Genomic DNA, 72,089 nt, shown 5'->3' with positions numbered 1-72,089 from the left:
AATTAAAATTGCATTGGAAAAACCAGGTTTTCAAACAATGACTAGTTTATTTAATAGTCTAGTGCTAGGAAAATATTTTAATTGTCTTTAAATATTTTACAATGCATTACATGTACTGTGCACTCATGTCCAAAATGATTGTCGCATATCTATAACTGTTTTCATGTAAGTAATATAATGTATTATGTTTTCATGTAATATAATTTGATAATGATTTTGCAGGGTACTCTTAATACAGATAGTAAGTGTATAATCGGGAAATATATATTTGTGGTAAATTTCATAGGAAAAGAATTATAAATACGAAAATTAGAATGGGTAAAACAACATGTTGCTAAATGGACAAGAAATTTTTATTTTCGTTTTATTGTTCTTATTTACTGCTCTTTTGACATGAAATTTGCCACATACATGTAGTTGCCAATTGTACACATACTAACATTTTCAGAAATACCGGGCGAATTCGTTATCAAATTATATTCCTACAACAACATATTTATAGACATGTGACAATAATTTTGGACATGAGTGTAAATGCTTTTCCCGGTGGATGAATGCTTACACTCGCTGCCTTATAATCAAGAGGTATCAGCTTCGATTCCCGGTGGGGACACAAGTGGTTCGGATCCCACTTTGAATTGTAGGTCCCGTCCTTAGGATGTTCCATCATCCCATGGAAGGCAACAGCAAACCGTCGTGGGTTCACCTTGCACAGGGACTTTCGGGTCAAGACCTAACTTCGAGCAGAAAATTTCATCATCATCATGATGTGTACATACTCTTGATGAAACCAAAATGTAGGAAATTTTGAATTAGACACAAATATTGGACATTTGCTAATGGTTTACTGTATTTTAACTTGTAACATTAGTTATTTTCAACTAAAACAAGATGGCTTATGGTAGTCAGAATGTTATTACTATGCAACTGTTCATATTCGTAAAAGCCACATGTTTTACTGGTTTTAATCTTCACAAGATTGGTAATTAGTAAAGAGAATATAACACATTAGACACGCATAACACTTGTTGGTAAATTTGGTAAGCGATACTATTGACAAGCTCCCATGAAATAATTTGGTAAGCGTTAGACGCGATCACACCACTCTTTATTTACAGAGCGGACAGTAATAAGCAGCATGGGATTTCATATAATTCTTGCAAATAAAGCAAACCAAATATCTTGTTGTCGTTAGGTGATGGACAGTATCTGCACCTTGCATGCTTGATAAGAATTTGCTTCGGGTTTTATCACTGTAGCCTCAGATTCACCATTTCTTTGCGCTCTGGTTACAATCCTTAGAGTCTCGTCACTTCTCAGTATATATATTTCTAGATTGTATCTCAGGTAAAATGAGAGATTTTCCAAGTTCTTCCAAATACAATTTTCTTTTGATGAGATTTCCTACTTGTCAGCTTGGATTGTTTCAAGTCCACAAAATAAATCCATAGTAAGCTGATACATCGATCATATTATAGAACAATATCATTGGTCATCTGTTGGTTTTGCGCTTACATGTGTACTCTTTTAGTTGAATTACAATCCAATATTACCTTGGGCTTCTTGTCAACTCGGTTGCTGATTTCTTCTGTGTGAAGAATATTCATGAGCACATCGTTTCTAATTTTCTTAGGGATATAATGTACAACGCTTGTATTGTTTGCAAAATAAAACAAAGATGAATGCAGTTCTTTGTTTGACAAAATTTTCGGAAGTTCAGGTTTGTTTTTTCTTATTGTCCCTAGCATAGTTATTTTCTTTCCATTGTCCTAAAGTGAACGAGATGAAAAAAATATACAAGTTGCATTATGGCCAATTAGTTAGGAAACAAGATCACTCACAACAAACATACCTTGGTTCATCTCAGGCTAAGCACCAGATTCTTTAGATAGATCCCCTATATATACATGTTGCATGAGTACGTAAGATGTTTTGCTATCATATACAGTCCAGATTTTTATACCGTATTTTCCCAGTTTACTTGGTATATATTGCTTGAACGGGCAACGCCCTCTAAATTCTAATAATTGTTCATCAACAGTAACGTTTGGATCAGGATAATATAGCTTAGGAAGAACTTCCATCCACTTTTCCCACACATCACGAAAGTAGATACACACGTTCTGCGAGAAATATAAGATAGCAGTTGAAAATTCACATACACATCACATTAAAACTTCTTCGGGTCATATTGACCCGAACAGTACATTAGTAATATATAGAAAAATTTCGAAAACCTTAAAAGTTTGAGATTTTCAGAAAATATAATTTGGATTGAACGAAACAAAGTCACAAACTTGATTCACATTACAAAAATTATCATAAATTTTATGAGAAATCAAAATCCATTTCGGGTCAAATAGACCCGAACAGAACAGCAGGGTTAAAGGAAAGAAGTATATCAAGGATTGAAATTTAAATTTTTACTTTTACCTTGGTCATCCTGTCTTGTCTCCGATACTTGACGATCTTTTTTGGTGACAGGGTCTATAACACATTCTGAAAGACAAAGATGCCGCGACTTGTTTCTTGCTGAATCTCCCAGCAAATGTCTCAAAATTTCAAAACTAAAGCATGGTAATTGGTAAAATTGAGGCTGACCAGACCTCCCTGCAGCAGGTAAAAATGGTAAGTACTTATTTACATTAAGATATATTTTTTGTTCTGTTATCTTGTACAGGATGCTTACCTGACGTATTGGACACTGGCAGGGCAAATTGTACCGTTGGAATGAGAATGGACAAGTCTCGTACGGAGTCATTGAACATATGTCATCATAAGTACAAGAACCAAATTCACCAAAGCAAGGTATCCAAAGCCATGTGAAGGGAATCTTCCTATAGACTGATAGCTTTGCCTGAAATACGAATACAAGACTTCATTTTATCATTTCATTTCGGTGTAAAAAAGCAGACAAAAAAAGAAACTTCTTTTGGTTTATTTATGTATTTATCAACACGACAGGAAGACGCCCAATTACAGTGTTTAAATATTACGATATATTGTTACAATCGTGATTTATTGCCTTACGCTTCAATTTTATCATCTTATTTAATCAGGGCCGTAACTTGTGGGGAGCAGGAGGAGCAACTGCCCCCCTAAGGAACCTCCTCGCTGTTCGAGGGAGGGCATTTTAAGATAAAATTTTCTTATGTATACAGTACGAACATGAAATTATAATTAAAGCATAAAACAGGTTCACTACATTATATAAACAAAACAAAACACAAAGGGTAAATAAAATGAAAATGAGTAGTGGGTCCATTTCAGTAAAAAAAAAAATGTCTACTATTAAGGGCCCTAGAAATAATATTTATTCATATGGCTTTGAGATTTGTTAATATTGTCCCCTTAATTAATTTGTAATGTATAGAACGGGCCCAGAGGCGTAACTAACGGTCCCGCAGATCTTGCCATGCGGGAGGGCCCACAGGTTACGGGAGGCCCATAGAAAGTAAGAGGAAGATGGAAAGAGGGGGCCCCAAAATTAGAAAAAAACAACTTTTCTAGGCGGCACCCAAATACGCGTATTAATGCTCCCCCCCCCCAGAAAAAATCTAAGTTACGGCGCTGATCTACATACAGTAATTTGTTATAGGCACAGCATATTGTAATATCCCACGTGCTTGTGTTTACAAACACCCAACATGTGCTCCTATTTACAAACAATAACCACGTGCACCTTACAATGAAATAGTGCAGCTGCAGACGATGGAGACGATAGCGATATCATTGGTCACATGACGACGAGGGAACAGCAGCGCCACCACCTAACTTGGAGCGCCTATATAACCGGGATGATTCCATGGGCAACCATCAGTTTCGACTGATCAAATCCCCTTTCTTGGCTTGCAGTAGAGCCTAGGAAGTACCTCGCCTAAACCAAAAGCCTTAGCTTGCAATGGAGCCTTGTGGGAAACTTTACATCTCTTTCTGCTAGCAATGGAGCAGCGAGTGTCCTATACACCCTTACGTAGTTCGCTACTGAGGAATCCTCCCCGAGGCCGTCGGGTCAAAGGGACACCTATTCCTACCTTATACTAGAGAATTTACATTATTGTAGTTTTCTTGTAAAAATACTATTTATAGAGGATTTTTTTTATCATAAAAACTAGTAGTGGGAAACGATTCCGGACTGTAATTTGCTCTACCTATGCTCTACTTCCACACAAGCAGAATTTTACAATATTCTCCAGAATGGTGACTTCAGCATTATATTGGTCGTACTTTTTCTTCAATAGAAGAGACCTGTATTATTAGTTCTAGTTCTAACTGAAGGAACATGGAAGTTTAAAATTGATTTAAAAGAGTGCGTCCAGGTTTAGCCCCTATTTCGTCTCCCCCTGAATTTGCCCGAACGTGATTACAATCGATAGCTTCCGATGCATAGAACACGACTGTAAAGGAACCAGAATGGTCAGATGTACCTTTCCTGAGATATTGTGTTTCAAAAGTGTGGGATGCCACGAGATAGTGTCAGCATCGAGGGTGAGATCGACGTGGCACTCTAGTTTATGAAACTCAATCAGAAACATCCTCATCATCGGAAGAATTTTTATTGCGAAGAGAAACGTTGGACTATTGATGACGGGCACAACAACTTATAGTTGTGGCCGTAAGAGAAATACCAAATAATGATGGCCATGTGTGAACAACATCCTCGTACTCCAGACTCGCAACAACGAGCTTGATCAAGAGTTAAATACGATACACAGTTATATCTGTGACCACTATAACGTGATAGCTTCTCACTTTATACAAATACCCTCGAGGAGTTAAGAGGCGATCTCACAGCTGCGCCTTGATACTAGCGCCATCTCGTGGCATCCCACACTTTGGAACGCGATAACGCAGGAACAGTGCACCTGACCACTCTGGTTCCTTCAGAGTCGTTTTCTATGCATGGACGCTATCGCTTGCACTCAAGTTCGAGCAAATTCATGGCGAGATGAAGTTGGGGCTAAAGGCTATTGCTTTGTTGACCGTACTCTTTCAGCGATCAAATTCATTTTGAACTTTTCTTGAATGAATATCAGATCGGCAACGTTACGCCTTTGTTTTAATGAATAAACATTAAAATTGTTTACAAGTGTGCTATAGTTTAAAAAAGAGGGAAGAGAGTTACACTGTATATCAAAAGCCTAAGAAATTTTGATTGAACTTTAATTTAAAAGCATCATGAATAACAGTTTCGGTATGATTGTTGAACGTTAATTTCGTTTCAAATGTAACATCTACATTTTCAACTGTATTAGGTCTGCTTATAGAAGTACAGTATTACTGAAATTATAATGATTAAGGGTACTTTTGTTTCTGTGAACGATAATATGTCATATTTGTTTATGTTTACTCCAAGTTTATTGACTGAATACCAGTTTGCAATACTCTCTAAGTCGTGTTGTAAATCAACACAATCATACACAGATTTTATTTTGGCGTATATTTTGAGATCATCAGCGAATAATAATTTTTCACTGTTGAGTATGTGATCCAGAAGATCATTGATAAATAATAGAAATAGTAAAGGGCCTAGGTTGGAGCCCTGTGGAACTCCTGATAACGTTCACAATACTCGTCTGATTTAAATTCATTATAAATTCATATAGGGATATTTACGTTCAGTTATATATGATGAAAAGAATTTAGTGAGAGCTGAAGAAAAATGATAACGATTTAGTTCATTTAACAGTGTCAAAGGCCTTCTTAAAGTCATAAAGTTTTTTTTTTTTTTCATTTAACAAATTAGCTATAAAATCGTTGACTATTGCTAGATTAGTTGTTGTTGATTTATGGGTAACAAACCCATATGTTGAAATTACTTATTTAGATATGATCAATAATCCGGTTGTGCAGTCCGCAGCAAAAAAAATCTGCAACATGAGCATTGTGAAACTACACCTAACAGCGCAGGGAATCAACATAACGTCTAAGTGGCACGAATGACGCCAGAGAAACCTCGGCGTCCTCCCCTGCACACTTATTTTGGAGCAAAAGACTTCGTCGTTTGACAATAAACTTACATGCTCATGTTGGAGTTTTTTTTTTTTTTTTGCTGCGGACTGTACAAGATCTGTTCAAATACTTTCGCAAAAGTACATAGATAAAATTGGTATGTGTTTAAAATTACATAATCACACACACATACATAAACACACACATGTAAAAGTTCTGTGCACTGTAACTCAGAGTATGGATTCGATACACTGAATCCAAATTTTGAAATCCCAGGACGATTGACCGTGTCCATTTTTTGTTATGGGCGAAAAATTTGAGCGATTTTGGATAGGGAGGACACACGTTTTTAAGCCACAGTCAGTCGTCCTAGGGTTTCAAAATTTGAATTCTGTGTAACAAAATATATCAAATCCATGCCTGGATCCGCTGCACAGAACATTTATGTGTGTGTGTGTGTGTGTGTGTGTGTGTGTTATTAGCCTGATATTTATAATTAGATTCAGGTATCGGGTAAACTAATAAGGATTTCCATTTATCAGGGAAAATGCATGCTATAGTGGAGAAGTTGAAAGTAATCCATAGGGAACATTTAAATATGTCAATACAGCTTTTGATTACATACGAGGGTATTCCATCAGGTCCTACGTCCGTTCTGGACATTCCAAGTTTTTTTTTTTTTTTAATTTTTTTTTATTGCCAATTCCATTTCGTGTAAATGAAATTCATTAACACACAGCGTTCCTATGGTTTCATTCTCGATATTAGATGTTTGTCAATTATACTCAGGCCTGATGGAAAGGACACAAATATAGATGGAGTATATATATATATCAGGCGTTCTAAAATGGCGCTCACGCACCACAGAGCACTATTGTACGAGTCAAAATAAAGCGATATATATATATATATATATATATATATATATATATATATATATATATATATATATATATATATATATATATATAAAATGGTATATCTTTCGGGTTCTTGTCTCGAGACGCGAATTGCACTATGTGACAACGTCGCAGATAAAGAACCATAGAATAGATCTACCAAGCCATCAAATTGTTACACCTATTCTTTCCAAATGGCAGTTAAAGCCAATAGGCGCTGACATTAGCACCACCTATTGGCGTAATAATCGACGTAACTGCTTGATGGATTCATGGAGCAATGCTATTAGTTCAAAGTAATCTGCGACGTTGCCACATAGTGAAGTTTTGATTCCCCTTAGTGCCTGAACGAGGCCCTGGAGGGTATACCATTATATAATATTTTCGCTTTGTTTTGGCATGAAGAATAGCGCTCTGTTGTCCTTAGACGCCATTTTTAGAACACCATATATATGCATATATTCATAATGGAGTTGGCGTATAGACCCAGATTTCGATACATCCGATTGAAATAGGAATAATAAAAGTCCAAGTGTGCAGGGTAGAGCAGAGGAAACGCGTCATTTTAAACCTCTAGTATGCGGCTACAAGTAGGGGTATTTATTTTGAGCAACCGTTGGCAGACAACTCAAAGAATGTAGTTTCAGTCGCTATGAAGCGTTGGAGCGTAGAGCATCGTGTGTTCCCAGTCGAGCACTTCTTTAGAAACAATGATTTTATGGTCACGGTTCAACGTCCAGATCGAACCGATTGGTTGCAACGTTCAGAAGTACTAGATCTGTGATAAAAAGATGAAACCACCTGGTCTTCCCCGTTCGGTTCGAACTCCGGAAAGTGGCGACAGAATGAAAGGGGCAGTTCTTGCTAGTCCGAAACAATTCGCTAGACGACAGGCTGTATCGCTGGATATGTCACGTCGTTCGCTTCATCCCATCTTATATGATGATGCGATGATGCACATCTTACATTTTCTTTTTCATCACTGATCCAGTATTTCTGAGCGATGCAACACATCGAAGTATAGTGTTTCGATCTGGAACTGTACTTGGACATTCGACATTAAACTTTCGACAGAAAAGACGTTGAACCACAGAATCAATGTTTTTAAAGAACTGCTCGACTGCGAACACAGGTTGCTCTACGCTCCAACGCTCCATAGCGACTGAAACTGCGTTCTGTGACCTGTCTGCCAACAGTCGTTAAAAATCAATACCCCCTACTCGTCACCGACTATTATAGTACGGAAGGTATAACGTGGTTGTCTTCCCGCGAAAAGTTGTAGTGACGTTTATGGAGAGTTGTCAGCTTGCCTACTCGTGGCTCGCTGAGCGCGGTGATTGGCGGGTGGTGATTGGCTATCCTCTTACCACACCCCCAGTGACGAGCAAGTCCAAGGGCGGGAAGCCAACGATGTTATATGTTCTGAACTTTGGCGGTTAAGAAAAAAACAAACATACGTTTCCTCTGTTTCAACCTGTATAATTATTATTATGCGGATTGTAAAAATCATTTTATGTCTTGTTTCATAAGTTGTAAAAATAGAAACATTAACTTGTATCTGTTTTTAGCGTTGTGGGAGTTCTATACCATTATGTTCAAACGTACATGTAATATAGTAAATGAAATGAAATCAAATCAAATCAGAAGGGACTTCAACCACCAATGACATCGTAGTAGCTTATATGACAATTTGTGCCGTCTAGCGAGAAACTAGTCAATATATTTCTGATGACTATTATGCGAAGACTGTCATTAGAGACTATTTCTAATGACACCTCAATACGTTAACTATAATAATAATTGTGGCCCACTTCACTAAGCAAGATAGCTCACATATTCTTTAAGTGTGTTTCAATATCCCATAACTTCGTTCGTAACAGACAAACGTATTACTATAGTATAATATATAGTCGGACACAAGGATCTGTTTACATTAGCAAATACGTACGATTCATTCATACAATGCTAGGCAGAATTGTAATATGTATATCATCCAGCAGAACTATGCAAATTTTAGCAAAACTGTTTATATCAATTTTATAAACCGACAAAGTATAAGGACATTAACGAAAAACGGAAATCCCGTTACAATTATTGTTAGAAAAAAAAAGTTATTACTCTGTTGAAAAATATCTTACTGATAAGATATAGAGAATGTATCCATATCTGACAACTGTAAAGCTTAATTGGGGAGTATCCTTATATTGTAAGCTATTATGAACAGGCAAATAAATATGAATATGAGCTAAAAAAAATCAGTTTCTTTTCTAAACTTTCGCTAAATACCAAAAACTCCAGTTTTACAGTTTCTTTAGCTACTCGTTAAAACAAGTAGAATATCTAAGAAAAAGTATATGTTATCAAAGAAGAAAATACAAATTTTCAACCCACCTTAACTGGAGCAGAAATGTTGGTCCCAACTTTGGCCATAAACTTCACGTGCACGGTATTGGGTAACATCAATGGATCAGGCGTTATGTGCAGTTTTTGAATTTTTACTGGGTCTGACGGTTCGCCACATGTCTCCCACGAAATTTCGGATAGTTCCAAAGCCTGTTGAAAAGATATTTGAAACTTACCGTGTTTACTCGCGTAATAGTCGCACTTTTTGTACCAATTTTTTAAATGTGAAAATCCAACTTCGACTACTATGCAAGGAAAACTGCCATTCAATTATCGCTATGATCAAAACAATTTCGAATTTTGATACATGTCAACATAAAATAGAGGAGGGAAGTTGGTTGCCTAATCTCTGCTGACAGATGGGTCACGATGCTACGTATCAGTAAACACTAAAAGTTCTTTCGTTCGTATTCGCGCAAGATAAACAATTTCGAAGGATGTCTCGTTCACAAAAACAAAAATCCCATAGACTGCGACTTTTATGCCGGGAACTTTATCAGCAAATATTTTTACTTTAAATTTAAGGTGCGACTATTACGAAAGTAAACACGGTATTTTCATTATGGCATTTTAAAGCACGAAAATACTATCAAGTGTTATTAACAACTTTTATATTTTACTTACTAATTTCTTAAAAAAAAAAAAAAATCATAAGAATTGTTACGAACACTCTACTTCATAGAAAAAAACAACTATATTTCTCTCTTTTTTCTTATTATACATAGTACGTTTCGTTTAACTTGAGACTGAAAAATATCTGGAGAAATAAGCATCCGAGGAAAAATATGTTCGAAATAGAATGTTATTATTTTTAAGGAGGGAATTCACCTATGATAAAATTAGCCTTCCTTGCCAATGGCAGATTCGCATTGTATGGAGAAAAGTAACTTTCATTTGAAACACTTTTTTAATTTTGATGCGTAATAGATGGCGTTGTAATAAATGAAAATTAGTTTTACTAACGTTTCTTCAATTGGAATCTCCAGCCCTATGCTTCATTCAGGAATAAATCTGCGATAAACAGTGCCATTCTTTTGTCTTAAACGTTTTCTTGACTTGTAGAAGGTGACGTGAACAAATGCATTCGGCGTGAATTCAGATAATTCAAATTTGGTAGGCAGCGCTATTAGGTGCAGTTTGCGGTGATTATCCTAGTTGACTGCAAAGAATTTTATGGGCTGCATCGTTCCGTAGTCATGGAACTAGGAAAGATTTCATAAACAATAAATGAACAGAGATCAGAACAAATTAAGCAAGTAAGGGAATGTAGTGGTAGCGTAGCCAGGAATTTTGTTTGGGGGCCTTACTGTCGTATATATACAGGGTGATAGATAACTCCACCGAAAACCTTTGGGAGGCGGTTCCTTATACGAGATGAAAGAAAAAAGTTCTAATAAACATGGGTCAAAAAACGTATCCTTTCAGAGTTATGAACTACCGAAAATTTGAAATATCACGTTTCAAAACGCCCTACTTAGAAACTATAGGGGCCTATCTCAAGCGGTTTAAGGAATTACACAGGAACTGGTATACGCTCTATCTAAATATCCATGTTTCAGAATTCACCGGTACCAGTGAAACGAATGCACCATTATATTTTAAAGGAGTATCCTTACACTTCAACTTCCTTTTTACAGTTCCTTTCACCGATAATGGAGGATGGTAAAACATGGATATTTAGATAGAACACATACTAGTTCCTGTGTAATTCCTTAAACCGCTTGGGATAGGTCCTATAGTTTCTAAGTTAGGGAGTTTTGAAAAGTGATTTTTCGAATTTTCAATGAATCATAACTCTGAAACCTGACGTTTTTCGGTCCATGTTTATTAGAACTTTTTTCTTTCATTTCGTATAAGGAATCGCGTCCCAAAGTTTTTCGGTGGATTTACCTACCACCCTGTATATATATATATATATATATATATATATATATATATATCGTCGGCGGCAATTCAAAACCTGCTATGTGCATTTTGCAGGAGAAGCGAAAAACAGTATCCTGGTTAGATTTTTCGCTTTATAAAAGTGATGTTATAAGTAATATTTGATGCTGCACGTAACTGGTACCTTCTCAAGTTACTAGAAAAGGTATCAAGTTACGTGCAGCATCAAATATTACTTATAACATCACTTTTATAAAGCCAAAAAGCTAACCAGGATACTGTTTTTCGTTTCTCCTGCAAAATGCACATAGCAGGTTTTGAATTGCCGCCGACGATATATATATGTGTGTGTGTGTGTGTGTGTATGTATGTATGTATGTATGTATGTATGTATGTATGTATGTGTGTGTGTGTAAGTGAGTGTGTGTGTGTCAAGGGAGACAGGTTTAGTTTTAACATTATTATCTCTGAAGTGCTGGCTTCTTTAGATATTTCTTGATTGATTCTCGATTGTTGTTTTAGGATATTTTGTTCGCCAAAATTAACACTACTACTGCCTTTTTTTCGTGCTAGCCTTTTTCTGAAAAGTTGTTTGAGTTTTTTTCTGAATTAATATCTTGTTTACATCTTTCACCGTTGTGTTTTGGTTTATTTGTTTGCACATTATCCTCATCGAAATTAACACAATTGTCCTTCTTCCGCTTTGACCACTTTTGTAAAACGTTTTCTGACATTTTACAATTGCGAAGTAAGTTCTTATTTCGACATCCTGAACACGTATAACTCTTCTGAAATCTTGTGAACTGATCTAACATCAGTGATTTCTGTGACATAGTCGCAAGCTACATGTTTTACTATTGTTTTCCACCATCTCCTGTTAAAAATTATTTCCTCAAAAGTTTTTCATCTGAATTAAACCAAAACAATAAAGGAAAATCTTTATTGGTACTCTTTCTTTCCTTTTTTCTTTTCTTTTTGCCTTGCAGGTTAAGGAAACTAGCTGCTGAACATTTAACGAAACCAATTGATTGCCCTTTCTGTGATGCCAATTGCGGCCTTTGAACTAAGGTTAAAAATTATTTTTTCTTTTTTTGGAACCTCCTTTTATTAGAAAGGAACTTATTATTTCCAGTATTGCCTAGCTCAGTCTCCAAACTTTGGCTTTGGGTCAACGAAGACAGATGAAAATGTGATCATTGCTATGTCAAACAGTAGAACAATAACTTCAAGGTCTTCATATGCGTATAGTCTCTCCTCACCTCTTTCCTTTCTTCTATTTGAAAGCAGGGATTTCTAGAAAACTCGATTTCCATACCCTCCAAAATGCAAATATTTTTAAAGAATAAAACAACGTTGGCGAATACAGCTTGTCTAGGAACTGCTTATAGTGACTTTTTTTTTTTTTTTTTGAGATAAAGTACTTGAAAGGCAATTGTTATTCATTAACGAAAAAAAAAAATTAAAAATGTTAAAATACCAAATACATTGTCGAAACTCTTTGGGGTTGGGGGCCCAACCCTTCCCTACGCCACTGAAATGTAGTAAATATTGTCCAATTGAATTTCTTGATTAACAATAAAGATAATATATTAAGATATCAATTAAGATTAGATTGATATCTTTCTCACTTAAAGAATGAATATCAAACCTAAAAAATATCAGACAGCCTCTAAAGTATCGAAGGAGCAAACCATAGACTGATGCAGCCTTATAAAATGATTGGTAACGATCTGCGATTACCACCGAACGCTACACCTAATTACACTGACACTGAATTCACGCCGAATGCAGAGAAATCTTCCGCACCACCCATCACGAATCGAGAAAACGTTTAAGACAAAAGACTGTTACTGTCTGTCGAAAATTTATTCTGGAATGAAACGTGGTTTCTTCCAGTTGAAGAAACCTTACTCAAACTAGATTTTACTTATTACAGCGAAAATTATCACGAACCGAAAAATATTCTTCCAATAAATTTTTCTTATATTTTCCCTATAGAATCTGAATCTGCAATTAAAAAAAAAAATGTGGGTCCTCATTTACGTTTTGAAAGTTGGCCTCAGCCTGCCTCCAGAGGAAAGGTTCGAGTTATTTCATCATAGATGAATTTCTCCCTCAAAAATAAAAACTTTTTATTTCAAACATTTTTTTTTCGTCTGTTGCATATTTCTTCAGAGTTTTGCATTCTGAAGATAAAAAGACTCATCCTATATACATATATATATATAGGGTATTTCAGAAGAGCACCGACAACGTTTGGGAGGTGATTCCTGACACCAAGATAAGACAAATAGTATAGACTAACTTGGGTGCTGAAATCCGTCATTTCAGAGTTACAAGCTGCCGGAAACATGAAAAAGGTCCTTAGCTCCAATACTATGCGACCTATTAGACAAAGCTATGCATGGCGGCTTGTGATTGGCTGATGGAAACAATGGCTCTTGTTTAACTGTTGTTGTGACTACAAGAAATGGCTTTGTTGAACGCCTACTTTGGTTTCTGACAAGATCAACCAGATAGGACTGAGTTGAAACCCATTGTCTCTATTGAGACTATTCCTTTCACATGAGATGGCTTCCTTTATTATTCTGTCTCAAAAAATGCTCCATTTGGCTACTATGGTGGCATTTATAAAATCGATTCTGTGTCCCAGCGCTAATCTATGTTCTGCTGGTCCTGACTTTCCTGTCTTTTGCCGAAGACTTATGTAGTTGTTGTGTTTTTTGCATCGTTGTTCTATGGTACCCCCAATTTGCCTTATATATGATCTTCCACATTCACATGGTATACGATAAGCTCCAGGAGTGCGCAGGTGAAGATGGTCTTTTACTAGTTCGAGTAATGGTCTGGCGTTGGCTGAAAGTTTGTGAATAACCTTTATACCTTGTCTGGCAAGTATTCTGCTGAGTTTGCTAGAGGTGTAGCCGATGAAAGACAATATGTTAGTACACAGATAATCCTCATTCTTGACCTTTTTGATCACTTTGTGTTGGGAACTAACGGTCTTTTTTACGTAATCTGTAAGACTGCAACTATTCTCTTGTAGCTTCGAACGAAAATAATAAACTTCGTCTTCTAAACTTTCCTGGTCACTTACGGAGACTGCTCTGTGGGCCAAGATGTTTAGCACTGTAAGATGGACTTATGATGACAGCTACTTACATTGAGATAAAGATCTGTATGTTTCTGCTTCCTATATAAGCCACGTCCTAACGTTCCGTCAGGTTTACAGCGAACGAGAATTTCAAGAAAAGGGAAGCATCCATCCCGCTCTAATGCAATGGTGAATTCGATTTAAGGGTAATGACTGTTGAGAAGTTCCAGAAAATAATGTAATAAAAATATGATCAACGTGTCTAAAGAAACAGGACGGCTTAAGAACCACCGCATCAAGAGCTTCATGTTCAAAACACTCATGTAGAATGACATTAGAGAGAGGAAACCCCATGGTTACTCCATCCGTTTGTTTAACATCCTTCATACTAAAAGTACACGAAGGTCAATGTATGGTGAAACAGGTCAGTTTGTTCAGGGCTGAAGTAATTTCGTATCAGCTGCACCGTATCCTTGACAGGAACTCTTGTAAATAGACTACATCAAAACTGACCAGGAGGTCATTTAGATTCACTTTCAGGTTCTTCAGTATCTGAAACAAATTCGGAGGAGTTTTCAATGTGATATTCAAAGTTTCCAACAATTTGATTTAAACTTGACGTCAAGTACTTTTGCGAAGTATTGGGCTCGCTATAGCGTTGACAATAGGCCTCAGAGGTACTCATTCTTGTGAAGTTTTGGCAAAACATAGAGTCGAAGTGGTTGGCTTCCGGTGTGTGGACAGGCTCTTGCGCAGATCTTCGGGAAGTCCAAACTTCTTCCACAACAGGTTGGTTTTCTCCCCAACGGTTGATCTTGGGTCTTTGGTTAGTTTCTTGTAGGCTGAGTCATCTAGTAGGTCAGCTTATCTTCTCCTTATAACCTTGTGTAGGCAGTAGGAAGATGGCATTACCCTTGTCAGCTGGCAGTATTGTTACACGAAGCGACTCAAGAGCAACACATTCTGCTTTGATTATGTTGAATTTTGGGAGAACGCCCGAAGAAAAGACTTGTTTGAGTTTCACTCGTATCTCGTCATTCGCATCCAGGAAACTTTACGAGAAGAATTCAATCATCTTCATTCGAAGCTATAAGAGAATAGATACAGTCATAAAATGAACATAGTCATGAAAAGAGTCGTTACTCCTCAACACAAAGTGATAAAAGAAAAAAGGTCAACAGTGATAATTGTCTCTCTACTACCATATCTGTATAGCCTTTCAGCACCACACTTCTAACAAACTCAGTAGAATACTTGCCAGACATGGTACAAGAGTTATTCATAAACCTCCAGCCAACATAAGATAATTACTCAAACCATTGAAAGACGATCTTCATCTGCGCACTCCAGGTGTATATCGTATACCATGCGAACGTGACAGAGCATACATAGGACAGACTGGACGTATGATGTAAAGAACACAACAGCTACATAAGACTTCAGCAAAAGTCAAGAAAGTAGAGACTTGCAGAACATAGCTTAGACCCGGCATAGAAAATCGATTTTACAAATACAAGTAGCCAAGTGGAGCAATTTTTGGGCCAGAATAATAAAGGAAACCATAGCCATCTCACGTGAAAGGAAAAAGTCTCAATAGAGACAATGGGTTTCAACTCAGCCCTATCTGGTTGGCCCTTTTCAAGAACTTAAACAAAACCATCTCTCGTATCTCCGGTCTCTTCATCACAATCCTTGACGATGAATGCAATGTATGCATTCGAAACGTCCGATGTTGATATCTTTATTCAGATGTAGCATATATTCCATCTATTTAATAATTTTGTATAACTATTACAATTTTAATTTATTTCCTCTTCAAATCTTGCAACTAATTATTTACTAAAGCCTACAGGGAGAAAATTAGGAAAAAATAGAAGGACGAACGCTCAATTTTAATTAGTGATATGAATGGTTTTATCGAAATTGTACAGGAAATATACAGAGTGTAACAAAAAAGGCACGACAAAATTTCAGGGGTGGATTCCTTATGGGTAGAAAAGCAAAAAAGTTTATATGACCATATGTCAGTAAATGCATTGTTACGGAGTTACGGTCATTGAGCTGTCTGATACTGTGAAATAGTCACAGTCTTAGTCGCCCCTTTATGTGACTTAATTTAAACCTCAATAGCTCAGCCCCTAATTAAGCTAGGAAGCAAATTTTGGTATCAATATGTTTCTGAAGGATTAAGCTTTCGACTGACATGTATTTAATGTATGTGGTGAGTATCATGGTGGATGGGGCAGGATAACTACGTGATACAAAAAACAAAAACAAAAAGAAGGTAGTTTCCCTCTCCCGTCCGCTGTGGTACCCCTACATACATGAAATACATATCGGCAGAAAGCTTCATCCTTCAGGAACACATTGATACCGAAATTATCTTCCTAACTTAATTAGGGGGTGAGTTATTGAGATTTAAGTTGAGTCACATTGAGCGGTGACCAGAATGTGACTATTTCACTGCATCAGACGGCTCAATGGCTGCAACTCTGTAACGATGCATTTCCCGACATATGGCCATATAAACATATTTACTTGTTTACCCATAAGGAATCCACCCCTGAAATTTTGCCGTACGTTTTTGTTACACCCTGTATATAATGCAATGACACAGAAAATAGATTAATGAATTTCTGCCTGTACCATTCACTGATTCTAGGAAATACGTGGTTGAATTTAGATAAGACAAGAAGCTAGACCAGGAAGTGGCCGTTTGATACAAAGAAATACCAAATGAATTAATTAATGACATACAGTAATGTTCAAGACAGATCATAGAACGGAAGTTTACTTGTGAAACCAGTACTTTTTTAGATGGCAATTTCATGCTGATGAAAGTGGGGTATGGATAAAACACTGCATCAACAATCGCTGATAAACCTTCCGTTATGAAGGCTCTTCCATATCCGTCAGAAAGAGAGGGAAAGACATTATCCTATCCTCATTACCCAGTCCTCCTTATTATACAATATTTTCCGCTTTTTAAAACTCAAATTTTCGTAAATGCTTTTAGCTCTATATTTTCTCTCACTACTCCTCATTTTCTTAATCATGTTCTTTTCATTTTAAGTGTTCTTCCTAATTAATTTCACATTTTTTTTTAAAAAAAGAATTCCTTTTAGTATCTTTATATAATTATAGTGCGTATATAAATTTTGCACACACAGGATGTCCCATAAGTTACCATACATAGGAAAATAAACATTTTGGTATTCAGGTACGTTGGTGGCCAGTTCAACACTTTCTAGATGCTTGGATACATCGGCGTGATTCTGAGAAGTGACATTATATCCAGATGTCAAAATCTGACCTCACTTGAGATTTATTGCTGAGTTCATTTGACTGCCATGATGCATCGGAGAAAGGTAGAATGTATAACCAATCTGAAGGAAGTTTCACCAATGCTATTACAAGCGTAATTCCAGCTGTGATTATGCGTGTTTGTCATTAGTGTCAGACATGCATCGAAATGTGTTTTCAGAATAATGGGAGTCATGTAGATCATATTATATAAGTAAAAATGATTTTTAATTAGAAAAAGTTATTTTCCTGTGTATGAATATTCATGTCAAATCTTGTACACATAAGTATATATATAAATTATTCTCATACATTCCTTTCCATTAAACTTGTCAATCAACCCATGCCATTAACTTTATCTTCCCTCACTTAAAACACTCAACGTTCATCCTTGCGATACTAACACGTGCTTGCATTCCAAGACAAGCTCATGTGTGGTTTTAAAGCTACTTATCGGTTCCTTAATCTTTCTATCTTTTATTTCTTCACCTTCCTATCTGATGAAGTATCTAGAGAAAGTATTATGTGACCTATGGTAGTCGGGTCAAGACTTCACTTAGGAACTAGTATGTGCCCTATCCAAATATTCATGTTTCGTATCCTGCGATACTTCCCGCGGTATAAAGGTATTTGGTGAGTACTTCAAATTATATACCTGTAGCCAAACTCCTTCCATAAAGATTGTTGCGTGAGTACCGTAGGATTCTGAAACATGGATTTTTGGATAGGGCACATATTAGTTCCTAAGTGAAGTCTTGACCCGACTACAGTAGGTCCCACAGTTTCGGAGCTATGGACTTTTAAAGTTCATTTTTCCATGTTTTGTGCAGCATAAAACTCCGAAAGGAATCATTTGTGCACCCAATTTGGTATATACCTTTCGTCTCATCTTGGTGCCAGGAATCCTCTTCCAAACGTTGTCGGTGTTGTTTTGAAACACCCTGTATATAGAACACAGAATTTAGATTTCAGAAAGTAAGAGATATTTAAATAGAACCTTAAGGCCAAAACAATAAAATTAAACCATATTAGCTGCACCCGCTTTCGGTGCGGGAGAGCTGGGTTCGGGCTCCAGTTGGATCTCACTCGGTTAGGATCCCACGTTAAGCTGTAGATCCACATCTCATATAGCCTCGATGCTGAAGACCAGTGGCGGCAATTGGGCGTTAAAAGTGTGTGGGTAAGACACGATTTGCATATTTGTATATCAATATTAGTTTTCCTGATTGTTTCTAACATTTGTTTGATGAGAGGTTGTATAACTAATAGGATACTATCTTTTTCAGTTAAAATACCATATATCGTATTTCATATTTTATTAAGTAAATTGACAAGAGTAACGCAAGTAGGTACTCTTAAACAACGAAAGTGTAAGAAGAAATTTGATTCCTTGCTCATGAACATCTTAAAATTGTCTGGAAAATTTGTGATCAGATTATTTAATAATACATTTGCAAAACAAATAAATAGAAAGGATAATATTAATCATAGTAATGAATAATGAGGCTTGATTTGTGAAGTTATATTGAAACTGGGGATTAATGAACAACTTATATTTTTAATTCCACATATGCCATTAGATGTGTGTTATTACTCTTAGAAAGACAGTAAATACTACAAAAATATGCTACGACATTTAAAGAAATACGCAATTGCAATATTAATTGCTTTGAATCGAAATTAAAACTCAATTCCTGTAGCCTTCTTAATTCCACAGGAAAACAAATAACCGATACGTACTCACGCAGCGGCAAATATTATGTGGGACCAGTTTTTGCATGAACAAATAATACATACAAAAACTTTACATTTCCAAATGAAACTATATACATTAAGGAGTTACTTCAAAAAAGTGGGAGGGCAACTGCCCCCTTTTCCTCTCTTAATCGCCGCCCCTGGTGAAGAGGACACTCAAGTCCAATCCAACTGACTCAATCTCCATAAAGAACTAGAACATTTTGTATAAGTTTTCTTCCTTTAACCAGCAGCGATAAAATTACAAGTTCTAATGACATAATTTCCCTCCTGCCTCTGACGTTGAATCTACTGCATTCAACAATTTTTTAAAAGTTGAATGATTATAGAGAAACGAATATATTTTTTTTTTTATTTTTTGTTTTAACATTGAGTACAAAACTGATACTTAAATTAATTGATTAGCGCTTGTTGTTGTGAAAATGGCAACATTGACTTGAGTCCTTTGTGCTGCACTACACATGTTTATGGGAGACTTCACTTCTCATTATATTTGAGCAATATTCACGAAACTTTTCCTTGGTGATGCAGATCACCAAGTGGAACATTCTTACGTCTAGAGATTAATAAGAAGGTATACAATTCCCCACAATTGATCCTATATCGTACGTTGCTTAAGGAATCTTGATGAAACTTTGCACGTTCGTAGAGATCATTAACTGGAATATTTGTGTACTAAGGTGTACGTATTACTAACTTTCATATTATCTGCTCTGCTAGTGAGCTTGCTTAGTTCAATTTTGCATTTAAAATGCCATTGGCTAGCTATAATATGTATCATAAAATACAATAAAATAATAGAATATAAAATAATTACTACAACTTTATCATATACTGATTAGGATTGTGTTTTGTATTTAAGTCACCTACCAATACTTTATTGTATTTGCAATATGAATTAAAATCATATATATATATTAAAATTCTCAAATTTTTTATTGCTACTAGGGAGGGGCCGATCCAGGACGGACTTCTGGGGGGCGGTGGAGTTTGTAATACTGCTACTTACAGCTACTTTTAAGAGCAAAAAAACTCTGGGATGTGTTTTATTTATATATAAAATAAGAAAGTTTCCTCTTCTGTGGGGGGGTGATCGCCCCGATGGTCCCCCTGGATCCGCCCCTGCTACTAGGAATGCTAAAACTTACACGGAGTGGTGTAGTTAATTCTACTGTTGTAACTGGTGCCCAAAATGTTGTCTGATTTTAGGAAGTTCTAGATCTCTGATCAGATAATTGAGTTCTCCGTGTGTTATGATTGGAGGTAGGGCTGGCCTTAAGCCGCCTTCAGCAATTATTCCCAATCCGATCTTGCGCAAAAGTACAATTCACCTTCGACTTATGAAGTAAAAACAAGAACACATTGCAAGTTGACTGGGAACCTGATACCGGCCAAACTTGTTCCCAATCGGGTCCCGCACCACCTAAGATCGGCCCTGAATGATGAGTCTGTATTTTGCAACTAGTCCTTACGTAAGGAAGCTAATGGCTTTTAGTTCTTCGCGATTTAAGGAGAGACTGTTATTTTTGTGAGACTTCATGGAAATTTTTTTTTTGAGGGTCAGAAATAGGAAATACTTTGTCACAGACACAGACTAAATCGCAAAGGGTACATTACATTACAGTTTTTTTTTTAATTTTCATTTGATGATATTCATTACTTAACCCTTCCATGGCCCTTCAAACCTACACACACGCCTGTCCTTGGGGTCTATTTGACCCCAATTATTTAATTTCTTATAAGGGGAAGCAAACATTAAAGATAGATTAAATAATAGTTTATCTAGTGTATTGAGGTGGCTTCATAATAGCAATAACAATAATAGTAATAATAATAATAATAAAGAATAATAGGAAAATTGTAATATTAGACATTGGGGTCAATATGACCCCAAGGTCTGATGTGTTACCTTTTTATTTAACAACGTTATTTAAAATAATTAACTTTTAAATTTTGAGTTATGCATAGTACTAGACTAGGTCGAAGAATACTAAAATAGTAACCGAAAACAAAGTACAAACAAATTATTTAAGAAATATGTGTCGCTTGGGGTCATATTGACCCCAAGGCCATAGGAAGATTAATAATATAAGTCTCACTGAGATATAACAATGACTAATGTGACTGCTATACTCCACTAAACCATGGACACTGCAGATGGCATTCAATGTCCTTATATAGCGTACACGTATTTGGCGTGGGAGATCCGGGTTCGGTTCCCGGCGGGAGCTCATGCGGTTCGGATTTCACGTTAATTCAGTAGGTCCCGTCTCATATAGCCTCGCTGCTGAAAGGAATAGTAAACTCAAAATCAACTCAACTCAACGTCCTTATCCATTAATCCATGTATTAAGTTCCGACGAAAGCGTAGTACTGTGCACGTAGGTCCTTTTTTTTTTTTTTTTTGTTTTTATCTTCTGCCTAACAGTAAAATTACGCACGAAAAAAATCGTCATTTTCCTGGATGATGAAATTGAACATTTTCTCGAAGCAAATGTTGTTTCACTGCTAAATACAGTAGAAAATATTCATAATATTGAAATACTTCGGAAACATTTTTCTAGTGGTCTATAATTATTAAGGAACCACACTGGAACGCAACTAACCACAATATCACGATTATACAATTTTCGTACAATTTACATTAACTGAAAATTCTTAGAACACAAAAATGATACGTATCACGTGACTTGTAGCGAGAGTAGCTGATAACATGAAGATAATGAAGATACCGTTTTCAAAAATTTATGTTCTTACAGTGTAACCAACCGATTATATTTGTATGGTCCAAAATTTAATGCAAAATCCGTAATTTTAGATGATAGCTGCAACACAAAAACCAGAGGTAATCTTCGAATTTCAATTTCATTTTCGAATTCAGAGGTTTCAAATTAGTCAAGTTGAACTAGGCATATTTCTGTAACGTGTTGTGTATTGAACACTGTTATATAACAAAACAATTAATAATAATTTTTAATGTTAAAGATGACAGGAAAAGAAATTAATTTAGGTTATGTAAGAAGAATCAAACATTTCCGAGTCTGTACAGGTGGTCAAAATAATAATAATAATTTTCCACACATTAGTTATCCCAGATAGCAGAAAATACTTGTGGATAGCTTGATATAAGGTTGTCATGTCAGGGAGCTGCACATGCTCTCAAGTTTGCCTCGACAAGTCTGTACTCTTGTAAAGAGTGAATTCAGGGAAACTAGTTGACACCCGATAGGCTTGTCGCAGGGTTGTCATACAAGATTATATCAAACTTGTTATATCAGAATTACTGCAAGCTTGTTACCTCATGCTCATCACAGGCTTGTCAACTGATTCTTATTTCCAGCTTTCTATTCGAAGCGTATCATATGCTCGATATGTCTAGTTTCTTGCAAGCTTGTCAATATCAAGCTTGATACATTTAAATTTATTTATGCACGTGAAAGACTGATAGATCTGGTTAGCTTCATTTAATATAATGGACAAAATGTTAAGAAAGTAACATTTTATCTTCCGGTTTTTAAGTCAGACTTACTCTTATCTGTGTGAGGCTTAGTCTGAGCAGCACAGAAAAATTAAATTCTTTAAACTTACCTGAGGTTTCGCCACTTCGATCCTAGCTAAAATTATTAACAACGCAATATATGTTAGCCAAATCGAAAAGAGCTCCATTTGCTGAATCAACCTGTTGCTTCCTGATCAATCACTTAACCAGAAATAAAATGTGTTATTCAAATACTTGGATTTCTTATAAAGATTTCCAGTGCTTCCTATATTGATGACAGTGTCCAGGATTTCCTTACCACTACTGTTGGGATATTTCATATTTGTTAACTTTTGTGAAACGGATGTGGAAAATGGTTTAATTATTATAAAATTTATGGAGGTTTGTGTGGTTTTCCTCCGGTTTAAAAACATTCATTTTCACTTTTGTAAACAGGAAGTACTTAATTAAGCCTAAATTTTATAATGCATGCCTTGGAGACTCGCAATCAGGAAGTGTGACTTTCCTTCCCTATTTTTATATTTAATTATAATACGTTTCCTATAAAATCTACTGTTTTTAGATTAGATTAGATTTATTAATCATTCTGACCATATTGCATATACGTTTGTACAAAATTGTCTTTTTAACAACTTGTGAAAGTATATGTAGCCTAAACCAATTCTATATTTTATATAACAATGATATATATGCAGAGTGTTTCGAAACAACATCCACAACGTTGGGAGGTGATTCTTGACACCAAACTGACAAGGGAACATTCCGATTTTGTGAATTCGTGAATTCAATTGCTGAAAGTGATTGCTAGCACTGGATTCAGCACCAAAAGAAACAGAGATAAAGAGGGTGTTTAGTGGCAGACCGTATACAGGGTGGGAGATAAATGAGGGCAAAGTTCGAAGATAGAATGTAGAAAATGTCTAGAAATGCCATGCTAATTTTGAAACGAGTAGAGGGATTGAGATCAAACATTGGATGTGAGGAATGCATGTACAGCTTCACTGAATAGGCGTAATGTAAATCATGGGGGTCATCTGAAATGCCGCCATGTTGAAACTAGCGCAAGAAGAGTATACGGGAAAGGGGTCATGTGACATAATGCTCTTGATGCACACCGTCTATTGAAATCAATAGTGTCCAATACAGTTTAAGATCTTTGTAACAGGAGGCGTTCCAAGCTATGGCAATGTAGCAATACTGTCGTAAAGGTGATGCGAATGAGGAACAACCACAAACGTGAATATGGCTACTTTACAGCCAACAAAAAAGTCCCAATTCACCCAATATTCATTTACATGTTGGTAAAAGCAAATATGACCAAGAACAACCTAAAAGAGTTCATAACTGACGTTTTCTGGCCTTCTATAGAGCAGATAAAACTGCTGCTCCTCGTTGATTCATGGAGAACCAACAAAGATGAAGACTTGGTGCAGAAACCGAATAATGTTGAACTTTCCCGACTCTTTATCCCTGATGGTTTCACGTCACTCATACAACCGTCGGTTCTGTTCTTCTTCCGCCCGTATAAGAATTTCGTAAAATATGTAACAGACACCGTTCTTCTGTCGTCTGACTTCAAAATATGACAACGGAACAACTTCATTAACTTTGCAATCACTCACGCAGTTGCAGTTTACAGCACCAAGGTTCCAAGCTATGATTAGATATGCTTTCTACAAAATTAGATATTTGCAAACAGCACCTGGCGCATTCATGACACCTGTCTCCATTTTTGAATCAATCACACAATCATTATTAAGTTCCATAACAGCTGCAATTAAACAGAGGTCTCAAACCGTATTGGCCACTATTGAATTCAATAGACGGTGTGCATCCAGAACCATATATCACATGACGCCTTTCCGGTATATTCTTCTTGCGCTGGTTTCAACATAGCGGCTTTCCAGATGTGCCCTATGATTCACATTACGCGCATTCAGAGGAGCTCTACATGCATTTCTCATATCCAACATTTGATCTTAATTCCTCTAGTCGCTTCAAAATTAACATGGCATTTCTAGACATTTTTTACATTTTATCTTCGTACTTTACCCTCATTTATATCCAACCTTGTACACGGTCTGCCACTAAACACCCTCTTTTTCTCTGTTTGTATTGGTGCTGAATCCAGTGCTAGCAATCCTTTTCAGCAATTGAAATCACCAAATCGGAATGTTCCCTTGTGACACAAAAAGTATAAACCAACCTGGATGTACAAACAGGGGCGTAAATAAGAGCCCCGCAGACTCCGCATTGCGGGACGGGGGAGAGGGGGCAAAGCCATCAGGGGGCCCCCAAATCATAAGGTGGAACGTAGAGAAGGGTCCTCACTCCACGCTGTCTGCCGGAGGATCTCCAAGCCTTTAGTTACTATCCTATGCACAAATGCTTCCTTTCGGAGTTATAGGCTGCCGAAAACGTGAAAAATGAACTTTAAAGGTCCATAGCTCCAAAATTATGGGACCTACCGTAGTCGGGTCAAGACTTCACTTAGGAACAAATATGTGTGCTATTCAAAAATACATGTTTCAGAATCCTAAGGTATTCACGCAACAATTTTTATGCAAACAGTTTGGCTACGGGCATATAATTTGAAGTACTCACTAATTGTTGTGGAAATACCGCAGGATTCTGAAACATGGATATTTGGATATTGCACGTGCTAATTCCTAAGTGAAGTCTTGGCCTAACTACGATAGGTCCCATACTTTTGGAGCTATGGACCTTTAAAGTTCATTTTTCCATGTTTTCGGAAGCCTATAACTCCGAAAGGAAGCATCTGTACACCCAGGTTAGCCACCTACCAAATGTTGTCGGTGTTGTATTAAAAAACCATGTATAAAGATATATATATTAATAAGTAGTGTTCATTGTTATTGAAATTATATTTAGTGTTATTCAGAATTTGAATACAAAATGTAGAAGTTGGATGTAAATACTAAACTTTTTTCAAGAAACAAGGAAAGAAAAAAAAGCTTTTCTTTAGTGAGTAAGATCCAACAGTCGAACAAATATAAGAGTTTCTTAGTGTTCGTGAAAAAGAAAAGAAAAAATTCTACATGTATATCCCCGTTCTTACATTTCAAGAAGATATTGGGATAATTTCACTAATATAGGTCTTCCACCACAGAGATAAAATTTCTGAAGAGGAGAACATTCTTAGTATGGAATTGAAATGGATCTCAAGAATCCAAAACTCTTCAAAGAAAGACGAATGGACTTCCAAACATTAAGTAAAATTAACTATAAAGTGCCCTAATATTAGGTAAAAAACAAATTTTGAATTTCCACACTTTCTATATAACCACCATCTTCAGTGAAATCATTACCAGTGACCACATTCCATTTGATGAGGTATTAGTGCGAAAGAATTTATAGTGACTCGTGTAACAAGAGTTTCAGCGTGTGCTTAGTAGTTATTAAATACCAAAGCTAACCAAACAAGAACGATTCCTCGGAGAATAGACGCGCACTAACTAGTTAAGAGAATGGTTCCTCAGGGTGGCTGATGCGTTGTTCTCCCAACCGGAATCCATAGAAGGAACTATACTCCAAATAAAATATTCAGTTCCAGCAAGATTGATTTCCTTATCACTGAAAGCAAATAACCATCTGATTCATATTAGCTTTGCTATATTCAATAACTTACACTAAAATATAAATGCTGAGCAAAGCAACGTGACAGTTTCGGATATCTAACATATCCTTCGTCAGACACTATCGAAAATAATGAAAATGCATATATACAAGGGCGGATCCAAGGGAGGGGCTATAGGGGCTATAGCCCCCCCCCCCCCTTGACCCTCAGGTATACACTGGATAAAATGGACTTCAATCTTGTTTTACACTGCATAAAGCGGCAAACTATGGTTTAGCCCCTCCCTTGATCATATCCTGGATCCGCCACTGCATATATATACAGTCATTTTTAAGAAGTTTTAAATTCTTTTAACAGAGATATATAAAAGAAAACACGGAAAATTCTGAACGCTGATTGGCTGATCAATGAAGAATCCTCCAATCATAATAGAAGTTGATCAATTTGTAACTAAACACCAAGATCCTCCCTGGTCCAGTGTAAACTAAGCTACAAATTAAGTCTTTCCAATAACTTACCCCACTGTTCGTCAATTTTAAGTCCTGAGTTCCAATTCATAACACCGCTTTACTGTTTTTCAATTAACGTGGCCTCCTTCCACTTTCTTATTAACGTCCTTTGTTCCCGTGCTGACACTTCAATCTTGCATCAATTAATGTGTCCCGTGTCCCTCACGTGTTTAAAAATGACATTTCTTTCTCTTTCCAATCTCGCATCATCTTGATGTTGTTTTAACCGTTCTTTTAGCTATTTTTACCGTTTCACCAATATAACAACTATTACAATCACTGCAACTTATCTTGTAAACCACTTCTCTTCTTTCCATCAGCTTCTCTCGGTTTTCTTCCTTCTTCTTTTTCTTCATGCGTAACACGTCCAATAGCCCCCTACTCCCTTGCCTGTACGTCGAAACGTTCCCAATTTTCTTTAAAGTTCTCTTGATTAGCTTAGTATTTTCTCCTATACTTTCTATTCCCTTCCATGCCTTCTTTTCTTCTTCTCCATCTTCTTTCTTATACTCCTCCTTCTTACTTTACTGGTTCTTTCTTCTTCTCCTTTTCATTTTTAGCTTCCTTTTATCATATTCATTGGTCTGCAATTGATTGTGAAATTTCTCTATCTTCCTTTGCCTTTCTTTTGTCACTACTTATCCACATGATCCTCTCTTCCATATTTTCTATAAAATGTTTCTTCGTAGATCGATCAACATCACTCCTTTTATGACAGAAGTTCCCTGATGCACATTTCTTCTCGAACCATTCTGTGACCAACTTGTCATTCTGCCTGCTTATTTTCATATCTAGAAACTGTCACAATTATTATTGTTTTATTTTATGATAAAACATTGCTTTACTCAGCATTTATATTTTAGTGTAAATTACTGAAAGCAAAGTTGAAACTGTCTACAGAGTGAGTAAAATTCCAGAAGTGTTGACAGTAGTTGATTAAAATACTCAAGATGAGAAAATGCAATTGTATATATAAAACATATGGAAACGATACTTACTCTAAATAAAATATTCAGTTCCAGCAACATTATTTCGTTATCGTAGAACTAAATTTCGTGAGACTGTTGCTGATTTTACTGTCTCAAGCACGTAAAATGTTGCTAACTTACTACATAAGAATGTCCGAAAAATATTGAATATTCATAAACACCGTACATATAAGAATGTTTTAGTTCAACTGAATTCAAATGAGGGAACAAAACATAGAAAAAATACATTAGTAACAAAATTGACACTGCATAAGGAGTGTGTAAAATGTTTCCATCAGAATTTTTGGAATTGTATCAAGTGCGCGGACAGCTGGGTGTGGACGAGCGTTATTATGAGTCAGGTTTCCAGATCGTAACATTCATTTTCGATGGCTTTGAATAGCATGTCGTAGATTAGACAGTGTTTGGTACTGGTGTGATGTCAACTGCATTCTGTCCTTTTGCGTTGAAAGTCGGATCAAAGATCTCACCTGATATTTGACACGATTTTCCATAACGGAAATAATTTCAACTTACTGTTGTTCACGTGTGCGGAACTCTACATTCATGATTGTACCTCTGTTACAGACAGAGAATACTCTCATTGTACGATATATTTTTTTTAGCCTACAGTTGTTATTGGGCTTTTGTTTGCACTGACAAACCACGAGGGACAAGCAGCAACTTTAGACTGCATGTCTTCTTGCGAATTGCAAACTCAAGTATCCAGTAAATGAATCCAGATATTTATAAATGTGAATTATATTAATGTGTCTTTTAAAGATTGAATGTGATTTTTTACCTGAAAATTCAGGATTCACGTTCATCTTGAAAGTCAGGGAAATTAAAATGAGACAAGGAATGCCAGAAAAATACTTTTAAAAATGTCAAAAGCCAGGGAAATTAAAGTAGGACAAGAAATGTAAGGAAAATACTTTAAATTATGTCAAAAGTCAGGGAAATGAAAATGAGAGAAGAAATGTGAGGGAAATACTTTAAAATGTGCCAAAAGTCAGGGAAATGAAAATGAGACAAGAAATGTGAGGGAAATACTTTAAAATACTACGGAGTCACGGATGATTGGAGTCGAACTCAGGACTTGTGGATACACAACCCATGCCGCAAGCGACGGTGGACCACTGATAAGCAACTAGTGACCTCTTGTCCCGCAGCGACGATCCGCGGTGGCCTCACTTCCGTTTTGAAAATTATATCACCAGTGGTAGAGATGGAATGAAATTCCAATAAACCACAAAATTACTCCCCGAAAATATGTTAAATCCCCTATATGTGTGGTTTGTTTACATTAAGATGAGTCTAAAAAATGACTGAAAAATGTACCAAAAAAAAAAAAGTACCCCGGCTGGGCGCGATCCACCAACCTTATGATTACTAGCCGCGTGTTCTTCCACCTTCGCTACAGAGGAGATGAAGGAAACCTCACTTGTAGAGGGATAAATTATTGAGGTCTTTTTAATTTGGTTAATCAGAGTGCTCCTTTAACCGTGTATGTTCAACAATAACCGTTTGGGATCAGATCAAATGCATTCGCCATATCTCTATATATAAAATTGAAAATCATCTCCTGAACCGGCCGAACGATCTCAATCAAATTTGTAACATAGATGAAGTTCGAGGCTGGGCTGGTTTTAGGCTATTCACTTTGTTGGTAGTAGTAAGGGTTGGAGGAGGGGGAGGGGACAAAAATAAATCAAACTTCATAACTCCTGAACCACTCGACCGATCGTGATAAAATTTTCAACATTGATGAGTTTCAGGCCTGGGATCGTTTTTATGATTTAAATTTGACGGAGAAACATAGGGGAGGAGGAGGAGGAGGGGGAGATATATAAAAATCAATTTATATAATACTGAAGGTGACTATTTTTGTAACTTAATAACTCTTGAACTATCCGACCGATCTCAATCAAATTTCCAATATACATCAGGTTTGGATCTGGAAACATTTTTGTAATTTCACTTTAACGGTAGATCGTAGGGGAGGGGGATGTATAAATAAAAACTACTAAAACCTAATAACTTTTGAACCACCCAACCAATCTCGATCAAATTTTCAACATATGTGAGGGTCGGGCCTTGGGTGTTTTTTATCGTTTCACTTTGACAAGCCAACCTATGGAAGAGGGAAGGGAGAGATATATATGTTAAAAAAAAAAAACTTAAAATAAAAATGACTGCCTTTGTGATTTCACCAGTCTTAAACCACCCGACAGGTCTCAATCAAATTTTCAACATACATGAATTTAGTGGCAGGGATTATTTTAGGTTATTCACTTTGACAATGCAACGTAGGGTTGGCGGAGGGCAGAGAAATTTAAAAGTGATCATAAATGACCGATGTTAGTGTTTAATCCACAGTTTTCGGGGTCAATGAGAGAAACAGTGATATTTCTGATGCTGTTTTAATCCAAGTTCAGCCCTGATAGTTGGGGGGGAAGAGGGTACAACGTAGGGATAAACATTTAAAAATGTTCGAAAATGACTCGTATTAGTGTCGAATCCATAGTTTTAGGAGTAGCTGAGATTAACAGTGACAATTCTGATGCCGTAAGTCGCAGCACGGAGGAGGGGGAGGGGGAAGGTATATATAATAATGATCGAAAATGACCGATATTAGTGTTAAATCTATAGTTCTTGGGGTCACCGAGATGAACAGTGACACTTCTGATGCTGTTTAAATCCAAATTCGGCCCTGCATCTTAGGGGAGAGGGAAAGGGAAATACATAAAACTGATCAAAAATAACCCATATTAGTGTCGAATCCATAGTTTTCGGGATCGCCGAGATGATCAATGATCTTTGCGATGCCGTTTAAATCGATGCCATTGAAAACGAAAACAGCATATTTCACGGGTACTAAACACATGAGATACGAAGTTGTGCATTTAAATTTTCATTTCAACCAGCGAAGCGGGTAATATATGCTACTAATTTTATAATAAAATGACGCGTCTATTTACTTTATTTCATAGTTCTCCCATATTCATTTCTAATGATCGGCGACAGTTGCCATCTAAATTGATACAATTATACTCACTCATCTCAAAATTTTTCATTTCACGATGTAGAGGTTACTCTTGACACCCGGAGCTCACTTTAGGAACAAATCATAAGGAAAAAATATAATAATAACCGTATGCATATGACTGGCGATAGTTTGTGTTGGTCCCTTCGCGATTCTCCGCGACGAATCGAAGGAGCGCGGACTACAATAAAGTCCTCGCTGCCATGCGGTGGTAACTTCAACACTCTGACTCTAGATATCTGTTTTGACTTGAGGAAACTCTGCCACCAGTGGCACACTAGCGGCAATCCTTCGACAAGTTACTCTATCGACGATCGACATTACCGGAAAGTGGGCTACTAGGTGTTGGCAACGTTTATGGCATGGGGAACATTTAGTTCAAATCTAGCCACTAGTTACCGAGAAATAAAGTTACTATATACAAGGGGGAAGGAAGCCTGTCCCTGGGCAAGTCCGGCTACCAAATATGGCGATCTTTATTTCCTAGAGGATGGTCTACTTGGCTATCGAATTTCGTTCAGATTTTGGCAGTACTTATAAAGAAATAAAGTATCATTTACAAGGCAAGTCGAACCGAACCAAGCCTGTCTCTGGATGAGCAAGGTCAACAAATATACCTTTCTTACCTTTCTTTTATCTATTTATCATTGCTACTTGTCCACCAAATTTGATTTAGTTCCTGCTATTAGTTACCAGGAAATAAAGTACCACATACATATCTACACCTGGAGTGAAACTTTAAGATCCCATATTCTTACGCCGCGGGCTAATAAAACGAGAATAGAAATAAAGTGTAGAGCTTTAGACAAGCAAAATGGTTTAGCGCATATACATAGTCATCGGTTCGATTTTCAGCTCAAACCCATCTTCATTAGTGTCAATACTGTAGAATTCATAGTCAAATATTTTGATCAGAAAAAGACTTACGTAAAATAGAAAATCATTTGGAGTATTCTTATCTTTGAGAACTCCATCGCTTGCACTGTACACAACGCTCTATTCTCAAGATTTCGAACGAACAATCCCATCATATTAGGATCGTTCGTATTCGTGTATTGTCATCAATGTTTACAATTCACAGGTGGCCAACAGAGGAGAATTGCAATTCATTTACATATGCTGTGAAGTTTACATTCAGTTTCAGTGGAGGCATTATTCAAAACCCATCAGATGAACGAAAAATAAAAATTCATCCAAAAATGAAACTTAATCAGCTGTCTAGTATTAGTAGTGTTTTATTGAGAAACTGATACATATTCATACGCATTTCCCTATTTATAGCTTACAAACTATAGCGTTATATAGCTTATATAATATGAAAGTAAAAGTTGTGTCTTTCTTCAACCAATGTTAAAACCAAACTCAACGCAACCTAGCTGTCTGCCCCGGCTGCTAAGCGTGACAGTGGCACTATACGAACCACTTACTAGCCATGATGGTATTTCAGGTTGATAGACATAGAAGTCCAACTTCGCAGCGTATCTCCCCTGTAAAGAAAAAAAAAAAAAAAAAAGAGAATAAAATACATCCTTCTTGTAGTCTTGAAAGCAATAAATTATAAGTAGTGGTTGCGTCATTGCTAAAATTAGGTCTGCCAAGTGAAATCAAAGAACAATTGGCTACGCTTTGCAACTTAACAGTTTATGTTTTACAGACATGGATAAATAAATAAATAAGCTATCTATTCCAGGAAAGTAACACCTGTCAAATGCCTCAAATTGGCAACGAACGTCAGACACAAATTAATAAATAAATAAATAAGCAATCAACTCCAGCAAAATAAAAATTGTCAAATGCCTCAAATTGACAACGAACGTCAGACGTAGATAAATAAATAAATACACAATCTATACCAGCAAAGTAACAACTGTCAAATGCCTCACATTGGCAACGAACGTCAGACACGAATTAATAAATAAATAAGCAATCTATACCAGCAAAATAAAACTGTCAAATGCCTCAAATTATCAACGAACGTCAGACATAGATAAATAAATAAATACGTAATCTATACCAGCAAAGTAACAACTGTCAAATGCCTCAGATAGGCAATGAACGTCAGACATAGATAAATAAATAAATATAAGCAATCTATACCAGCAAATTAACAACTGCCAAATACCTCAGATTGGAAATGCACGTTACACGTAGATTAATAAATAAATAAGCAATGCATTCCAGCAAAATAAAACTGTCAAATGCCTCAGATTGGCAACGAACGTCAGACACATACTAATAAATAAATAAGCCCTACTAGTAAGAAGGCATTCGGCCAGTTGGTGCGTGTTTGGCTTCTGGCTTTCAACGCTTGCACTTGAAGCGTATGCTTTGATACAATCTGCCTTTTGTTGTACTTGCAAGCGATGCTTTATACCTTTCGCACAACGTCAGAGCATCACTACCCGTTCGTTGGCTACTGACTTGACGACTTCTGTAACGCTTTCATCAAGCTTGTATGGAATACTGAATACAAGATTGCTCTCATATGACTTCGTTACGAGAATCCAGTTTTCGGCGCGCTTGTACGTTTCCCAATCAAGCTCGATACAAGCTTAATCGACTTGCAGTTCACGCTTACAGCAAGTGATTTGCAAGTTGTCTGTGCTACTACAGAGCAATTTTAACAACTTTTAATAAGTGTAATTTTAATAACTTTCTGATTATTACAAAATAAATACAAATATTATTTAAAAAGGAGTTAACACGGAACCAAGACAATGTGATAAGTCATCAATTACAGTTGAGTTCATTTTTCAAGTCGTGCCTTAACCTAGATTTTTGGGTAATTCATATTCTGTCCACACTGTAATTTCTATGGATGGCAACACTAAAAATTTTTCCTATTCATATTTTCGGGTCTAGAACAACATTATCTATTATTGTGGTAAGATACATTTCATTATCTCTTTTCACTTATGAAGAACGGACAAAACTTGTGGTTAGCTTTTGCATGATTTTTAGTAGTCTTTCCCCTTAATATATATATATATATATATATATTCGTTATTGAGAACGTGTTTCTGAAGCGTTCCGAATATATAAGGTTTTTCGAAACAACACTAACAACGTTTAGGAGGTGATTCCTTTCACCAAGATAAGACAAAAAATATAGACAAATCTGGGTGCACAAATGGTTCCTTTCGGAGTTATAGGATGCCAAAACATGAAAAAAAATGAAATTTAAGGATTCATAGCACCGAAACTATTGGACCTACCATAGTCGGGTCAAGACTACACTTAGGAACTAGTATGTGCCCTATGCAAATATCCATGTTTCAGAATCCTGTGGTACTTTCGCAACAAGTTTTATGAAGGTAGTTGGTGAGTATTTCAAATTATCTGTCCGTAGCCAAACTCCCACTATAAAAATTGGTACAGAGTACCTTAGGATTCTGAAACATGGATTTTTGGATAGGGCACATATTAGTTCCTAAGTGAAGTATTGACCCGACTACGGTAGGTCCCACAGTTTAGGACCCACAGCTATGGACCTTTAAACTTCATTTTTCCAGGTTTTCGGCAGCCTATAACTCCGAAAGGAAGCATTTATGCACCCAGGTTGGCGTATAATTTTTGTCTTATCTTGGTGTCAAGAATCACCTCCCAAACGTTGTCGGTGTTGTTCCAAAACACCCTATATATTTAACTTGCGTTTGGGGATTCATCTCGCAAGTTTGACGGAATTAATTTCAATATTGTTGCTGTTTATAAATACACATCGGATTTTTGTGCACTTAAAATTTATGAAATGCGCATGCAACTGTACTGTCAAATATGTTAAAATATGCATTTAATACAGTGTTTCTTCCAGACCTGTTTTTGGGGGGCACTGCCCCCCTTTAGCTCTGAAAGTGTCCCTCAGGAGGAGACCAAAATAATACATCTATAATATAACAATAAATACAATAATATCAGCAGTGCCCTCCCGGAATAAAAAGTGTGCCTTCCTGGAACATTGTTTCTGAAAGAAACACTGACTTAATATGCACTAACAATGCAATAAAAAAGTATTTTGAATTATGCAGCAAGATTGTGACAAAGTTTTGTGGGTGAAATATAACATCGAAAGTATACTTTAACTTTAAGGGAGGGATTTCTCTTCAGAATTTATTTTTATAGTACACAATTTAAATACTTGTAACTTTTTGAAACACACACAGATTATGAGAATAAAATGAATACAATGAAATGAGATAGTAATCTCTAGTTTTCCTTCACAATTGATAGTTGATCGATTTCGTCTAAATCCGCACTGACAATCTCTAATAATTTCATCTGCGTATAGGGTCAGTCTTGCTAATAGAATATTTGAAAGGATTTTATAGGATGTTGACAGAAGAGAAATGCCTCAATAATTATTACAGTCAGTTTTGTCGCTTTTCTTTGAATTGGAATAATGATTGATTCTTTCCACTCTTGTAGCAATTCTTCCTTGATCCAGATAAGGAGAATGTGTTTGTGTATCTTGTTTCACGATTTTTCGCCTCCAGCTAAACTTAATTCAGCCAGAATTTCGTCTACCCCGGAGATTTGTGTTTCTTTAATTTCTTTATAGCAATTTCTACTTCTATTCGGTTAGATTCTGGAGTGTACGGTTCTGCGGTGTGTATCTCCCTTTCTTCACGCACATTAGTTTTTGGTTGCATGTTAAGCAAAGGGAACATAATAAATAGCATGCTAAAATTGAAATGCGACCGCATGGTGTAACATGCCTCTTTTCTTCAATTTGACAATCTGGTCGAGCTGCTAAAAATTGAAAGTCGTTAAATCGGTAATTACGTTATGAACAATATTTTAAAAAATGGATATTATACTTGAAATTTTACTGTATAATGTAGATATGTAACATTAACTATCCTTTGACTAGCTGGAGGCTTCGCCCGCCTCTGTGTGTATGGTTTTGCACCTCTTAAACACACAATTCTACCTAATTTCAAGTTTCTTTTTACTATTTCAACTATCTAAAAGATAAGATTTTATATCCCAAGAAATCGCCCATTTAAAGAACATGGGACTTTCTTCACTCCCCCTTTAGATCCCTTAGAAACTAAAAATATTCACTTTTGACAATTTTCCAATGGGTTAGTTCTGGAAGGCTACAATAATGAGAAATTTCGTCATTCTAATCCGGCCGGAAGTGCCTAAACATTTTGGGGTGTAGAAGGTGTCTAATGAATAACATGGAAAAAGATTTTTCAGTTCCTCATAAAACCTTTCTAAAATTGGAAATATTAGTTTTGATGACTTACTTGGGTAACGCTAACGAAAATATTGAAGCATACCGAATTTCATGGTTTTACTTCAATTTCAAGTACCTAAAACATGAGACCAAAACAATGTACCATTTAAATAACATGGCGAATTTTTCATCCCTCTTTACAGACCCTAAAAATTAAAAATATTCACTTTTAGCAATTTTTCTGTGGGTTAGTCCCAAAAGTCTACAATCATGTGAAATTTCAACTTTCCACGTCAACCGAAAGTACCTATTATTTTATGTCAGTTCATGTAGTTTTATATACAGGGTGTCTCAAAACTCCCCTCACACAGGATAACTGTTATTATCAGAACTACAACAAAATGTAAGAGGGGAGATAGTCTCCAAATATGACGTTTTGAATCTAAAGTGAATTATTATTATTATTTTTTTTTAAATCGGACGAACCGTTTGGGCTGTACACTATGCGCAAAATATAAAATGAAAATGAAACTTTGCCATTTACCTGGATCTACAACATAACTGAGTGAAGTTACTGTCTGTTATGCTAACATGTTAATGGCAAGCCCCCATTTCAAACATGCCCCCACTCAGCATACTCTTACAAAATTTGCCCACCTATATAAAAATTAAACGTATTATCTTCCGAATATACAGGGTTTATCCGTCCTTCCCTCCCCCAGTCCCAGCTAAATAGCAACGTTGCATTTTCATTTAACATTGGATATAAAAAATGTACAGCCCAAATGGCTGGTCCGATTTTTTTTTTAAAAAAAAATCACTTTAGATTGAAAACATTATATTTGGAGACGGTTTCCCCTCTTACATTTTATTGTAACTCTAATAATAACAGACAGGTGCTTGGGGTCCCTGATTCGATTCCAGCTCGCACCGTGTGGATTTTGTGGTGGACAAACACTGTGCTCGTGGGTTTTTTCGGAGTTCTCCCATTTCCTCCCACTTTCTTTATTCCACCATTTCATTCATTTCTCATCATTACCGTCTCCTTTAGCCCACCTGGCGTAAGCGTGGGACGTAAAACTGAAAGATTTCATTTTTCAGATAATAACAGAGTTACCCTATGTCAGGAGACATTTGAGACACCCTGTATAGTTAGGATTGTACACATGGTATTAGTAACATAAAAAATGCTTATAATTGTACATTAGAAGAGTGAAAAGAGCCTATGCTTTTAATTACTTTACCATTTAATATTATTTCTTTATAATCAAATATTTCAATTGCCTGAAATGGTCATAATAAGTCAACACTTCCCAAAGATCTGTCTACATATTCGATGATGATGACCATATGGCATCTTGTGATAACTTACGACCAGACATGACAGATTCTTCTTCTTCGCTATCACCGTCGTGCCTTTCATCATCCTCCATAACATTTTCTACTATCCCCTCCTGGCTGAGAATCAGGGAACCTGGATAACCTTAGTCAATGTTTAGCCTCTGTTCCTCTTCACTGACATTTTCTCCAAACTTCAACAAGGCTTCATGGATATTAGAAAGGGTCTTTCCTAGTAAGATAATGAAATCGGCCCTTGATCCAAATTGGGTCGCTATTGACCCAAAAGGTTATGCTTGACCTAAAACTACCTAAAAAAAATTGACCCCACCCCCTCCCCTTACCGAATTATCGTATCATACATGCTCAAAATTCAATATTTTTTAAATTTTGGTGGGGGTGATCAAAAAGTTTGAAAGTTTCACAGATTGTAGATACTATTTAGATGTATGTGCATTTTTTTTTTCAAAATCATCGCACATTTTCTTTATTTTTATGCGTGTTGAAAATTTCAAAAAATTGTAGAAAAATTTTTAGGGGGGACACGTCGCTGATTTTTTGGTTAAAAATAGTTATACCGTTAGGTACAACATATATTTTTTTCGGGGCCGGAAAGTGATGGCAACATTGTCAAAAATAAATAAAACTGAATACAAACGTGTTTTTTCGGGCTCAAAAACTTCGCATCGGCTGAACGTATCTATCAGTACTTGCTTCACTGGCCGCACACACTGGCGCTCTCTACCGTGAGCTGAGTGTAACTTTGTTATGCAAGAGTCGTTGAAGTGGAAGCACTGTTACGGAGATATATTTGGTGTTTCTATTCCGAAATGAACCCAATCGAAGCAGCCGAAGAACAACAGAAACGGAAGGGACGCAAAAGAAAGCAAAATTGTCAACTTTGGCAAAGGATTGTTTGAAGGGGCCCTCAGCTTCAGGGAATAAAATGGTGGAAAAACTGTGCAAAAAACACGTTTGTTTTCAGTTTTATTTATTTTTGACAATGTTGCCATCACTTTCAGGCCCCGAAAAAAAATACATATTGTACCTAATGGTATAATAAATTTTTAACCAAAATATCAGCAACGTGTCCCCCCCAAAAGGTTTTTTACAATTTTTTGAAATTTTCAACACGCAAAAAAATAAAGTACGCATCGATGGTTTTGAAAAAAAATTGCACATTTACATCTAAATAGTATCTACAATCTGTGAAACTTTCAAAATTTTTCGATCACCCCACCAAAATTAAAAAATATTGAATTTTGAGCATGTATGATACGATAATTCGGTAAGGGGAGGGGGTGGAGGGTTAAAATTTTTGGAGGTAGTTTTAGGTCAAGGGTAACCTTTTGGGTCAATAGCGACCCAATTTGGATCAAGGGCCGATTTCACTATCTTATTAGGAAAGACCCTTTCAAGACCCCCGTGCACGGTTATCACGAATGGAGCTGAAATTTCAACTCAAATAAGTAATTTTGGTAGTACTGCTTTTCTGTGTAAATATAATATCATCCGTCACGGGGTATTCTAAACATCTAATCGAAGTTTTAACCTGAACAGTTTCTTCTTCCCAACTACATTTGCTACGTTAATCAAATTTTGTTTGTTAAATCTGAATTCAATTAAATTAATGGTTTATTATAATAGTAATTAAGAATTGAAGAGAGAATATCAAATAAAATATGTTATTCTAAAGACAACGGATGGTAATTATAACTACTTATTTACGTTAAGAGCTACTTTGGTTCTATATTATCTTCTGTAGTATGCTTACCTGACGTATTGGACACTGACAAGGCATATTGTACCGTAGAAATGAGAGTGGGCAAGTCTCGTACGGAATCATTGAACATACATCATTGTAAGTACAGGAACCAACTCCGTTTATGCAAGGAATCGGAAACCATGTGACGACAACGAACTTCTTGATTGATATGCGTGCCTGTAATACAAAATTGGTTAATTTTAAGATATTTACAGTTTCCAAAACACTGGCAGGACATAAAGAACAATATTATAATAGGTCGATTTTCAAAATACATACTATTTTTCGAGATCTTTATTAGCAAATGCAAATTTGCGTCTCACAGATTGTCAGTATGCTAAGTAAATCACAAGTATGCTAACAAGGAATGGACATGAACGCGTCTTCTGGACTTTCGAATCAAACCTAGTCCATTCGATAAACATAACAAAAATATGTTCATGCACAAAAATTAGGTGCCATGGACAACGGAGTAAGTCCCTGGGGCCCATTAACCTTGTTACTATAAAGAAAATCACAGACTCGCAGTGAAATAGCTATTGCATCAACACTGTTCATTGGAAAGGCATAGTTTATAGTTCATTCTCTTCAGCGTGAAACACGCTTCCCAGAGGTGTTACGTATTGTGGTCCATAACGTACTAAATTCCCCATCAAGTTTGGATCCCTCTGGAGTGGCCCCGGATAAAAGCACACAATTCAAATGTATGTCGTAACATACTGTGGGGGATAAGAAATATGTGTACCAAATTTTGTATTGATAGACAGAATAGGTATGAGGGGAAAGCGTGTATTGGTATACAACAAACTTTTCTCGTTGATGCAATAGCTATTTCACTGCGAGTCTACGATTTTCTTTATACTGTCATGTTTAATACAACTGTGTTAGATCTCAGACCAATTATTTGTAATATTAAAAAAAAAAAGTTAAAATTTTATAAAAGATATAATAGCAAGAAAAAATTGAGTATGTAAAATTAAAATTTAAAAAAAAAAAGAAACAGACAGGAACACTGAAAGGTAAACAACAGATGACGTATAAAAGTGAATGTGAAAATGTGTAGTCTTCTTATGTATATATACTGAGCTTAGAAACCACATGACATGGATTGTAATCCTGATTTGGCTTACTTCGCTAATAGGACGCACTTTACTTGTCACCTTTCAAATGGCTTACTTTTTAGGAATAACGTAAGTTTACCTTTCAATATTCTTTTTAAAATATTTTGATTTTGACCAGGCTGATTGTGATTTAGGATGGTATCCCGATAAACAAAATTTATTGTTATTTCATTATGAATTTTGTTTCCTTAAATATATTTCCACTGAATCAATCATTGTTTTGTGTATCCAATATATACAGGGTGGCCCAAAAGTAGGTATATACCCCTGCATTGATCAAATATAACATTCTAGTTTATGGGTTTATTTGCCACTGCTGTTTCGAGCTTAAAAAATAAGTAAAAAGGCTTTAAGAACAAATAATAAATAAAGAAACTAAGTCTATCTGATGGATAACAATAAGAAATTATATAAAAAGCAATGAGTTGATCAGTACCGGGCTGTATACCTACTTTTGGGCCATCCTGTCAATTAAAGTACTTTAGCTAGAATATTACCCTCATCATTTCCTTAATCATTTAACCATTTAAATTAGTAAAGTCTCATTACTTTTAAAATAGAGAAACATCTCCATTTATAAGGTACGACACAATACTGTACTAACAGGGTTAATGGACTCCAGGGACATTCTCCGTTGTCCATGGCAGCTAATTTTTTTGTGCATGAACATATTGTAAAGTACCCAAAATCCTTACGTGTGTTTGTCTAATTTATGTTGTTTATTATAAAACAAGGAAGTTATAGTCATACTGCTTAGAAAAAAATAAAAACAGATAACGTCGGCATCACACCACAATTTATTAGGATTCGAAATGGTCTTAACTATAGAAATCTACTACATCGTAATGGTGCAGACTTAACCTTTATGATTTTCTTACATCGTAAATAGATGCAGTACTCACAGGTAGCTCAGCTCTGATCAACTCCAAACGATGTCCTTCCACTCTCCAATCTTAATTACAACTCCCCGAGTCTAGTCTCCGTCCTCAACCAGCACAACCCCTTTCCGGGATTCAGGTGCTTCCTGGTTGTGGCGTAGAGCTTAGCTCAGGTCTCTTTCTGCAATCTCTTACTTCCTTATTTCTGTATAGGAAAACTTCCTATAATTGTGGTGTGATGCCGACGTTATCTGTTTTTATTTTTTTCTAAGCAGTATGAATATCACTTCCTTGTTTTATAATAAACAACGTAAATTAGACAAACACACGTAAGGATTTTGGGTACTTTACAATATTTTTTGTTATGTTGTCGAATGGACTAGGTTTGATTCGGATGTCCGGATGACAATTCAAGGGAAATAAATGAAATAAAGGGAATTGATACGATTTTAAAATTGCAAGATTGTTAGTATGTTAAGACGGAAAAATTTGATTGTTAGTTATATGGAAGTATCAAGAGTCAATCTCATTATAAATGTTGATTTTAAAAAAATATTAAGATCTCAAGGTTTTCTACGTAAGAATAATTTACATTTTTACTCTTTTTCTTTCTTTTATTTTCTATTTTTAATGTATACTTCTTTTTATTTGTCGGTGTTTATTAAAGGAGTTTTTAGATTTTGTCTTGATATTATCCACATTTAGAAAATTTCAGTTAAATTGAAATCGACATTGTCTGGCTCATAATTCCAAAAAAGAGGCTGAACCGTTTTAAATGAAGCTTCAAACTTAGTTATGATATAACAGCCCTTGAGCCGGGTTTTTTAATCGTCACTTTACTTTAATTAAAATACTTATTCTAAAAAGAGTGAACAGAGGTTTGAAATATATGTAAAAAAAAAAAAATGTATTTCACGAGTCTCGGAATTTAAGAAAATGAAACTTGGTATATAAATTTCTTATTAACTCTGTTCCATTTTGAAGAAAATCTAGAACGTGGTGTTTGCCACGTTGTGATCGACTATGGAAATTGAGATCATCCATGACAATATAATGCCAGAAGTTGATATCAATGTACCAGAAGAAATCACAATTGAAAGCTTTCCCTGGACAAAGGTAATTGTGTGGCCTCTGAAATGGACAATCGTGATGTGTTCGGGAAGGTGAAGTGCAGGTAGGACAGAAACTGCACGTTAAATAAGACCTTACCGAATACCAATAGCTGTGCCTCCGTAGAGATGGAACGTCGTGACGAAGAAAATGATAGTTGTTGTACTTTGGTATATAACCTATGAAAAGCATGTCGCTCTAACACGGAAAGCTTCTCGTAAGAGGAGTATGAAGCAACAATCCATGCAACATACCCGTAAGTCAACGTGGAGCGTAGGGAAGTCTTGTATGTATTGTGAATTGTGTGTGGTTTGAGCTCCCAGGACGTTCCGATGAGACACTTTAATGAGTTTAGCCTAATATAGGCCTTAGTCGTGGCTCCTGGCATCAGCAACATATAAACTTTGTGGGGCGACTACCGACGGGAAGAGGAATGTATTGTAATACCAACAGTAAAGCGGTCCCCCAAGAGAATTTAAAAAAGAGTCTTCCTACGTTGCATTTTAAAGTATTTTTGACTTAAAAAGCAAACAAAACTTAGAAGATTTTGTGTTTTATTTTTACCTTTGATAGTCTAGCGTTTTTATTTTTATTTTTATTTTATTTTATTTATTTTATTTTATTTTATTTATTTATTTATTTTTTTTTTTGAAAATGTGGTACTAAAAACACACAAACTTGTTTGTTTATCCCAGTAAAATTCAACCTTGTTTTACAATTTTAGTTATTTTTAAATGACACCAAGTGTATGTCAAAAACAAAATGATAAAAGGTAGTGTAAAGTGAATACTCAGAAGCAGGGGCGGATCCAGGACGGACTTCTGGGGGGGGGGGCGGTGGGTGGTACTACTGCTACTTAGAGCTACCTTTAAGAGCTCCAAACTCTGGGATGGGTTTTATTTATATATAAAATAAGAAAAAAAAATCTCTTCTGGGATCCGCCCCTGCTCAGAAGCAATAAAGTTTTGAAAACAGGTTTTAGGCCTAAAAGCCTAATTAGGCTCAACAATGTAAAATAGGCTCAACAATGTATAGTTAAAAATTATGTATTTTTTTTTTTCCAGTAAACTCGTTTTACTACTCTTTATCTTAAAAAAAGCTTGTTGCTTTACAATCTATTACTTCCATCTTCATAGGACCACAAACTGCCTGCCTTTTTCATAACTGGAAACAACTTTTTGGGTCACTATTTTCATATCCACTTGGTCTAACATTGTTTTGTGAACGTAGCAAACTGCTACATGGTTGAGCCTGTTTTGAGTCATAGTTCACCTAAGATACTTGAAATCTTGGGGTAGGACGAAAACAATTTTTACAAATATTGGGGGGACACGTCCCGCTTTTATCGACGCCCGTGATCAGGGACGTACGCAGCGGGTGGGTCCTGGGGGTCCGGACCCCCCCGAAATTTCGACTTTTATGTAAATTTAGCCTAATTTTAGGGGCAATTTTAAGAATTTTAATATAAAATATCCTTATATTGAGTTTGGATTCCCCGAAATAAATTCCTGCGTACGCTACTGCTCGTAGTTGTGGCTGTTTGAATATGCTGTTTCCAAATAAGATGTTTATGGAATATAAAACCTAGGTTTCATTTCATTTTTTTTTTTTTCGTTAGTCTCATGCTGATATTTCGTCTGATTCTCTTCATCCGTTTTTTTTTTTTAATTTCGGTGCCGCCATAATATGGTCTACGAGATTATTAATACCGTAAATGAAATCAAATCAGAAGGGATTTTAACCACGGACGACATTGCAGCAGGCTGACTATTCGTGCCGTCTAACGAAAGACCAGTCGATTATTTCTAATGTCACCCTGAATACATCAACTAGATGAGTAATTATGGCCCACTTCGCTAAGCAAGATAGCTTATACATTTGTCTATTCTTTAGTGTGTTCTATATTGCCATAGCTTAATTCTACCCTTTGTAAGAGACAAAAGTATCGTTATATGCCAAAAAAAAAAAAAAAAGTTTAATTTCTTTTCTAAACCCTTGCTAAATACTAAAAAATCCAGTTTTACGTTTTCTTCAGTTATTTGTTAAAACAAGTAGAACATCTTAAAAACAGAATTTGTCATCAAAGAAAAAGATACAAATTATCAACCTACCTGAACTGGAGCAAAAATGTTCGTCCCAACTTTGGCCATAAATTTGATGCTGATGGTATTGGGCAATTTCAATGGATCGGGCGTTATGTGCAGTCGCTGAATTTTCACAGGGTCTGACGGTTTGCCACATGTCTTCCATGAAATTTCGGATATCTTCAAAGCCTTCTGTTAAAATATATATTTAAAACGTATTTTCATTATGGCATTTTAAAATCCAAAAACACTGTCAAGCATTATCAAAAACTTTACTTATTAATTTGCTTCTAAGGAAAGTGCTTCTAAGGAAAGACGAAACATTCCGAGTGAAACATATCTAAAAGCTAGAAGATCTACAAAATATGCAAAACTAAGTGGCTCAACAGGACTGTCAACATAACTCAAGATGGAACAGGTAATTAATGAAATCTTCTTATACAAAATATAGACACTAACGTCTGTAATAATAAGGACTCTTTTAATGAATTACTTAGTGATAACACAGGAATCACGATTATTCAATTGAATATTAGAAGTGTTAGAAAAAAAATATATGAATTTTTAGTATTGTTACAAAATATTGCTATAAATGTAGATATAATTGTCTTAACAGAAATATGGAAAAATGAAGCAACTTGTAACATAACATAAACGAATATCGCTGTTATTATACAAATAGGTCTTTAACACATGCAGATGGTTTCACGATATTTGTAAACGAGCAAGTTGACATTGACAAGGTAACGGAACTGAATCTTGCTGACGCCACTGGAATGCGCTTACATTTAAACAATGCAGAAGGTTGTATCATAATAGCTATATATCGCACTCCAAGTGGTGATGAGAAAGCATCTCTACAATCACTAAATAATGACCTTAAAAATTCATCAACTTGCTCTTTGCTTTTAGGTGATGTCAATCTAGATAATTAAGTTACAACGGTAACGTTGTATATAGCATTAGCAGTCTGTACCATCTTATAAAAAGGATCAGAGGCGAATTATTTGAGCAGTAATATATATAAAGAAAAGAAAGATACACAGAGATATCGGTAGATTATTTTGTAATCGTCAACTAAAAAAAAAGGGTAGTTGCTATGGAAACATAATAAATGTAAGTGTATGTGTGTAGACATCTTGTTAAATATGTAAAAGGTGGATTATTTACGCTTCTCATGATTGAGTATTAAAATCAGTTAAGACAGTGATAAAACGTGTGAATTATTTGAAAATTAGTTCATTAAGAACCAGGATACAATCTAAATACTATGTAAAAAATAAACGTAGTAAAATAAGTGGTGCCTCAACACCGGGAGATAAAAAAAAAAAAAAAAGTGTCGTTTCGAAGGATAGTAAAAACGGCTAACATTCAACGTGACATTAGTGTTACCATTTTGAGAAGCGGTAAGGTGATTAACCGAAATATTGTAATGAGTCAGGGGCGCCGGAACCGGAGGGGCAAGGGGGGCAGCTGCCCCCCCTGAAATTTTCATGGAGGGCAAGATACTCGTTTTGCCCCTCCACTTTGAGACTTTAAAAATACCAGATAAAAGTGATTATATGAACTTTTTTTTTCTTGATGGTAGTGTGAAAACATTCTCTATTCCAGATTCATCTTTCTCTTTGAGACATGAGAACGGGCGCATTTTCTCACCCCACATTAGACAGAAAGACTTAGGAAAAAGAATTGAAAATTCTCTTTCTTTCCATTGGTGTACATTCTCAAAACACAGTAAATTCTTTAAGAATTGTTGCTTAAGTAGTCGTAAGTCTGCAATATGAAATGAGTCGTTGATTGAGATGTTAAAGTTTAAAAAAGATAATAGTTTAAATGTGTAACAGAACGTTTAAATATATTTTCTATAAATTTAAATTATTCTTACAAACGAATATGCAGAGTGCAGTTAGTTTTATAGTGAGGAAAAATGTATCCCTTGTAAGTACGGTACTAACGAATGACAGTATTTAAGACGTTCTTACTTGAAGAGGGGACACGTTCACAAACGTCAGCAAGGACACTTCCGACAAGGATGTATGCGGGGGTGGGTCCTGGGGGTCCGGAATTCCCCCGAAATCCCGACTATTCTGTATATTGAACTAAAAGAAACAAGAAGGTGGGAATCAGAAATTTCCATCCCGTACGTATATACAGTACAGATGGTTTTCAAAGAATATCGTAAGATTTAGGAATTATACAGTTCAGTATACTTGTTTGTAGTTGAGTTAGTGACCAGCCGCTTTGGTGTAATAATACTGTTTGTTTTGGTTTTCCTCTTTCATGAATTTTGTTTTCTCCATGTTTCTGTGCCTTTTTTTTTATGCAAATACTGTATAATGTTTTGAAGCACAGAGTGTCCTATATGTAACAATCAATTTATTTTCTTCATATTACCCCAGGGGTAAAATTGGATCTGAGAAGGTAAGGGACGGTAGGTAGCGGCATGACGTCACGCCATCCCCTGACTATATTTGCACATTGTAATTTTTTAGGAACTGGGGGGATGCCGTACATAAGGTGGGGAGACAGCGTCTCTTCGCGTTCCCCCTCACTTTTACTCCTGAAAAGATACACTAAATAAACAATATTTTTTTTTAAACAAATGCGACACCTCTTCTAAATTTTAAAACAGGGTAGAAACGTTTTCTTTATGTTTAATTTCTTGGATTTAAAATCAAAATATAGATATTTCTCTGTATAGTTTTCTGTTTGCTGTGAACCCAATGGTTTGTGATTATACAATATTGTAAGCATTATTATTATTAGTTTATCAGCTCCACAAAGTCAATAACGAGCAATTATTATTTACAGAGTTGAAATTTTGGTTCACGTCACATTTGTGCTTCGATTCTTTTATCTTTGGTTTTGTGTTCTTTTACCAGCACAACAGAAAAAAAAATGAACACTGGCTAAGATTCTCAGAAGGAGTACTCAGTTATGCATTAAAGATCCGCTTGAAGCCCCTAAGTACCCTAATCACATAACGTTCACTTAGGCCATGTAGGAGAGAGTGCTGAAACCTGTAAATCAGTCTGACATTGAAATAAAAGAGTTAACTTTGCGTTACTAAATCGTTTGCTGTTTATGTAGAGATGCAAGGAAATACATATTTTACACATGTGTTCCTTACTTTATTCCTTGCTTTATGTCTAACCGAAAAAGAACCCTTCTTGACACACGGTTAATATTAATATATCAACAAAGAAAGTATCGAAAAATACAAGTCTTCCTGGTGTTTATGAAAGAACTTCACCATCTTTTTTTTTTTTTTTTTTTTTTTTTTTTTTTTGCAACGTTCAATATTTTTTACAAATTTAACATCAGTAAAGCTAAACACTTATCTGTTTCACAGAAGAAACAATATGTAAAGTTCTACTTTCTTGTTTAAAATTTAATATCTTTTTTCCAGTGCTATAGAGAAAGTTCACAACAAAATACATTTCAGAATTCTCTGCAATGTGCCTGATTTGAAGTACCGGATTCCACGAGCACGTCCAAGCAGCAAATTAAGCAAAGCGTCAGCCAAATTGGCGACAAATTCCCCCAACACTCCCACACAAGACTTGTCTAAAGAACTTGACGGAAGATCTTGTGTAATCGATCAAGGGAAAAAGTTCGAAATTCTTGTTTTAGAAAATAAAACTCAGCCGACTAAGGATTTCAATTTTTGCACAAACTGCACGCCGATCTTGTCGCGAGGAATGGTTTCATACATTCCCTGGTTACATTATGATAGTCAGAAGTTATGTTTTGTGTTTTGATTGTATAAGGCATATTATTTGACAGGTAAAATGCTGATGTAACGACCTGAATTGACTTTTCTCGCAATAGGGTTTAAGAACTGGAAAAAGGCTGCAGACAAATTCATAGCACATTAGAAAAGTGGACTCCACTGTCCGAACAATGTCCGTATGGGCATTTCCAACACAGTTAAAAATATGCATATAAAATGGTAAAAATTGTAGTTACAAACAGGTATTTTTTGTAAGTAGTACAATTTTTAGTATTTTATATGTTTTTAACTGTGATTTAAATGGTTGAAAATGTTTGCACCATACGAAAATCCAGCACAAAACTGGCAGTGGATTTATTCATCTTAAAGATGTAAACCAAGATGCTTGTAGATGGAAATTTTACCCTCATGAAACTGTTTATAGCTGCATTATATTATTATTATTATTATTATTATTATTATTATTATTATTATTATTATTATTATTATTATTATTATTATTATTATTATTATTATTATTGTCCAACCATGTTACATTACGATCATATATTCGTATTATCGTACCTATGTCACATTCCCACGTCTATTTTGAAGACAGTAATTCAAAATCAGTTTGCCCCCCTAGCTGAAAAATACTTCCGACGCCACTGTAATGAGTGCAACAGATAGAGACATAACTGATGATCAGAGTATGAATCCAGAAATGAATTCTAGCGAAAATTTAACTGACATCTTAAGAGACTTAGCTCAGCAAATTAGGAACCAATCTGAGCAAATTAAGGATCAAGTACGAAAAAGTGATTAAATAGCTCAACAACAGAACCAATCTGAACAAATTAGGGAACAAGGTCAACACTTTGATGAAAAATTAGACCAGAAGATAAACCAGCAAACTAAGGATTTCGATGAAAAGCTAGGAAGATTAGAACAATGTAATGAAAGCAGATGGGATCTTATTCAACGTAAACTGAGTCAGATGAACCAACACATAGTAGACAAATTTGAACAGTACGACAAAATAATGGAAAGGGTAACACAAAGATTCACGGAAGTTCAAGATTCAGTAGATGGCATAGAGTCAATGATAAATGCTCACGCTAATCACATTAAACTATTGCAAGATGAGGTGAACTTTATCAAAGAGAAATGTATTCCCGAAAGTGCATTTCAGGGTGATGGATACATGAATGTGGTGCATCCTACATCTACTGGTTGTGAACCTACTCGCCATCCCAGACCAATTTTGGAAGTTAATGAATCTTCGAGCTGTGAAGAGAGTACTGATAGAGAAAGAAGAGTGAGGCAATCATCCCGGCGGAAACATAACTCCAACAGATGTATGAAGACTAATACAGGTAAACCGTTACGATTCAGCGAAGTTAAGTCGCTTACTAAATTTAGTGGTGTACCGGAACATATACCCGCTAGGGGATTTCTTGAAAAATTTGAGGACGAATGTGAACTCATGGGTGTAGATGAGTCACAATTTTTAAAATTATTGCCACATATATTATTACCACCCTGTTTAACATGGTTCAAAGCTATCAGGGTAGTCTTCGTACATATTCTGATTTCAAGAATGCTCTACTATCGAATTATGAAAATGATTTTATGATAGCGAATAGAGATGCCCTCTTGCGAACGAAACATTTCAATCCAAAGAACCCTGGATTACACAGGAGCATTACGGAATTTGTAGTATCTACATATAACGAGTTAAAATCACTAAATCCAAGTCATCCGGAATCCTGAATTATAGCTTCTATTAGAATCTTATTGCCATTTCGATTACAACAATTGTTAATGTCGGCGCAGTGCATCAACTTTAATCACCTAATTATTCTTGTCCAAAATTATGAAAGTCAGTCGGCAGTACAGAATAACAATAGAATACAGGATAGAGGTCAGGGTAATTCTGGACGTAATCAGACACAATATGCTTCTGTTCGTAATATAAATGTACAACCTGAAAATAATTCCAATGTCCATAGTTTTAATAATAGAATGAATGGCTATAATGGTACTGGTAATCGAACGCAACCTAATCACAGAAACGGAGCTAGGAATTTTAGAAATAGCAACAGGAATTTCAGTAGGAACGATAATCATCGCCGATTTTCACAAAATCGGTTTGCAGATGGCAGGAATTCTGTAAATAGGAATCAAAATATGGTAACATCCTGCGAAAGACAAGAACGTACACAAGATTGTGCTATACAATGTTGCTTAAATGCGCCCGTTGAACGTATAACTTGAACTATTAAAAAGGCGTCCGACGGACTTGTATTAGATTGACCTTTGCTTACGTCTATGGTTAATGTGTTCTTCATTCAATTTATTATTAAAATGTACGTTAAAAACATATGTAATTGTGAAATATCTTGTTAAATATGTAAAAAGTGAATCATTTACGGAATATTGACGAAATTAATTTATGGCAACCAAGTGAAAATACTATTGAATTTGTTCCTTATAGATTTGTTGCAATTTCCTTTTATAGCATTAATTGAGGAAATGTTAATCTGTTTCATGTCTTTTGTAAGTTCTCTCATAATTACTTATACGAATATTATAAACATTCAAGAATAAAAGATCATAATTTTAATGTAAACGTATGAAGGTTATGACAGATATATAAAATAGATGCAACTTATTATATAGAAAGAATAAGAATAATGAATATCGAATTTCTTAATTTTTCAGAGCTTACTAATGTATTAAATGATAATCATCAATGTGTTTATATGTTATAATTTTGTTGCCTTCTGATCCTACCAATATTTAGTACTATCAAGGTCTTTGTTTGTACATGAAGGAATAGTTAATCAGTACCCTTAAAGAAACTATCAGTTATGTTTAATTTTTGAATAGTCTCATCTACAATAATTGCAAATCGACGTTCTTAGTATATTGATATATTGATAAATATATTTTTAAAAAATGTAATGTTATAATATGTTATATATATAAATGGAAGAGTAAAATATTTGTGTTAAAAGTGATATTAAGTTTATACGAGGGCTATTCAAAAGATAGGTGCTTTATAATCTTCAACTTAGGGTTCTTTCCTTCATAGCAAAACTATTACGGAAGTACCGTCCGGACGACATTTATACAACGATAACGTTGTATGTAGCATTAGCAATCTGTACCATCTTATAAAAAGGATCAGAGGCGAATTATTTGAGCAGTAATATATATAAAGAAAAGAAAGATACACAGAGATATCGGTAGATTATTTTGTAATCGTCAACTAAAAAAAAAGGGTAGTTGCTATGGAAACATAATAAATGTAAGTGTATGTGTGTAGACATCTTGTTAAATATGTAAAAGGTGCATTATTTACGCTTCTCATGATTGAGTATTAAAATCAGTTAAGACAGTGATAAAACGTGTGAATTATTTGAAAATTAGTTGATTAAGAACCAGGATACAATCTAAATACTACGTAAAAAATAAACGTAGTGCATAAATAAACTACCCACTAGAGTTACAGAATATAGTAAGACTTGTATAGATCATATATTTTTAAAGTACCAAAGTCCACTGAATGTCACATCAGCTGTGTTGCAAACAAGTATAACTAGCCACTTTCTCACTAGTATAAATGTTCCCATTACAATGCAAAAGAGGCAAAAAATATTATATGAAACAACAATTTTAGATTATACTTTATTAAATGAAGAATTGAAAAAATGTAGCTGGAATCTGGTAATACACAGTAATTGTGTTAATATTGCAATTTCGAATTTCATTCAAATAATGAAAAACTGTACCGGTATAAGTAATTCACGTATTAACAATAAAAATAAAAAAAGTAAGTAGTAAATATCGCATAATAAAACCACGGATAACAAAAGGATTAGTCAATTCTGTAAGAGAAAGAGAGATTAAGTCGTTTAGTAATAAAAGAAAATAACAAAACGATTTAGAATTTAAGGAATATTACAGAAGGCATAGAAATAAACTTACACAATTAATAAAAGAAGTTAAAAATGACTACTATAGAAAACAAATTACATCATCTAATAACAATGTTAGTAAATTATGGAAGGTAATAACAGATATTATAGATAAAAATGACAAAAAAATATGTAGAAATAAATGAATTAAACACTAAAAATCGTCTAGTAACGTTTGAACGTGATCCAATGTTAATAGTTGAAAGTTTTAATGAGCATTTTTTAATGTTGGCAAAAAAATAGTTAACAAAGAGATTGATGATAAAATAAATTTTAATTTGAATTCCCAAACTAAAGTAGTAAACTCTATATTCTTCACTCCAATCACTGAACAGGAAATTAAACGCTTCATAAATGAATTATCACCAAAAACAACATCTGGTATAGATGGATAATCAGCAAGTGTATTGAAACATACGAATTCAAATATATTAAAACCTTAGCAGTATATGTTTAATCTAAGCTTAGAAACAGGTGTATTTCCTGATGATTTTAAGACTGCTGTAATAAAACCTATATATAAAAAAGGCTCAAAGGCTGATCCTAATAACTATAGACCTATATCAATCCTCAATAACTGTGCTAAACTGTTAGAAAAATGTATGAAGAGAAGATTAGTTAATTTCCTTGAACAAAATAAATTCTTTTCTTCAAATCAATATGGATTTCAAAAAGATAAAAGTACATCAGTTGCGGTATACAATTTAATAGAGATTGTTTGTAAAAATGTTGATAAAGCTGAAAATGTAATTGCAGTTTTCCTAGACCTAGCTAAAGCATTCGACACAATATCACACAAAATTCTCTTAAATAAACTAGAAAGATGTGGAATAAGGGGTATATCAATATCTTGGTTTAACAGTTATTTGAAAGACAGAAAACAGGCCGTCCAAATAGGTAATTTTCAAAGCAATTATTTATATGTAAAACAAGGAGTCCCTCAAGGAACTGTATTTGGCCCAATATTATTTTTAATTTATATAAATGATTTGTGTAATTTAAAAATCATGGACGGGCATATACAATCATTTGCTGATGATACTTCACTTATATTTACTGGTAAAACATGGACAGATGTATTCAAGAAAACTGAAGCAGAAATGAAGAAAGTAAACCAATTTGCTTGATAATCATGTTAGTATTAAATGCTGAAAAAAAAAAAAAAAACACGTATATAACATTTTCACCAACTTTAACAGGACAGCAGAAAACATGTCACTAAAATTACATTATTGTTAAAATACTGAAAAATGTAACTGTAGTCCTCTTATTAGTGAAAATAAAGTAAAATACTTAAGTATATTTATTGATAAGCATCTAAAATGGTCTTCTCAGATTACACATATCGCCACAATACTAAGAAAATTATTATATAAATTTGTTCAATTACGAAACATTGTAATCATAAAAATATTACGAACCATATATTATGCTCTTGTAAATAGTATACTTACATATGGTATATTAATTTGGGGAGCTGCTTACCCTACTCATTTAAAACCTCTGATTGTTCAGCAAAATAATATTGTAAGAATATATTTAAAAAAGGGACTTGAAAGTAGACTAGATAGACTCTATGACCAATTCTCAGTATTACCACTTTCAAAATTATATTTGCAGAAGGTATTAATATATGTTAAAAAGAATAGAAACAAATGGGAAGTAATAAAACATACATATATAACCAGAAATGTGACAAACAAACATTTAGAAATTAAAGCAACGAGTAAATATATAACTCAATACCAAACATATTACAGAGCTCCGAAGATCTATAGTGAACTCCCACTCCGAATCAAAGATGAAAGTAACTTCGAAACATATAAAAGGTTAATTTTACAGTGGTTAAAAGAATTAAAAAGTGTTTAATTAAACTATTGTTAGCTAAAAGTAAGAATTATAAACCTCATATATTACGATAAGAAAATAAATAAAACACGGAAATGAAGCTCACACACAAGCATTTGCTTATGTAAGCCCTTTTCTATTTTTTTATTCTTTGCATAAAAAATACAAAAAACTCGCAATATAGAAATAAGTGTATTGAATTAAGTTACCTGACACCGGAAGATAGACATGACTTCTGGAAGTCCGAATACCAGGTACGTTAAACTCTATTAATAAAGGGAATCTAGGAAGTCCGATTTCCTTTAGAGAAGTAATAGCACTTATAAGTAGAAAATTTACTTGTTAATTTCTGAAGCAGTTATTTTTCTTATTCTTTTATTTTATTCCATTAATATTTTGTATATTATTATTTTATAATATAATATGTTTATGTATTTTTATGTATATTCTTTAATATATTGGATACATCCAATATATTAATTTTCTTCTTTCTTTAAATAAATAAATAAAAAAATAATTTCTCAAAAAAGTCCTAAAAGTCTGTTACGAGAATTCGATTTCATAAAAGAATACAATTATGCTTTTCTTACTCTTTATATTGTTATACAGGGTGAGTTTTTTTGTAACTTGAGACTGCAAAATGTCTGGAGAAATAAGCATTCGTTCGCTCGGCTACAAATGCTGAATCCTCAGTTGCGGTGATGCGACTGTTTCAACGTTCACCACAAAACTTTTCAAGGCAAGAGTCACGTGAGAGCGGTGTAAGTGATAATATTGAGCTACGCATACTGAAGAAATGTTAGTTGCATGTACCCACTTGCTTAGCTTTCATGTCATCCCAAGGCTATGAAGATGTGATCGAATGGTTTCGTTATATACTGCAAACCTGTGTACAAGCTCCTGGCAGGTTTGATGAGGATTCTCTTTGATTTCCTCCTTCAGCTGGACTTTGTCGAGGTTGGATGGACGACTACCACGAGGCTTTCTATGCATTAAGGCTTTCCTCTTCGGAAGAAAAACGGTTGAACCACTTTCGAGCAGTTGGTTCGCTCACTGACGTCTCTTCAAACGCGGAATATATTCTTCTAGCGACCTCTGCAACTTTGTTTCCTAATTTGTACTCATAAAGCAAAATACGCTTTATGAGTAAATATGTGGTTCCTCGTTATGGCGGAAACTTCATAACGAGGAACTACATAATTTATACGATTTACTTAACATTGTTAGGGTCGTCAAGTCTAGGAGGCTTAGGTGGGCAGGTCATGTAGCTAGAATGGAAGGAAATAGAAATGCTTTCAAAGTCTTGACTGGAAGACCAATCGAAAAACGACCATTAGGAAGACCTAAGCGCAGATAGCAGAACAATATTAAGTGGATCTCGCAGAGACAGGAATACAAAATAGAAACTGAATCCAGTTGGCTAAGGATAGAAGTTAATGGAGAGCTTTTGTTAACGCGGCATTGAACCTCCGGGTTCCATAGGCCATAGAGTGAGTTAGTTAGTTAAAGGCAAATACGTCTCAAAATTTCCCTTTCCAACGACATGTTCTTTCGAAGATTGTGCTTTCTACAAAACCGATAGTGAAACATGTGATGCACTGAACAACTCTTTACTGAATAAGATTTGAAAGTAATGTAAACATATGATGTCATCAGAATAAATTTAACCACACTAACGCGACGAAAGCAACTGTTCTCAGAAACCATACGAACTTTCTTGGTTACCTGATATTTATGAGTTCTCACAATTACATGACTTTAAGCAGCGTGGCAAACTGTACCAATGTTTATCACATCCTCGGAATGGTTTAAAATATCATATTGCTGTAAACGACATTATGATTTTTATATCTATTCAAAGCCACCTTCGTAATTGGATGTAATACTTATCTTTTTTTTTTTTTTAAAAAAAAAAAGAAGATTGATATAAAACCTTTTACAACAAATCAAATTTTCAATCTCTCATAACTTTGTTCTTTTGTATTCTAAATATGTCATATTGAATGTTGAGTTGAATTTAACGTCCCTTTCAGCAACGAGGCTATATGAGACATGCACCTACTGATTAACGTGGAATCCGAACCACATGAGCTCCCGCCGGGAATCGAACCTGGGTCTCCCACACCAAAGGTACGTATGCTAACCCCTTACCCACGAAGAAGATCTTAAAATACGTAATATTCTACACTAAGATGTACTTGGACCTGTCTCTCTTACTTTCGTTATTACTGTTGCAAAGGCCTCCAAAGTTTAAATGTTTTTAATGTTGTAAGACAACTTAGTTTGCAATACATTTAACAACACAAGTAACAAATATACTACTCAAAGTTCTGCTTAATATGTTGATTTTGAAATATACAATAACTTAATGTAGTATAATTTGCAAAAAAAAAAAAAAAAAAAAAAAAGTATATATATATTGGATTGATAAGATAGTTAATCTGTGGTACTGTAGGGTATGTCAAACAATGTTCCCTTTCGGCATTTGCGTCGTACAACATTTCAGTGTTTATTATCTATTAGTTTCAAACTTACATGGTCGTTACAAGAAATGAAATGAAATCTTTAAATTTTACGTCCCACGATTATGCCGGTTAGGCTAAAGGAGACGGTGATGATGAGAGATGAGTGGAATGGTGGAATGAAGAAAGTGGGAGGAAACGGGAGAACCCCGAGAAAACCCACGAGCACGGTGTTTGTCCACCACGAAGTCTACACTGCGCGAGCTGGGATCGAACCAGGGACCCCAAGCACCGGAGGTGAACACTCTACCACTGAGCCACCGCGCCCCCTGTCGTTACAAGAGAAATGATTCAGTATATACTGTATGTGTACTTTATCATCTTTTGTTTGTGGGGGGTGCGATGGCTCAGTAGTAGAGCGTTCACCTCCGGTGCTTGGGGTCCCTGATTCGATCCCACCTCGCGCCGTGTGGACTTTGTGGTGGACAAACACCGTGGTCGTGGGTTTTCTTGTGGTTCTCCCGTTTCCTTCCACTTTCTTCACTCATCTCTCATCATCACCGTCTCCTTTAGCCTAACCGGCATAAGCATGCGACGTAAAACTTAAAGATTTCATTTCATTTCATCTTTGGTTTGTAATTCTGAGTAGTAAATGTGGTATTGTAAAATTTCGTTTATGATGTATAAGGTTCAGCCAAATGAAAAGGTCAAACTGCAAATATCCGGACAACGTATTGAGGGAGAAGTTTGTCCTGTTTGTTGTTCATATCCACATATGTGTAGGCCATAATAAATGTTACATTTGTTACGCACGGGCGTAGTGTGGTACGTTAGCAGAGGTTGGTTACTTATTATTGTTCCTTTCTCTCACCCAGCTAAGATGTGGCGCCGTGTGACACAACAATGGAATTGCCAGTGACCATAGGCGGCGCCACAATGGGTGTAGTGGGGGCAGCTGCACCCACATTAACTTCGATTTTCAGATTTTCTACAATAATCCTTCCTATTTTGTATATTTATCGTTTCCTCAAGAAATGTGCCGTCGGACGTTCGTAAACGATTTATTAAGACCCTGGTTTGGAGCGTGGCGCTTTACGGATCAGAGACGTGGACATTGAGAAAAGCTGAAATATCCAAGCTGGAAGCATTTGAAATGTGGTGTTGGCGCAGAATGAAGATAATAGGTAAAAGAAGAAACAGCATGCTTGGCCATTTTATTCCGCACTCTGATTTGATCAGCGTGTTGATAGAGGGAAAGGCAGAAGGAAAACCAGGAAGAGGAAGACCAAGGATAGAATATCTAGATGCAATTACGAAGAAGAGGCCTTCTCAAAGTATAGAACAGCTCTGCCAAAAGAGAGAAAAAATTTAAAATTTCCAAGTTGCCCACCAACCTATGATGAGGTGAATAAGATGTTTGGATATATCTCAGTGACTCCTTCAGTCTCTCCAAAGCTCTCATAAGCCTCTCATAAGTTACTTGCTATCATACAGTGTTTTCCTAGTATTTTTTAAAGTAAAACTTACGGATTATTTTTGAGATCTTTAAGGCTCAATAGTGCAGAGCGTTCTTGCTGCAATGTTAGGATGTATTGAGAGAGCGTCTTCAGCGTACATTGCGATGTAATTGCTACTTGAGTTATTGTATGTATGCATGTCGGCATGTTAATTTGTCCTTAAAATGTTTAAATCAAAACAACAAGGAAATTTGCTTGGGTGGATAAAAACCACATCTCCAACCAAAGCTCTTGTAATTGATGCCATTGCAAAAGAAAAGTACCCTTGTACACTTAAAATTTCTGATATTTCTTTGATAAATTCATAATTCACATATACGTGTATCCATGTATGTTGTTTCTTTGAATATGTACATGAAAGTTTTTATTAAGTACCATGCTAATATTTTTACTGTATTATTCCTTACCAGCCAGCACCCACATTACCAAAATCCTGGCCCCGCCTATGCCAGTGACCAACGCTACCAAGGAAAAACAGCGGGATGTGATACGCTTTCTTTATGCGGAAGGTGTTCATCCAGCGGGCGTACACAGAATGCAGAGTGTATATGGTGCAAAGTATGTTTCAGACAAAACAGTGTGAAAGTAGTATCGGAGTTTTCGTAGTGACAAGGAGACACTGATTGATTATATGCGACCCTGGCAGGTGACGAATTGTATTCCTGATGAGACAGTTACTGCTATTGACACTTGCATTCAAACTTATAGACGAGTCTCCTTGGATGCCATTAATGCTCAAGTGCTATGTCAGTGTGCATGACATTGTGCGCAGTAGACTTGGTTACCGGAAGGTTTGTGCTCAATGGTCCCCTAAACCAAAGAAAATCCGTTCCACAACATCAGCTGCTAAGGTCATGGTGACTATTTTCTTCGACGAGCAGGGGACTCTGCTAGTGGAGTTCCTCCCAAAGGAGAAACAATAAACGCCAACAAATACTACTACATTCTCCGTCGACTGCGGTTAGCAATCAAGAATAAACGCCGGGGTAACCTCACAAAGGGCATCATTTTATTGCACGACAATGCCCGGCCTTATGTTGCCAAACAAACACATGATCTTTTGGCATCGTGAAAGTTTGGAGTACTAGTCCACCCCACGTATAGTCCTGACTTGAGTCCCTGTGATTTACAAGTTTTTGGGAAACTCAAAAAACACCTCCGAGAGCACCACTATGTATCGGATGAAGAAGTGCAACAAGCTATGACAGAGTGGTTTTGTACTCAATCCAAGGAGTTCTTTTTCAGGACATTCATAATCTCGTGTCAGTGCCTCAACAGCAATGGTCATTATGTACAGCTCTATCCAGTAATAAAGTCTGTACATGGAAATGGACCTTATCATTTGACTGTATCCTTATAGATGTGTCATATGTAATAATCTGACGTAGTGCCATTGGGAATACTGTCAATCTGGTGATATTACTGTAAAACGATTTCTTCCTGTTGATAATTCCTTCGTACAAAATCTTAGCATTTTTAATATATTAGTTTAAAAGTTAGAAGTGCATTTCAAGATTACTGTTCACCCTGTATATGCATCTATGTCGTCGTACTTGTATATTGTTGGAGCAGAAGATTATCGAAGGAGTGTAGCAAGTCAGAAAATAGTGAAAACATGATTATTCAAGACTAGCAGACTGCAATAAGTTCTTTCGCTATATATTTCATCAGATAGAAGATGAATGTCATCAGATAGTAATTTAAGTGCTTGGTGGAAGAAGCCATCCCATTCCTGCATAAAACATGAGTTTTGTGGCTGAAGTGTAAGCTAGTGTCACCTATAGTGTTACTTATTAGATTAAACGAATTATGGGATATGCAATTGGGTTCTGTATCTACTACAAACGTACGAAGTAAGAAAGGAAAAAAATCTTTCAGTTTTACGTCTCACGGTTATTCCGGCTAGACTAAAGGAGACGGTGATGATGATAAATTAATGAAATGGTGGAATGAAGAAAGTGGAAGGAAACGGGAGAACCCCGAGGAAACCCATGCACACGGTGTTTGTCCACCACAAAAATCACATAACGCGAGCTGGGATCGAACCAGAGATCCCAGCACCAAAAGTGAGAAAGGAATTTTAAGGAACCGAAAAGTAATTGTAAACTCACTTATGGACTTGTCTTGGAATACAAGCATATAATAGTGTTGCAAGGATGAAAGTTGAACGTTCCAGGTGAGGGAAGATAAAATTAATGGTATGGGTTGATTAATAAGTGTAATGGAAAAGGGAAGACCAATATTGGAGAATAATATATAAATTTATATATTCAAATGTACAGGGTGTCCCATAAGTTCTCATACATAAGAAAAAATCTTTTATGTTTTATCAAGTCAAGTCACTTTTATTGATATAATATGATGTTTGCGACTACATTTTGAAAACATTTCGTTGCGTGCCCTGCACTGATTAAGAATACTTATAAGCACAGCTGGAACTATGCCTGTAATGACATTGGCGATATGTTGCTTGTGATGATTTATGTTTTGCATCTTTTCCTAGTACACCATGGCGTTCAAATATTCGTAAAGATAAAAATTAAGTTGGGTGAAATTTGGGAACGTCAACCCATCTAAGTGTCTGAACAATGCTGAGCTAACCATTGATGTACGTGAATACCAACATATTTATGTTTCCAGTTTGTGGAATACTCTGTATATGCAAAATATATCATGTAACATAATTTAAGTGCTTGGTGGAAGAAGCCATCCCATTTCTTCATGAAACATGAGTTTTGTGGCTGAAGTATAAGGTAGTATTACCTATTGGATTAAATGAATTGTGGGATATGCAGTTAGATATATAGTCTGTGTCTACTACAAACTAAAATACCTGCGTTACTAGTTTTTTTCTTTTTTTCTTTTTTTCTTTTTTCTTTTTTTTTTACAATAAACCAGAACGGGCTACCAGATAGCACCAGTTGCCTCTAGAGAAATCGGTTTCTTGGATGTGAACGAAGAATAAAAGGAATTTATAAGTTTAATTACAAAGCATTTTGGGGGTCTCTGGGAATTGTTTTGTACACCTTGAGCCTCTTTCCGTGGCAGTTTGCGTCAACGCAAGGAAAATTTTGTGTTCTATTGTATTTTGCGATAGTTGGCGTAGCTGTTATAAATACTTGTTTCATTATTTGCGTTTCGTTGTCAAGGCTCTCTCAGACTGAGGCTCCTTCGTTGGGTAATCGCCAATTTCAGCGCTTTTCATTACTCGGACAGCTTCCATTTACTTTGATGAGTAGGATTATCAAGTATCAAAAGCAACATGTAGAGATACTTCAAATGAAGGTACCAATGTACAATCTTTTTTTTTTTTTTTTTTTTTTTCGTAATACTAATAAGATAATATAAGTCTTGCTAGTGAAGAGAAAATCATATTTATCTACTTGATAAAAGGAAAGTATATTGTGAGTTTTGTCTTACTTTGAAGAGTGTATAATAACGTGGAAACTAAAGTCCAGTATTAATAATAATAATATTATTATTATTAATAATCATTTATAATAATAATAATAATAATAATAATAATAATAATAATAATAATAATAATAATAATAATAATAATAATAATAATAATAATAATAATAATGTACAGGTGTCATAAAGGTTATTGGTAGCTCAAGCCATCAAACCAGTCTACGCCACAGGTGAAAAGCATTTATGAAAAATAAGTTTTTTAAAAATGAAACGGGCTGTGTAATGAAGGATATTGGAGACGGTTAATATTAGGGATGGGCAAAACCGGTTTTTATAAAAACCGAAAACCGGTTTCTATAAAAACCGAAACCCGAAAAACCGACATTTCGGTTTTCTCCAAAACCGGTTCGGTTTTTCACTGAAACCAGTTTCGGTGAAAACTTTTCGAAAACACACAAAACTATTTCTGTGGAAATGGATTCAGTTTCCGGAGAACAACGAAACACCATTCTGGTCAGAAATAGAACAAATTTTGGAAAAAAACGGGAATCGGTTCTGAAGAAAACCGAAACCGGATTAGGTGAAAAACCGAAAACCGAAAAACCGGTTTTTGTGCCTACCACTAGTTAATATCAGGGTTGGCGGATAGAATGGCCTTTCCCCTCTCTTTCTGATGGACATGAAAGTTTTCGAAAAGATGTTTGAAGACATTTACACGGTAGGAGTAATCAAATGTACTGCGGTGATGGGTTGTACGTATATTCCAGGATACATAAGTCGTGAATTTGAGCGTTATATATGTATCGGTGATTGTTGCTGCAGTGTTTTGTACAAACATAAGAGGAGGAGGAATTGACCTCTCCCTCAAAATTTTAGAATTCAACCCTTAGATATTTGAAAATATGTGTAGTATACAGGGTGTTACAAAGATTTGTAACAATAAATTCCTCACATCAAAATAAGAAAAATGTTCATGTGGATCTGTGGTCGGAAGTGCATAATTTTGTACTTATAGTGTGTCGAAAAACGAGAAAGAATGAACTTAAAAGGTCCATAGTTCTACTACAATAGGACCAATTGTAGTAGGGTCAAGACATCACTGAGGAACTATTATGTGAACCATCCAAATATCCATGTTTCAGAACCTGCGGTACTTACACAATCATTTCTAGAGAGGCTCTTTGGGAGTAACTGATCACTCTCCACCTACCTCTCTAAAAATTGGTGTGCAAGTACTGGAGCATTCTTAAACATGGATATCTGGATAGTTCATATACCAGTTTCTCACTGATGTCTTGACCCAACTACGATAAGTTTCATAGTACTGGAGCTATGAACTTTTAAAGATCACTTCTTTTACGTTTTCGACACCCTATAACTCCGAAACTATCCACATGAACTTAGTCCTTTAGATTAGATTGCTTGGCATATACTTCAGTTGGTTCCTTCTTTAATCAACATGAGATTGTGATCTGAAAAAAAAAAATCGTCTTCATAAGGAACCTTCAATTCAGTAATCTGCCTCGAAAATTATCATATGTCATTAAATAATCCATATGATGTTTCTGCTAATCGAATAGCGACTTGTTGCGTTACCTACGTCAGTTGTTCAATATATAAATTTCTCTAAGCGTAATATATATAAAGGATATTTCAAAACAACACCAACAACGTTTCGGAGGTGATTCCTGACACTAAGATAAGACAAAAAGTATAGACCAACCTGAGTTCACAAATGCTTCCCTTCGGAGTTATAGGCTGCCGAAAACGTGTAAAGAAACTGATCTTTAAAGGTCCATAGCTCCAATACTATGGGACCTACCGTACTTGCGTCAAAACTTTACTTAGGTATTAGTAGTTCTATCTATATATCCAAGTTTAAGAATCCTGCGGTACTTCCGCAACAATTTTTATAGAGGTAGTTGGTGAGTATTTCCAATTAAATGCTCGTAGCCAAACTCCCTTTTTATAAATTTTTCCGTCAGTACCTTATGATTCTGAAACATATTTTTGGATATATATTAGTTCCTAAGTGAAGTATTGACCCGACTACAGTAGGTTGAGCTATGGACCTTTAAAGTTTATTTTTGCATGTTTTCGACAGCCTATAACTCGGAAAGGAAGCGTTCATGCACCCAGGTTGGTCTATACTTTCTGTCTTATCTTGGCGTCAAGAATCACCTCCCAAAGTTGTCGGTGTTGTTTTGAAACACCCTATATATATATATATATATATATATATATATATATATATATATATATATATATATATATATATATATATATATATATATATATATATATATATATATATATATATATATATATAGATAGATAGATAGATAGATAGATAGATATAAGATACATTTGTAAATCATACATCTATAAATACAAGTGCAGCTGGGTCCACAGTCGACTTCAGCGAATTTTGATACATAAGACAGTACATTTTTTTCCGTCCATACAACAAAATCGGCAGGGTCAATCGTCCTGGCGTTTCGAAATTTGGATTCTTCGTAATAAAGCACATCGAATCCATATCCTGGGGTCCGGTCTACAGAACATAATAATAATAATAATAATAATAATAATAATAATAATAATAATAATAATAATAATAATAATAATAATAATAATAATAATAATAATAATAATAATGGTAAAGGTAGGGGAAGGATCACGCGAAGATTTCCTTGTGATGTCATCACCTCGCTATGTCTCCGAATAGAATATAGATATGGTTAACCATAGTTAAAGTCTCCGTTACCATGGAGATGTTAATGGTTTCACTCTATTAATGCGATCAACCGACATAATCGGTTGTAAGGAACCTGAATTCCAAATTTTGCTTTCAATATATGGAAGTGGGCTACAGAGAGCAACTGTTAGAGTCGCCGTTATGCGTTAATATGTTAACGAGTTGACTTCATTAACGAATCCCGCCGAAATAGTCCTTGTAACTACCTTTGGTTAAAAACACAGAATTCATTATGGAATATGGGCTATAGATTGCTACCAGTAACGAAGCCATTGTCCGTTAACTCTTTGGAGTTCTAGTAACTATTTTTTGGTACTAAAGTAGTGTCTTCATTATTCGATTAAAAAGGAACAAACAAAGCTTTTTATTTCTTTTTTCCTTTTTGATTTTATTTTTTTAAAGTGTAGAGGCATTGTAGAACACGTTACATATGATTTCACGCCTTTCTGCGTCGAGACATAGGAGGTGATTACGTCATAAATTTAAAAAAATATTTTTTGGTAGGGCTATTTTCATTATTTTTTGGCGGGCTTACTTTTGTACGTAGGAGTTTAAATTTTTGTACAAACATTCAGTCAAACGACTAGTATTTACCATATTTTATTTTAGATCTCTTCTTTAGCACAGGAGAGGGGAGTGTGGAAAGAGGCAAAAAGGTAAAAAAAAAAAAAAAGAATAATTTTACACAAAAAATTCCTTTTTTCGCGATTTTCCCGCCTCAGGTATCGTTTGAAAGGCAGACTTATTCTGAAGACAATGGTGGGCGAACCATGATTCTAGGGTAAATAGGGATGTCTCAGGAGCATTTTTACCTGAGATCAGGGACTTTTGCAGTTATCTGGGGCATTGTGTGTTATTGATAGATTTTTCCTGCCCTTAGTATTCAAGATAGAAGCTTGAAATTTTGTACACACAGTTAGTACACCACTTAGTGTTTTTCAGTTGATTTTCAGGTCTCTGCGTTAACATAGGGGGGGTCCAAAGGGGCTCAAAATTTTTAAAAAATATTATCAGAAAAAATTCCGATTTCTCTCAAAACTTCCCGCCTCAGGGATGCGATATTGAAATTTGGATAGTACCATTTGAAAAGTTGCTCTATTGTGAAAAACAACGAAGTATGAACAATGATCCTACGATAAATAGTGCTGATGCTGTAGCCGCTTGACTGAAAGTCTATAATTTACCTAAAAAATACCAGAACTCCAAAGAATTAATAAGTTATGGGATTGTCTTCACTAACGAACCGAACCTAGATAACCACTCTAGCTATCTATTACAAAAAAAGAGTTCAAAAATTCGTATCATTTCAAGAGTTACCGTGCGGAGTAACGGACGGACGAATGTACTACTAACACAATCTTATGTTACTTAATAAACGAATTATATCGTCTCCTTAAAGAGTAGAGCAATAATTTAGGAATAGAGCCACTCCATCTAATAGTATTAACAATCACAGTCAAATATTGGTATAAGAAAGGTGATTATGAGAAGATAGAACAACTGCTTCAAAGAAGATTAACAAATATAGGAGAGTTAGATGAACACATCTTGAGAAACTGGCAAGACAATTGGGACAACAGCACAAAAGCTAGAACAGTTAATGCAATCTTCCCAAACATTCAAGAAAGTCTAATGGGGGCCATAGACGCACATACTTGCATGACCAACACAGTGACGTAACTACGAATGGAGCGAGTGGAGCAGTTACTCCAGGGCGCACAGTAAAAGAGCGAAAAAAGAAAAGAATGCGAAAAACTATTCCTTATGCAAAGAACGTTTGGAAACATTTCAAAAGGTACGTTATGACTATTAGAGTTAATTGGCAATAGCCGATACCGGGGGCGGATTCAGGAATTTTAGAGCAGGGGTGCAGGTCTGAAAAATAAACTTGAGACATTTTTTCGATATTTGGTTCGCTAACTAAAAATGTTCACTGCAGTGCTTTCATAATACGTATTTATCTCCGCCCTTCTGGAGGTGGCATTGAGGAAAGCCATGTTGTTCAACACAAGAGAATCCAGGATTACCACGGGCTGGAAACGCATACATTGTCTGCAATGAGTGGAGAACGCATTCAGAATCTTCCTTTTGAGAGAAATTTTAAAAATTTCTTTTTTCCCCACAGCCTTTGAACAAGTGCTGCATTATTTATATATTTTACTCCTCACGGAGGAGCGCGCGAGCCTCGCCCCACCTTTCTGGACCCCCACTGGGCGATACCAGGACAACCGTCACTGCAATGTTCGTCTAGCTAGCTGCCTAGTGAAAGTTTTGCATGAGTCATTGCAATGAGCAATCCGTGCCCCCTCCCGGGAATAAAACGAAAGTTGGACCTGTTTGAAACCTAGTTGACACTTATAAAACTATCCTGTACTCCCTACTTATATTAAGAATTATTAGCAATGATATCATTCTACCTTTAAAGCATAAAAGTAGCAGTTTGGAGTAAGTACAGTAAACCATTTTAATGGGGTATGAATAAATCGATGATCGATCGATCCAGGGTGCAGTAAAATTAGTTACGCCACTGGACAAACATGCATTGAAAGGTTCGTTTCATCATGCATGTTGGAATAATTTCTTGCCCACACAAGTACCAACTTGCTGGAAGATCCAACTTACTAGAAGATCATCCATCATAACGACCTTGACATTAAGGAGGAAAGAGTCACGTGATTTCTTCCGCTGTTGTGATTGGCAGACCTAAATGTAAAACAACCAACTTGCATGAACGAGCCCATACACGGGAAACATACATGAAGAACGGCAAAACCATTATGCATTTTTACAGAAGATTTTGAAAACTGTCAGTACGCATGAATGAGGCCATACACGATCAACTTGCCTGTGGTTTTATCACTTTTCATGCATGTTGGAAGATTTCTTCACGCATGTGTCTGCGTGTATGGGTCCCATAAACTAGGAGATGCAGAGTTGAATAAATATACAGTCTAATTCTTAAGCGAGCATAGTCTCTTTCGATCCACTTTTAACAAAATTGGCATGTTAGACACTAACGTGTGTGACTGTGGTGATCCACAAACTCCAGATTCCATAGTATTCAGATGTCAGAATCTAATATTACAGGACTCAGACCAGGAAATTAGATAAAACCTAAGACTAGTTCTTGAAAATAATGGAGTTCACCAATTAATTCGAAATAATGAACACAGACGAACCCTTAATAGGGTATGCACAAGAGTATTAGAAATTAATAAAGTTCAAATCAGTATAGACCTAACCAAAAAAAGAACTAACCGATTAGAGTAATTTATTAAAGTTGTCGCTTCTAAAATTCTAAGGAATCGATTAATTATGTTACATTAATAAATCAGTCATTTAATTGTATAAAATATAGCAAGTATAGTTGTTATGATGTGTGGTGTTTCTGTTTGTGTTTTGATGTGTTACTTTTATGAAACGTGTTGAATTAATGTACGGAATCAGTCAATTAGAATGAACAACGGAACCATTTCGGAGGACCGACAACAGGGGCGTCATTTAGGGGGACAGGATTGGCAATTGCTCCCCAAGAGTTTGAGGAATACATATACTTTAATCGATTGGCTACTAATATACTAGTACAAAACGTGAAAGTCTTATATTGGTGGTGCTCTTTCCCTCCTCAAGAGAAGTCTGAAATGACGCCCCTGATTGACAAAATGACAAACAACAAACAGATAATTAAATGGAGGACCATATTATTTAATTCCAGAGTGTGATAGCGTCTTGCTTTTAGTTAAAATAAATGTGATACATATGGAGGATCGAAAATATATAAGGAACATACCCAGGGATTGCATGATGTGATCCAGGAGAGAAACATTAACATTAATTTTAGTATTGATAAAAAATTTTAAAGGAAAAATTATGTTAATTTTTAGTATTTAAACAAGAAACCATTTTATTAAAAGTTTTGTTCAGTAAGAAAACAATAAAGCTTTTAAACGATTTACATATACTTGTCAAATTTCAATAACATTTTCGAATTCAAAGGCTTCAAATTAGAGAAGTTTAGCTAGACGTATTTCTGTAACATTTTACGTATTTTACGTGTTGAACATTATATTACGAAGCAATTGACAACAATAATTCTTAGTGATAAAAGAACTCAATTTAGGTTATTTAAAACGAGAATCAAACATTATGCAGGAGGTAATAATAATAATAATAATAATAATAATAATAATAATAATAATAATAATAATAATAATAATAATAATAATATTTACAGGAAATTACAGAGTAATCTGCCCAACTACAATTTACATAAAAAAAGGAATAAAAACATGCAAATAATGAAAATTACAAGTAACACATGCACACACACAAAAAAGATACAAAAATGATATATAAAACAAACATACTCTTATATAAAAGAAGGTAATAAATACTCTCAGTTGCTTATGAAATGATTATACAACTGCCTCTGAATAATACTAAAATTATATTCAAAAATATCAATAATATTGGCAAAATCATTGACCATTGACAAAGCTTTCTATAAGGGTACATCATTAAACAAGTGGATAGGTTTAAACTTTTTAGGATTTCTTATATGATAACTAGTTGCATGCAAAGTTCTCACTGACAATAATTTCAAATTACCATGAAGGATTGAATGCAACATTTTAAGATCCTCAATAATCGTTTCACACAACTTCAACATCTCAACGATAACCTTACTTCATCCAAAGACATACCTTTACAGGCCCGTATTCACGGGAGTCTAGGGTGGCCGCCACCCCTAAAATTTTCACGATAGTCTTGCAAATAACTATAATATGGTGATAAACTATAATATGGTTGGAATAGCCCCCCCTAACTTCGTCCGGCCCCCCTACATTTTTGGGCTTGCTACCGGCTCGTACCTTTATAACACTTACATTTCCAACATAGCCAGACATGAAAAGGATTTTGAATCGTCTCCAAAGTATTTGATATGTAATATGTACTTCTATTCCATATGTTTGAACAATATTCCGGATGACTTTTGACATTAGAGTAATAGAGAATAAGGCAGGTTTCCACAGAATTAAAATCTTTGGACATCCATTTCAGAATGCCAAGATTTATTCTCGCTTTAGAACTTATATAATAATAATAATAATAATTTTTACACATTAGTATTCCAGATAGCAGAAATTGATTGTGAAAAGGTTGATGTAAGTTTGTCATATCAAGGAGATGAGCTTGCCCTCCAACTTGTCATGACCAGTGTTTCTTCCAGACATGTTTTTGGGGGCACTATCCCCACGGAGCTCTGAGAGTGATCCCGGAGGAGACCAAAATAATGTCTATAATATACTAAAAAATAGAATAGTATCGTGTGGAAATAATATATGTCGTCATACAATATTACATCAATCTTGTCATATCCCCATGCCGTAAACGTCGCCAACACCTAGTGGCCCACTTGCCGGTAAATGCCGATCGTCGATATAGCAACACGTCGAAGGATTGCTGCTAGTGTGCCACTACTGGCAGAGTTTCGTGGAATTGAAACAGATATCTAGAGTCGGGGTGTTGAAGTTACCAGCGCGTAGCAGCGAGGACTCCTTCGATTACCAACACGAACTATCGCTAATCATTTACATACGGTTATTATTTTTTTCCTGACGAATTACCCCTGAAGTCAAGAGTAATCCCTCCCTCTACATCATAAAGTGAACAATTATGAGATGAGTGCGTATAATTGTTTGAATTTAGATGGCAACTGTCGCCGATCATCATCAAGTGAATATGGGAGAACCATGAAATAATGTAAATAGACGCGTGTCATTTTGTTATAAAATTACACGGCAAATGCATTTTATCTGATTCCGAACGGTTATTGTCGAATATACACAGTTAAAGAAGTATATTCGACGCGGTATTCTGATTAGGCAGATTAAAACGACTTCAACGATTTATCCTTCTACAAGCGTCCTTTTCTTTATCACCTCCGTGCTGAAGTCGGGAGAACATGCGGCTATAGTAATCCTAAGGTGGTAAGGTTGGTGGTTCGCGCCCACCGCGGGGTAGTACTTTTTTTTTAGATTCACCTTAATGTAAACAAATCACGGATATAAGCGATTTAACATATTTTGGGAGAGTAATTTTGTGGTTCATTGGCGTTCCGTCTCGTTCCTGCCGCTGGTGGTATAATTTTCGAAACGGAATTGGGGCCACCGCAGATCGTAGCAGCGGGGCCGCGCCAATTTTTGGCGAGATATCGCTATTTGCCCATCGGTGGTCCACCGACACTTACAGTATGGGGTCAGGATGGCTATACAAGTTTCTTAGCTCATAGTTAACACAGGCTTGTCAACTCTTGCTTCTACGTGCTCAGTATGTCTCATTTGTTGCAAGTTTGTCAATATCAAGCTTGATACAAATTAAAATTTATTCATGCACGTGAAAGAGTGATAGATCTGGTTCTCTTCCTTCAGGAGCGTCATTTCATATTTTGCTTGGGGGGGGGGGCAAGACCCCTTGATATAAGTAAAATTTCGCGTTTTTCACTGATTTACTATTATTCTATTGATAAAATCTATATACATTTCAAACTCAGGGGGAAAATGTCTCTCCCTGCCCCCCTAATGACGCCCCTGTCTTCCTTTAGTATAGTGTTAAGAAAATAACATTTTATTTTCCAGTTTTTAAGTCAGACTTAACCTTGTGTGTGAGCTTAGACCCTATATCTTTTTTAGAAACTCATGGCAACATCACAAAACAAGAGAGAAATAAATTAAATTCTTTAAACTCACCTGAGATTTTCCTACTTCGATCCTAGCTAAGATGACTAACAACGCAATATATGTTGGCCAAATCGAAAAGAGCTCCATTTGCTAAATCAACCTGTTGCTTCCTGATCAATCACTTAACCAGAAACAAAATGTGTTGTTATTCAACTGGTTGGATTTCTTATAAAGATCTCCAGTGCTTCCTATATTGATGACAACATGCAGGATTTCCTTACCGCCACTGTTGAGATCTTTCATATTTGTTAACCTTGGTGTCACGGAAGTGAAGACAGATTTAATTATTATAAAATTTGTTGAGGTTTGTGTGGTTTCCGTCCAGTTTAAAACATCTATTTCCACTTTTGTCATCAGGAAGTACTTAATTACATTTTATAATCCACGTCTCAGAGACTCCATCACAAGGAAGTTCAATTCCCTATTTTATAGGCTACTTATAATGAGCCTTATGCAAAGTGGTTCTCACATGTGATTAGTGCCATACTAAAGAGTTCGATGTTTCCTGCAGTAGTCAGACCTTTAGTATTACGCTAATCATAGGTCAAAAAGACTCTACATAAGGCGTAATATGTTTCTTATAAAATCTACTTTTTATATTTCGTGAAGGAAGCTTTCTCTTAAATCATTGTTTTATCAACGTTTACGTCCACTTTTGCTGAATTGTCAAAACTGTATTTTTATTACGTATGCTTACCATGCGCGTGGGTTTTCTCGGGGTTCTCCCATTTTCTCCCACTTCCATCAGTCTATTGTTACCATATAGCCTATCTCGTCATCACTTTCTCCCTTAGCCTTAGTGCATAATCATACGATGATAAATCCTTTCTCCCAAAATACAAATGGGGCCTCATTCCGTAGCAATTCGTTTTAACGCTTCAATCCCACACTTTGCGTTTTAGCCTGAAATAATAAACAAAGCACCTATAGCTAATTGCTTATTAACAATACAGTAGAGCGTCGATTATCCGAACGTCGGTCAACCGAACGACCGCTTAACCGAACTGTGTACTCGCTCGCACCTGTTACTCTCCCACCCTACCGTCCATCATCCCCCTCACTCCCAAACCAAGTTTCCCACAGTAGTCGCCGCATTGAGCCACCGCTGGCGGAACATTGCTTCTAATGAGGCCTTCATAAGGCGCTGCTGACCGGCCAAGCCGCCAGTCGCTGTGTTTCAACAATCAGCACACTTCTGTCGGTTTGGCACTGGCTGTAGAAGTAGCGGCAGTATCAAAGCTGTTCACAGCAACAGCTGCGCCAGCTTAGA

General features: G+C 35.6%; 1 protein-coding gene across 1 annotated transcript; it reads right to left on the bottom strand.

Annotated features, from left to right (window-relative positions):
* Positions 1–32,134: 32,134 nt before the first annotated feature.
* LOC145670559 (ganglioside GM2 activator-like) lies at positions 32,135–71,009 on the bottom strand. Its single transcript, XM_081739364.1, has 4 exons — positions 70,829–71,009; positions 44,413–44,577; positions 39,202–39,369; positions 32,135–32,397 (listed from the first exon to the last, which is right to left on the bottom strand). The coding sequence occupies exons 1-4, from the start codon at positions 70,904–70,906 to the stop codon at positions 32,251–32,253; spliced, it is 558 nt and encodes a 185-aa protein (XP_081595490.1). The 5' UTR covers positions 70,907–71,009; the 3' UTR covers positions 32,135–32,250.
* Between the last annotated feature and the right edge of the window lie 1,080 nt (positions 71,010–72,089).

The sequence above is a fragment of the Thermobia domestica genome, chromosome 14 (assembly GCF_964235325.1).
Source record: "Thermobia domestica chromosome 14, izTheDome1.hap1.1, whole genome shotgun sequence".
In the NCBI taxonomy this organism is placed as follows: Eukaryota; Metazoa; Arthropoda; class Insecta; order Zygentoma; family Lepismatidae; genus Thermobia; species Thermobia domestica.
The sequence above is the reverse complement of the archived record's forward strand: the minus strand, read 5'-3'. Positions and strand labels throughout refer to the sequence as shown.

Bases quoted from the DNA above. Each gene is read 5' to 3' on its own strand.
- LOC145670559 (XM_081739364.1), bottom strand. From the start codon at position 70,906: ATGGAGCTCTTTTCGATTTGGCCAACATATATTGCGTTGTTAGTCATC. The intron at 44,578-70,828 runs GTGAGTTTAAAG...ATATTTTAACAG, and splicing joins TCGAAGTAGGAAAATCTCAG to AAGGCTTTGAAGATATCCGA. The intron at 39,370-44,412 runs GTAGGTTGATAA...TTTGTATTACAG, and splicing joins ACATTTTTGCTCCAGTTCAG to GCACGCATATCAATCAAGAA.